Genomic DNA, 72,089 nt, shown 5'->3' on the forward strand with positions numbered 1-72,089 from the left:
GGCTCGGCCAGGTGCGGTCCCAGAACTGGCCACAATGGGGCCAGGACAGACAACTCCGCCATGTAATGGCCCGGGGGGAGATCCGGGGGGAGGGAGGCTTTACGCGCTGATTGCCGGGCAGCGCCTCATTGTAACGCCCCCGGTTCCCGCGTTGCTTGGGGAGAGTGTGGCGCTGGAGGGGTGCGGGGCTGTTAGCGCCTGTTGCTCGGCGGGGCTGTCCCTGGCCCCCGCAAGAGCCGCGCACCTTGCCCGAGAGCCGACTGCCGGGAGCGCCATCCCACCCCCCCAGCACCGGCCCTTTCCTGCCCTTATAAGGAAGACTGACCGGGCTCGCGATAATCCCCGCTTTCCGATTGGCCCGCGCCGGGTTTGAGTGACAGCCCCGCCTGGCTCCGCCCAGCCTCGGCCACTTTATTGACACTAATGAGCGAGTGCTTTGCCGCCGCCCCCCGGCTCGGACGTGCTGACAGATCCGGGCCACACATTTCAATTACCAGCCCTAATTGGTGCGCGCCGCGCGCTGCCTCCCCATGTCAGTCCCGCCTGGGCGGCGGACGGGGCAGAGCGCGGCGGAGGCCGGGCGCGGGACGGGCAGGGACAGCCTGGGCCGGACCCCGGCACGGGCCAGGAGAGCCGTGCGGCCCGCCAGGGGGCCGAGCCCGCCGAGGCCGGGGGCCCGCGCTGTGCCTATGCGCGGCGTGTAGGGCGGAGGCCGGGGGGCGCCGGGCATGGCTGAGAAGCGGCGATCCCCGCCCTGCCCCGCCATGAGCCTCAAGGCGCACGCCTTCTCGGTGGAGGCGCTGATCGGGGCCGAGAGGCAGCAGCAGCAGCAGCAGCAGCACCCGCCGCCCAAGCGGCGCAAGCTGGGGGCGGCCGAGGAGCCGGCGGCGGCGGCCGAGGAGGAAGCGGGTGGCGGCTGCGAGAAGGGGGCCGGCGAGGGAGCCCGGAGCGCCCCTCTGCAGCCCCACGCGGGGGCCGTGTCGGCGCCCAGCCGGAGCTGCGGCGAGCTGGAGCCGAGCTGCGGCGCCCGGGGACCCGCCGGTGAGTCTCCTCCCCGCTCCGGTCCCGGACAAGCTCCCCCGCCGCCCCGCCCCGCCCCAGCTGTCAAAGCAGCCAGCGGCCCCACGCGGCGGCCGCGCCCGGGGATCCAGCCCCGGGCCCCCGGAGAAAGGGAGGGGACGTGTTCGGGGCCAGAGCCGATCCCGGGCCGGTTCGGCTTCGCTCCGTGTAACCCCCCCTGCGCCGGATTAACCCCCGCCCGGCTCTACCCTGGGGCTGGTTTGCATCGGCCAGAGCCCGGCTTCCCTCCTCCTCCGCCCCTCGGACCCCGCCCGGGCGCGGATCCGGCACGTTCCTCCTCCCGCCGGGTTCCTGCTTCCCCCGAGCACCGCGGGGAAAAGCCCCTCCGGCCGGTGAGCTGCGGGCAAAGCACCGGGCCGAGCTGAGACGTGTTAATTAAACTGCTCCAGGCCCCGGGCAAGCAGCCACCCGGGGCGGCGCGGCGTGTGCCCGCGGAGCGCCTGGCCCCGGGTTTTCTGACAGCTGCGTTCCAGGCCAGGGGCCGAGCCCGACCTGCGGACGCGGCGCAGCTGGGACCCGCGTCAGTTGCAGCCAGCGGCGCGGTCAGGTCTGGGCCAGGAGGCCAAAGCACGTGGAAAGAAGCGGGGCAAGTGGCCCGGCTCGGGCTGCCCAGGCGATGGGCTCGGATCGCGAGTTAACCCGCCCGCCCGGCTTTGAACTCCGCGGCCAAACCCGGCCCAGGTGCCCGGCCGGGCACCCCGCTTGCACCAGCCCCGGGCGGGCCGGGGCCCCGCGGGGAGGGAAGCGCGCCGGGGCGGGAGGGCGGCTCTCCCCAGCTGGGCAGGCGTCGGACTTGCTCTTTTTGTTGGTTCTTTGGGGGATCCAGGAGCCCGGGCCCGGCTTCTCCTCCGCCCGGAGCCCCTGGGAGTTGCGGCTGCGGAGATCCGGGCCCCGCTGCTCCTTTGCTTTCCTCCTGACGCTCTCCCCCGCTTCCCTTTCCAGGCAGCTGCGAGGAGAGTTTCCTAGGAGGGTCCCCGCCAGTGTCGCCCAGCGGCTCCCCGAAGGGGTCTAGGCCCGGTTCCCCCCCGCCCACCCCGCAGGCGCCCCGGGTAGATCTGCAGGGAGCCGAGCTCTGGAAGCGCTTCCATGAGATCGGCACCGAGATGATCATCACCAAGGCGGGAAGGTAAAGACCTGCGGCTCGCTCCCCGCCCGTCCCCCTGCCGAGGCAAAGGTGCGCTGCGCCTTTCCACTGCGCCCGCCAGCGCCCGGGCTCCGAGCCTCTGGCTGGGCGCCGCAGGGCCTCCGCGGCAGGGAGAAGTTGCTCAAGAGTCCTCCAAATCAGACGGTCCAACCGCGTCCAAATCAAATCACGCTGGGAAATCTAAAAGGTTAAGGCTTATTTTCCTGTAGGCAGCCCGGGTCCCCGCGGAAAGGGCTGGGTCGTTAAGTCAGTTCCACCCCACCCCATAAATACAACCAATGAATAGTATAAACTGGCTTGTTAATTTTTATTCTGTGGACCAATTTAATTTCTCCCTTCCCTCGTTGTTTCCTGCAACTAGGGAAAGCTGGAGTTTGTAGGAGGTTCACATGGCTTATTTCAGAAGTCCATTGATGAAGGAAGATTAGACTTCCTGCAAAAGAGACAGGCTATTTTAACTGTCCTCCTGATTTATGCTATGCTTCCTTCAGGTGGATAAACACACTGTCCCATAATAGAACTTTCTTCGGTTATGTTAATCAAATACAAAATCTGATGCCACAGAAGCCAGGTTTTGCTGTGCTCTTTTGGACAGCTAATTTATAATAACTATACAGATGGCATACACAGCCTCCAATCGGCAAATACATCAAAGTGGAGAAAACAAATTGATTTATGACCTAGGTAGATCACAATAATTTTCGATGGGCACAGGAGCATGTGGGGTTTAAGGTTTCCTGTTCATTAGGATGAAGTCTATGAATGTTGTATTCTTCTAAAATAAACTCCCCCCCTACTCTTTCAATGGATACACATGGCAAAAAGCTGGCTAGTATAAAATATCTGAACTTATTAGAAATTACAAAAACATATTTGATTGAATCCATATGCTACCGTCTCCATTTTCAGTGAGACTTTATTAATGATTGAAATGCAGTCTTTACCAGCACAAAGCAACATTTGTCTTGAGTGTCCGGTCCTTTTTTCCCTTTTTCTTATCTTACAGGTGCACTGAAATAGTATTAAGAAACAGATTCACCCTGCAATTTGTTTAGAAAGTATAGAAATAACATGTATTTTTTTTTTCATTTACAAACGACTTTAAATTCTGCTAATCATTTCAGAACTGCTGAAAACATGGAATTTAATTGGAATGGCATTTGGATTTATGTAATAAGAAAAAATATATTTTATTATGTCATTTTAACATTTCTTATATTTGCTTCTCAGAATGAATTTTCTATGTCAAAACCATGTGTCAAACATGAAGTGAATTGATGCATAATTTTTTGTATCTAAAATCTCCACATTGGTTAATTATTCCCTATTTGCCACCAAAAGATCTAAATCATTAACTTATTTATAAACGCAATTTGTGTCTGGGTTTTTATTTTTAATAAAGAAGTTTTACTATCCCTTTCAAATACAGAGCATCTCGTGCAGTTCACCTTTTGTATGCTTCAGACCAGATGTCCCATCTGAATAAGAAACGTATACTTTGCTTATCACATGGCACACTAGGTTTTACTACTGCCTTCTTGTTTTATATTTATATCACCATGTCTTAAAAGTATAATTTGCTGACACATAAGTGTTGCAGCCTTTGCTGCTGTCAGTTAGAACTCAGCTGACAGTTTCAATTTCTGCAGGTTATGATCTTACTTGATAAGAGCTGTTACTTTTGCCTCTCATATGCTTTTCAGCCTAAGATCAAGTGGATATCTACTAAATCTCCAGCAGGTTTTAAATGCATATGTAGTTAAAATAAAAGTCTCAGAACAAAATGACTTACTATCTAACAATAAAATTGAAATGACGTAGTGATGTTTTTACTCTCAAAACATATCACAAAACATACGAAGCATTGTTCAGTAAAAATGCATCTTGAAAATCTGTCGTGGCCCATCAAATGGACCATTTTATGGCTATGTGGTCATAATGATAAAATAAAGATACACACTTTTCCAGATTAGGGGGAGAGGGGGATACCCAAAAACTGGTTTCTTTTGCTGTACAATGTTCTGAAGTCTGTTTCATATTAAAATAACTTCCCCTTTTCTATGTTCAGGCGGATGTTCCCTGCAATGAGAGTGAAGATCTCAGGTTTAGACCCACATCAGCAGTACTACATTGCCATGGACATTGTGCCAGTGGACAACAAACGATACAGGTACAGTAAAACAAACAAACAAAACCTTGTGATGTAAAGCATACAGATGTTGGCTTTTAGAATAGAATATTAATTGTGTCTGAATTAGCAGAAGGTAGAATTTAATGCTCTTCCAAATTCCTATTTCTGTCTCAGCGCATAAAAATAAGTTGTGCCAAGTATGTAAGAAAAAACTGCAGGTTTTTTTGAAGTGCTTTCTGTGGTTGGCTTAATGTTCTGTATGTGCGATAGGTGAGCGGTCAGATTTTTTGCTTTCACAGTCTGCAATTTAGCCCTGTCTAAGAGAAATTTGTAATGCATTTTGTTCAAAATCCATAGCTACAAAGTGTATCCGCTTTGAAGTAATTTCCTCTGAATTAATAAGTATTAAAATATATATATTCTAAGTGACACTACATTACAATGCAAAGCATTTACATGTTTTTGAATTATGGTTCAAATGGATTTATGAGAAATGCTGCTCTTTCTGTTACAGTTTGAGGATAACAAGTAGATCTCTTTCCTGATTTTTGATTTGAATGGATTAATAGCATTTCTATATGTGAAATGTCATGTTAAATAATATTGAGCAGTGATTAGTCAGTTGTAATTATTTAATACTTCAAAGAAGGGTCATATTTATGTAAATATGGACTGGGCTATGCAAATAGTCCTGTTTTTGTATGGGTCTACCAGTTTGATTGAATATTTGCAGGTTTAGGTACACAGTAATTATTGTTAGAGAGGTAGCCGTGTTAGTCTGTATCTTCAGAAACAACAAGAAGTCCTGTGGCACCTTATAGACTAACAGATATTTTGGAGCATAAGCTTTCGTGGGCAAAGACCCGCTGCATCAGATGCAAGTAATTATTAGCGTGTTTAGAAACGTTATGAATCAAGGGCCTGACCTTTTTTGCCATTCTAATGGAAAAGAAAAATTTTAGCAAGTTGTTCTGTGGGAGCAGGATTGGATCCTCACAAGTTATCATTTTGGTTATTTCAACCCATTGTTAGAACAGTGTGGTAAATAGGTTCAATGTAGGTTTAATTGTAGAAATAGGAAACTTTGATAAAGGGAATGAAGAACAAGCTGATCACACTCTCAGTGAATCTCTTTTCTTGCCACACCAGCACTAGGTCTGAATTATGTTCGTTGTGTAACCTAAAATTACTCATTGTAGTTTTCTCCTTCTAGAGGTACATTTATGACAATTATAGTTTTGTTTAGGGAGAATTTTTCAGCAAGGTGACAATAAAAAAACTGAGAACAATTCATATAGTAGTTGTCTGGTGAGGTTTGCTTGTTTTTGGATTATACCATGACAAACAGAAACAAGTTTTATGTAGGCCAGAGCAATTCATTTAAAACGGAAAATATTTATGCTGATTTGGGTCCAAAGTAAAATTTATGTCATCTGGTCCAAACAGAAATGTAAATTTACATAGTACTGTGAACATATGGTTTCAGATCTTTATGAGCAGTGAGATAAATGGGAGCACTTACCTAAAGTTAAAAAATCTGATTATTAAAATGAGGACATTATTAAATGTTAGTAGTTTTAACAAGAAATGCATCTTTTCCATTTAGATGTGTGTGTATATGTATTACTGTCCTTGCTTCTGCACTGCTGACCATTAATTTTCCAAAATTAAACCCCCCTGAATTCAGCTCATGGGATCATAGATGAAATGCAGTATTTTCATGGTTGGAACATATACATTTTGTTAATAATCTATTCAGTATTATGTTTATTTTATCTTTCTGGAACTACTTTTTATTGGATTTCACATTTCTACAAGCAAGACTGTTTTGCAGTGAATTCATTCTTTAATAGTGATTATTATCTTAGTCCCATTACTATGGTTTGATACTCCACACAATGCTTTTTCTGACCATCTAAGAGCTACTGTAACAGTTCTATGCTGGGCTCAATTGTGCTTCCATTGAAGTGAATGACAGAACTAACTAAAATGTCATCCGCTCAGGATAATTTAAATTTAGCCAAATTAAACCTTATCACATAAGTCAGGCATTGTTTTGAAATATTTTCAAAAATACTAATGAAGTACAATTTTTAAAGTTCGCACCATAGTATAGGTAAATAAAGTAGTACATCTAATTCATTCATTAAGTAAAAACAATAATAAATCAGATAAGATATAGCAGAACAAATAACAAACTGCATGATTTAGGTAAAGGGTATTTCTCAAAAGAAGCAATCACAGAATATCATTTCACATTTAATGGCTGGTGTGATTTACATCTGTACCTATTTGTAATGAATAATTTTAGAAGTTTCCACTCTTGATAATATTGCATATTTTATTCTCTTAAAGAGAATAACCGTACAAAGAGTCATACATGTCAAAAGTGTTGAAAGATGTTTCTTAAAATTAAATTGAACTTTTTTTTGTCACGGGCATTGTTCTTTTTTCTGAATGCCATATGCCTATCAAATCTATTCATTTGCACAGGTTTTAATTAGTGGGTTTAAAATATAATTGTCCAAAAAATAGCTGAAATCAGAATAAGATATTTCTACTGAAGGATAACTTATTTTTACTACAGAATGACTTTATTTGTTTTTATAAAAAGAAACATAGCAGGATGTGGTTTTTTTATTTAAATATTTCTGTGGTTCTGTCAAGAAGATCAATATGGTTCTCACAAAAATCTTCTCATTTGAATGTCATTCCCTTTTTCATTGTCGCAAGCAGTGCTGTATCTGGAATAGCTTTATTTGTGGACTGTTTCATGTTAGAAACAACATGCTAAGTGAGTCATGTACAGAGCTGTTTATGTCATTGTATAAATTAAGGCCCAGATTTTGCTCTATTATTCTGGAGCTCATCCAGAGTGATGCCACTGAGATCAATGACTCTGTCATAGCATAACTGGTGGTTAGTGGAAAGACTGCAGTTGCATTAATGGGAGTTGCATCAGGCTTTAAATGAAAGCAGAATTTTGTCCTATCTGTTGAAGATGCTTTTGCTAATATTTTGTGCCTGAATTGTTATGCAGCAGCTGACAATTGGCCATTTGAAAGGGAAGGTAAATCAAACATGTTATTTGGAGCAGAGAAGGCTGTTGTGTTTCTTAGTGCAGCTATTAGGATAATCTTGGCAGCAGTGCAGGAGACGGCTCCCTGAAATGCTGTGATTTTGTTTATATTGATTACTTTCCTTTTAGCTCTCTATTCTGAGTGGAATTTCATAACTATTTGTATAGATTTCTTTTAAGCTGGTTTTAATGTTCCCTTATCTCTGGGATATTTTGCCTAGACACATTGTATTTATTGCCCCCACCACCACCACCATTTGTAGTTTGACAGGAGCAATGCGCACAAAGATTTGCTATATCAATCAGAAGAAGCCTGATGAATTATTTCCCATTTCATTCTGACATATGTTGGGCTTCTTTTGGTAGGTACGTTTACCACAGCTCTAAATGGATGGTGGCCGGGAATGCTGATTCACCAGTACCTCCTCGTGTTTATATTCACCCTGATTCACCCGCCTCCGGGGAGACTTGGATGAGACAAGTGATCAGCTTTGACAAACTGAAACTAACAAACAACGAACTGGATGATCAAGGACATGTGAGTATCCCATCAATATTACAAACTAGCATGTCACTCATTACACAAAGATTTTATGACATGCATCTCCCTATTGACAATAATGAACTTAGCCTTGCAAAGCTTCATAAAAATTGACCAGTGTTCATGCAAAACGTGCTTGTTCTTTTACTTTGATAATTGATGATGTAATTTTTTTAAAAAATGGATGCTAGTTTTTACTGGCATCTCAAAAATATAAAACTCCTGCATAGATAGAATTGTGCAGGACTGAATTCACTGTCCTAAAAGTACAGAATTGTTTTTACATTTTCCCACCATATCTTGCAATATCAGTTCTTATCAGGAAGTGTGCTTAAACTCACTAGTAGTTGGAATAAATGTTAATAATATGTAATAAGTTTATATTAATTAAAAAGTATATTTAACTGTATTTTTAACCTAAGCATTTGTGTGAAATCCCACAAGGTGTTAATAATTGCACTCCACAATGAACAACATGGGAGCTAGGTTCGCTCTGATAATGATTTATTACATACCTTATGAAGCAAGACCCTTTCACAGCTGAGGCTCATTACTTCTGGAAAAGCTGGCAGACTGCTGCAGTATGAGCGTTCTGTGTGCAAGCTCTGAATTGTTTAGTTATGACATTATCTAATGTGACAAAATGTGTTTATATTCATATTTCCTTTTCTCTTGAAAACTGTTGAAACATGACAGATGTAAGCCAGCATCTTTCCAACAATCCCTAAAATAGCTGTACTTGACACCTTAGGAAATAATTAAAAAACAAGTATTGTTTTTAGACAGGATGAAGCCTTTATTTTTGACAAATCCAGTAATAAATGGCAAATGTTGGCTTTCTTTCAAAGGGAACGTTGAACTCAAAGAGTCGGGAGTTTTAAGCACTTGAATGACAAGTCAGAAACCGGATGTGGGTTACATTGACTCTAAAGAGACCAGACTTATTAAATGGGATGATTCCTCAGTCACGAAAAGGGATAACAGGGAATACAATACATGCAAAAAATACTCTGTCTGGCTAGGAGTATTTTCCTTCTGTGCACATTTCCCATTGAAATCAATGGAACCACTGCTTGCAGCATTGTGTGAGATCATGGTCCCAATTGTAAATTCTTCAAGCTTCTCTGAAGAAAGCACATCTGTCTAGGGTAGGTCTGTACAGGGTGCGATTGCAGGTTGGGTGTACTTACTAAGCTAGCTGTGATCTAGCCAGGGCAGGTATGGGAGCGGTGAAAGCAGGGTTCCAGATGGGCTTGTACAGCCCATGCTGAAGGTCCCTATATGAGAGGTGGTAGTAAAGTGGAGCCATTTCATATCAACTATAGAATGGATCTGCATTAGGGAAAATCTGGACCAATAATTCTGCTGTGTTAAACCTTGTTCTTTCTCCTTGAACTCTCTCTTCTTCAGTTCTTTCCCAGCCTCTGTTCATGTTACATAGGAATAAGCAGCTGGTTTTCCCCACTTGGTTTCAAGAAAGAGTCCTGGTATGTTATTGTCAGATATCGCAGGAGTCAGGTTGCTGTTTCATTGTAGATATGTCCCTAAAAGAGTTTGAATTAATAGCATTTCTATTTAGGAATTAGCATCAGCCACCTCCATCTTTACATGACCTGTGCAATTATGAACCTGGGGTCCGATTCTGCAATCCCAGGGTGAATAAATGTTACTCAGCATGAGAAGTTCAGTGGCCTTCAGTGGGATTACTTGTGTACTTGCAATTAATGTGAACAAGGGCTGCACCAACTGCACCCTAACTTGTACTGAAGCAATTAAAAAGGGAAGAAAGTTGTAATTCTGTATGACTTCAGCCCCACACCAGGTAGGCTATGTCTACACCTGGAGGTAGAAGCTGGATTCCCAGCTTGTGCAAACATACTAGCATTGTGTGCCATTGGTAGCTTGGGCAGAAGCAAGTGGCAGCCTGATCTAACAGCCCCAAGAGCGTAATTCATGAGATCCAGACAGGTTTGTTCTGAAGGCAGCTAGCCTGTTACTATGGCTCAACTACCATTTTCAGTAGGCTATTTCCATGAGAGCTATAGAGAGTATGTCTGCGTGAGCTGGGAATCATGCCCCTACCTCCAAGCTTAGGCATAGCCAAGCGTTCAGGTAGATTGTTGTAACCATTGATTTCTGTGGGGCCTCACATAGACACAGCCATATGCCCATGTGGTGTCAGTTTCAGGACTGGGGCTCAAGATTTAATCTTGGCGATGGACAAAGGGCTAAATTACTGTATTTACTGGACTGTATAGTGTGTACTATACTTTATTGTGGAAGATCACATTTCAGGCATTCCACCTCCTGAGCTGAAATCCACAGTGTTTATAGCACACTCTTATTCATGGTGCAGAGAAATTTAAAATTACTGCAGCACTCTTTATTTATTAAAGTCTCTGTTTGGAAGCTAGCCAAATAGTATTCTTCTACAGAGATTCAAAACACATTGAACTGTTTCAGAGCTACAACACCCACATCCCCGAAAACAAAACAAAAATGTAAATTTAAAGGATTTTTTTATTTAAGGTGATAGAAGATTGGTTGCAAAATTCATCGTTCTAAAATCTGGGAAATTGGAAACATTCATTATTACCAGAAAAGGCAAAACCAGAAAGCATAACAGTGGCTATTTCAATGGTTGCATTCTTTTTGAGTAGCATGGAATGCTGAATGGAAATGACAACAATAGCTGAAGAGAAATAATTGTGTATTTTGTGATAATAAAAGAAATGCTTCCCATAAATGGAAAGGACCCGCTTTTCTCTGTGTGGTGAGAAAGAGAGGAGGGCTAGATAAGCTTTGTGCAGGGGCTGGACTTGGTGACTTCCTAAGGTCTTTTCCAGCTCTAGGATTCTGTGATTCTAAGGAGAGCTGTCAATCAGGCCCACACAACCTTCCATACTATTATTTATTTAAATTCAGGGTCTAAAACTTTTTCCTTGCATCCTTAATTTGGTGGAATTTGTGCTCTAGCAAAGTTTATTTTCATTGGATTCAGGCAGAATGGCTTAGAGGAACCTCACTTGGCTTCAACAGCTCTGCTCCCCAATTACCTCTTGTGGGTGATGTAAGGAGACAGAGACAGAATTTAGCCTTCAGCCATTCCTTCTACACATTGTAGATGTTGTGTCCAGTTACTCATTTAGACAGTCTATTGATTTTGCTCTTTTCAAACATCCATATTCATCCGAAGTGTGGCCAGTTTACACACAATTTTCCCCATCAGTGTTCTGGTGCTTGATTCTTCAGCAAAATAACTCCATTGACTTCCATGGAGTGACAGTAATGTGAGAGAAATTGGAAAGCTGCACGTTGTTATAACAAATCATGACACCAAATAAATAGGTAAAATGTCCTAGCCAATGTTACATACTTTCAAGGGACATGTTAAAATCCTGATACAGTTGCCCCGCATGTGTAACTCCCATTCATATGACCAGGAGCTACATATGTGAATTGAGGACACATTAGTAAATATTAATGCTCTGGAAGCGACTAATGGCCAGCTTGTTCAGGGCTTCATTGTGCTACACCCTGTACAGAAAGATGGTGACGGTGCCTGCCCCAATTTTAGCCCTTTGAGAATTGAAAATGGCCACATTTCTTAGTATTCTAGGGCTACTCACTTTGCTGTTTGAACACATCCTGGGAACACTTCTGTGTGCTGATGTTGTCATCTGCATTTTGATTGGGAGCCCTGGTCTTCACTCTTTTATATGAACAGACCCATGGACTGAATCTTGAAGCAGTTTTGCTCATAGAATCCCCCTGTGGATTTTGCATGTGGAACAACAGGAGGGTCAGGTGAAATTTATACATGTTCAATGTGGTGCTGTGGGCTTATTGTGAATCATCTAATTTATTTGTTGCATACGGCGTTATTAAATTATACAGGGCAGTAACCCTGCATATAATGATGTCCATACAAACACATCAGTATCATTAATTAGAAACTTTATGATGACGGAAAAGAAAACTTCACTTTACAACTGACATACGCAAACGTGGGGAACTCATTGCAAGTCCACGCTTAGCTTTGCTCACTTTCTGAAATAGAGGCTGCCTGGTAAGATGGATCATCTATGATTAGAACTGGTTAAAATGTTTGCACCGTTTTTGACCAAGATTTCTGTGTAAAAAGTCAATATTTTTGACACTTTCCTGTTAACGACTTTTGATGCAAAGTAACTTGTTTTAACTCCGGGTTCAAAATGGAGTCCCACCAGAGATCTTTAAATTGAATCAAACCCCTGTCTCTTTTCTCCCCTCTTTAAATCAGGGGTCGGATTGCAGATGGAAGCTAGCCAGTACTCTACCTGTGTTCACAAATGTGTTTTGGAGTACTTTGTGTAGATTTTTTGTTAAAATGACCTTCAGGGAAAGGTTGAAAATATTGACCTTTAAATGTGCATTGCGAGGCTTCATGAAAGTGTTGGAAGGTGGTTTTCATATCTTGGCTCAAAATGTTTCTCCACACATGTGAAGCCTGAAGAAATTAGCTTTGTAGAAAAGGTCAAAGAGGATTTCTGTTTGGTTGGTTGGCTTGTTTTTTTGAGAAGTGGGGAAAGGAACCTCGCAGCTAGGAGAAAGGGTCATCGTGTGGATGGGCTGCACGGCAAGAATCTCTGTTGGGCTTTTGTTCCTGGTTATTTTTCTTTTGGTTATATGGAAGGCTCCAATCATTGAGAGCTTTCTTGCTTTGTACAAGCTGGATTTGTCCATTTGCAATTGTAGTTTATGTTCCTGCACTGTCCCTGGAATATCTTGAGAGGGAGCCTGAGATTTCTCAAGTCACAAGCTCCCTGCCAGCCATGCCACTGCCCCCCTCCCCCCCCTCCCCCCAGCTCTAGCAAAGAGCAAACTATAACCTGTCACTCTCCATTTCAGCATGCGCTCCTTGGGGTACATATGCAGCACTGGGGGCAGGTGCACTTTGGAAGCATTAGCAGGGCCAATACACTTCCCTGTCCCTGGATCGCCCTGCCCGCTTGCAGAAGTGAGAGGTTAGCCTGGTTCCTCCCTTGTCCTGTAGCCCCAAGAGTATCATGTGCCTTGGCTTTCCTTACTCCTGTTCACAGGGGGGCCCATGGCCAGGAGGTACAGGAATTGAACCGATATTTTGCTAAACCCGAATATTGTGCTGATCTGCATGTCAATTTAAGTTTAATTATCTTAAATAACTGAGTGATCTGAGATGGGTGTCATTGACTCAATTTTTAAAGGGATGCAGCGTACTTAAAAAAATAAGTTCAAGGTAATGTCAATTCCTTGGCTGTTTTTGCCATTTGACTATTTCCTGCTTTGAAAAAGACCTATACAAATGCCAGAAACTGACTGATTCTTCAGGAAAAATGGCACGGACAGTGTCGACTCGGTGCTATTAAATGCACAGAGGAAGCAAACTGAAAAAACATAAGTTTCTTTTCACTGATCTCTCCATAATGGTAATTACAGGTATTACTAGCAACAATAGAGGGTAAAATATATTCAGAGAGAAGTGAGATTTAGTTATTTCCTCCTTAAAATGGGCTCACTTTACAATTGCCCTGCACTTTGCAAAGTCATTTAACCCAGAACAAAGCTGTGCGTGTGGGGTGGGGGGGAACTTCTGCACAGTCAGAATAATAGAAAAACAATTTATGTTCCGTTACATTGGTATAAATTACTAGACAAGGTGCAAGGCAATGGATGACTGGAGGTGTAGTGTGTCATTTTGGTTTGAGCTTGAATTCTCTATGTACCCATTACTCCCTTACACCATCAGGTATTTAGGCTGTGCAAGGGATGCAAGATCAGACTTTTGGTGTTCTTTATTCACCTGCTAATGCTTCTTCTATGGAGACTTTTTTCCGACAGAAAAATGCTGGAAAGATTGTGAAAAGAGATTTTTAAACAGTCAGTTGAACAAAGCCAATCTCTGACCATTTGCTCCAAGTGAAGCTACAGAAGCCGGAGAAGTCACCTTGTATTAGAACGTCCATAAGGGGCTGTGTGAAGCCATTTGCTGGCGCTCTTCTGAAGTTATTGTCAAAAAGCCCAGTTGCAATATAATGGAATACTTGATTATCTGGAAACTTTGCTTATCCAAAACAGGGATCATGTCACCCAGCCAGGACTAAATGCATTAAAAAGTACTCTGCCTAGCCAACCCTTGTTTATTCAAGCTAATGTAACGTCCCCCATTTCATTTGGATAAATGATGTTTCACGGTATTTGGCGTTATTCAGGCTGGGTGAAGTTAAAATCTCCATGTTGTGATGCCTGATTGCATAAGCTTTCTGTAGCTGCTAAAAAAGCAGTCAATTTTTAAAAAGGTTGCTCTTGAATCTTAATTAAGTTCCTACAAGCCTGTAGCTATAAAACTGGTTATTTCTTTATTGATTAGACCTTCTAAAAGTTGCCATGTTTCTGATATTTAATAAGAAATCTATTAAAAGTATGTTTCTCTTTAATGAAATGGAAAAAACGTAAGAACAAATCGTTTGTGTTTTATGCCTCCTCCAAAATGTAGAAATGCCACAGCAATCCTGGTAATTATTATGAATGTCTTTTATCTGATGACCTTACATTCATAAGATTTTTATAGTTTTGGGGCCTAAAACCTTAGTAATGGGAATTGTTCTTTTCTTCTTAAATTGACAGGTATGTAGTGCAGTGGCTATATGTATTATTCCTATATAAGTAACGTTCCTTGTATTTGTTTACATACTGTAAATACAGTTTTGCTAATGTCTTACCCATGAAAGCTCATTACCTAACCAATAATTTTGTTAGTCTTTAAGGTGCTGCAGGACTGGTTGTTTTTTGTGAAGCTACAGACTAATGTGGCTACCCCTCTGAGACATTGTTGCTAACATTGGTGGGTTTCTTAAAGCCCCTGCTCTTGAAGTCATGAGAATCTCAGCTGTCATTTACAACCCTTTCCACCAAATACATTTATAGCTCTCATGGTCACAAACAACTACCTGCCAAATTCACCACTCTTGCAGCATTTTCAAGATTTTCCTGAAGTTTCAACATCCAGAAAGCAAACTGATGTTTTTTGCAGTCATACGTGATGAAATCCAGTCCCCTCTGAAGTCTATGGGACACTTCCAACTGACTTCTCAGTGATGCCAGCATTGCACCCATGCATTTTAAGCCAACCTAATTATTTTTTGAGTTCCTCAGTCATGAGTTTTGAATGCTTAGCACTGGCAGTGTTCGAAGTACAGAGTGAATAAACAGCCGTAATGAGACCCACCATAAGCTGTAGAAAATTGAATTTCTATGAGATTGCATGGAAAGCAGCACATGCCTTAATCTTTTCCCACAAATTCTAGCAGCCTTGAAATGTCCTTTCTAATAAATGTTACATTTTCTTTGTTTCTGTTGCTGTAGATTATCCTTCATTCAATGCATAAATACCAGCCGCGGGTCCATGTCATTCGTAAAGACTGTGGAGATGATCTCTCTCCAGTCAAGCCTATTCCTTCAGGAGAAGGTGTGAAAGCATTTTCTTTTCCAGAAACTGTTTTCACTACGGTAACAGCATACCAGAATCAACAGGTAATTTTTGGCTTTTTTGGTAATATTTTACTGGCTAGACCGACTATGCCAGAGAAGTACAAGAGAAGAAAAGGAGAAGCCTTTTATTTCACCACTTACTAATAAGGCGTTTGTTTAGTACTCTAAATATTTTATAGCTTTTTGTATGACTGTAGCATGTGGCTGTCCTGACTGAGACAGACGTGCCAGAATGCAAAACACTGTACAAGATGGTTCCTGGCCAGAAGCTCTTGCAATTTAAACAGATAGGGATTTAAGATGTTCTATTCCTGTTTCACAGATAGGGTTTGAGATACATTCCCAGGGAGGTTAGTTGCCTAAAGGGCACCTGAAAAGATCTGAACCAAGAAAAATGAAGCCAGGCCTACACATACAGGCTGCTTCTATACTAGCAAGTTCTTTTGAAAGATTCTTCGAAGAGCCCATGGAGTGTCTACACACGCAAAGCATTTTTTGAAAGGAAGTCAAAAGAACGTGTTGCTCCTTTCGAAATCACGCTTTCTTTCCTGTTTCAGGAAGAGCGCCCGCTTGCAAAAGCGTCTTTCAAAAGAAAACGTGTGTAGACTCTCAGTCTTCATTTTCGATCCCTGGCCTGCTCTTTCAAAAGAGCAGGGGCTCTGTGGACGCTCTCTTTCAAAAGAGCAGATCACTCTTTTGATCTGCTTTTTTGTGTGTGGACGCACTCTTCTGAAAGAAGTTCGTTCGGAAGAGATCTTCCAGAACAGCTTCTTTCAAAAGATCTCTGTAGTGTAGACGTAGCCACAGTGGCCCAGTTGTACTGATACAGCTGCACTGCTGAAGCACATCCAGTGAAGATGCTCTATGCGGATAGGAGAGATGTCTCCTATCAGCATAAAAAGCCCACATACATGAGCAATATAAGCTATGCCTGCAGGGAAAACTCTCCCTCTGTCGTAGCACTGTGCACATGAGCGTTTATGTCAGTGTAACTTATGTCACCTGTCAGAGGGATGGAATATTTACACCCCTGGGCTACGTCTACACGTGCACCCAACTTCGAAATAGCTTATTTCGATGAATAACGTCTACACATCCTCCAGGGCTGGCAACGTCGATGTTCAACTTCGACGTTGCTCAGCCCAACATCGAAATAGGCACAGCGAGGGAATGTCTACACGCCAAAGTAGCACACATCGAAATAAGGGAGCCAGGCACAGCTGCAGACAGGGTCACGGGGCGGACTCAACAGCAAGTCGCTCCCTTAAAGGGCCCCTCCCAGACACACTTTCATTAAACAGTGCAAGATACACAGAGCCAACAACTAGTTGCAGACCCTGTATATGCAGCACGGACCCCCAGCTGCAGCAGCAGCAGCCAGAAGCCCTGGGCTAAGGGCTGCTGCCCACGGTGACCACAGAGCCCCGCAAGGGCTGGAGAGAGAGTATCTCTCAACCCCCCAGCTGATGGCCGCCATGGAGGACCCCGCTATTTCGATGTTGCGGGACGCGGATCGTCTACACGTCCCTACTTCGATGTTGAACGTCGAAGTAGGGCGCTATTCCCATCCCCTCATGGGGTTAGCGACTTCGACGTCTCGCCGCCTAACGTCGATTTCAACTTCGAAATAGCGCCCAACACGTGTAGACGTGACGGGCGCTATTTCAAAGTTACTGCCGCTACTTCGAAGTAGCGTGCACGTGTAGACGCAGCTCTGGTGACATAAATTTTGCTGACATAGGCAGTAGTGTAGACATAGCCTAAAAGCCAGATTTTAAAAGCTATTTAGTTGTCTAAAATGAACATTCATTCCAAATAATTTAGCACAATTATGTTTTTTGGTATGTATAGATAGATATGGAGTCTATGCTTATTGATGGCCTACTTTTTCCAGAAAGTAGGAAGCAAAATGATGTTGGGTGCAACAGAGATTGGGAGAGGCCTCTGACTGATGGGCTGTCATTATTTGGTAACTGTTCTGTTGAGTTAAAGAAATTACAAGTATTTCCTTGTGTTTCGTTTGTTTACAGTGTGTGTATCTGAGCACAGTAGCCTAACAGAAATCTCTCTTAGTCAGCATTTACTTCTGTCTGTATATATTTTATGTAACTGGCACAAACAAGGAGACTATACATTGTCTCCAGCAAAGAAGCCGCATTTTCCAGACAATTTCTTTCAAGAACCCCAACCAGCTTTGGTGTAAAATAAACACTCATTGACTTCAAAAATGGGAGGAATTAAAATGGAAAAGTCTAATGACAGCCAGGCATGCTGGAAGAATGTGTATAGTGGGGGTGCAGACAGCCATTGAGCAAAACTCTAAACTGTGTATACAATGGAAACCCCTTCAAGTTCAGGGGTACAGCAGCAGTCCAACTCCCCTGCATCATACACAGACCTCTAGTTCCAACACCTTTGATGGCAGCTCAGGGTTGGAGAATAATTTGCTATGCATATCACTTAGACTGAATTGGTAAAGTTTTGCTATCACTTTCATTTATACTTCCAGATCACTCGATTAAAGATCGATAGGAATCCATTTGCCAAAGGATTTAGAGATTCTGGACGTAACAGGTAAGATTTAGAAAAATGGGCTTGTGTACGGTGACTTAATTTGTTAAAGGGTATAAAGAACAGATGCCATGCACACAGGAAAGGAGTGTCTGTTCTTACAGATCTTTCAGGCTAGTAAGCACTAGGTGTCACAGTGTTAGTCCTAGAATCAGCACTTTTTTTGTATAAAAAAGAGGAGCCTGTTCACAGCCGGGTCCCCATCCCCTCCCCTTCCCTGGCTGGGTCCCAGGGGCTGGGGCTCTGCCCCAGCTGGCTCCGAGCCCCAGGGCTGCTGTGGTTCCTCCAGCTCCCCAGGGCCGGATCTGCTGATGGGGCTCTGTGCCCCAGCTGACTCAGAGCTGTGGGGTTGGCAGGGTCCCCTGCCACCCAGCTGGGTTCCCACAGCTGGTGGTCCCAGTGCAGCTCCACACCCCAGATGGCTCCTAGCTACAGGGCTGGCGGGGTCCTCCTCCACTCGGCCGGAGATCCCATCTGGGGCTGCCGAGGTGCCAGTACAGCATACTGGCCCATACCAGCACAAAAAAAGCTCTGCTTAGAATTAGAGAATGAAACCTAAAGTTTGTACATGTAGTGACTAGTACACAGCCTTAAAAGTTCACTGTTTAACTTGATTCATGAACTAATATACACTGCAACTTACGACACAGAACATGAAAAGAAAACTTGAGCACTGTTGGAACACCGTTTCTTTCGTGAATCCCATACTAACTAACCCCTTCTGCCTGAAAATGAAAGCACTTAGTTGTAATAGACATGATGCAACAATTTCAGTGGCCACTTTCCATTCTTCTTTCTACATCTGCCCTATTTATGACCTGACCTTCCAGAGAAGAGAACAGACTGTGTCAGTGAAGATAGTCAGGGTGTTCCTGCCAGTTTATGGAGTTTCTATTTTAGTAGAAGGGTGAAAGAACTGGAGATCATTCCAGGCTCACATCACATTGCGGAAGAGCTCAGATTTGCTTTTGGAGGGTAAATTAATATGTCGTTTAAGTGCATGATGCTGGGAGAGGAGGAGAAGAACATTACAGTACCTGGCACTGTGGAGTCCTGGTCGGTGACTAGAACTTCTTGGTGCTGTGGTAATACAAATAATAAATAGTAGAAAGAGAAGGTGAGAGATGATGGATAGGAGTGTACAGTGAAGGGACAGGGCCATGGATGGAAGGACAGGACCCAGGGCATTCAGGCCTTAGAGCTGCCCAGATCGCACTTCTGGGACCCCCTTCCTTTGTGCTGCCTGGAGCAGTGCTGCTGCAGCACTTCAGAGGGGCCCGGGGCTCTGGCTGCCACTGCTGTCAAAGTAGCGGTGGCTGGAGCTCTGGGTCCCATTGCAATGCCAGCCCCCAGGGCAACCGCCCCCTTTGTCCACTCTCCATCAGCAGGCCTGGAATCCACTACATAGAATCACAGACTTTCCCACCACATGTTTGCAGCTGTCAAGGATTAAGAATTTTCGTGGTTGGAAACAATTGTCCAAGCTCAGTCCTGTGCAGAGGTGAAAGTGAGGGGGTGCGCCCTGGTGCATGGCTCCGGTAGGAGTCAGCTGGGGCACGCTGCTGCTTCCGGGGATCTCCTGCTGGCTGCTGTGCTTAGCAGCAGGTGGGTGAACGGAGCTGGTGGGGACATGCCAAGGACTGCCTCAGCCCTGAGCACCTCAGAGGCAGGACAGTTTGAAGCCCCCCCGCCAGTTCTTCCAATGCCACCTCTTGCTTGCCATGCCGCTCATCACTGTCAGGGGGTGAGAGGGCAGCAGACAGCATCCCTGAAGTCCTCTTGGTCCCAGCTGGTAGAGGGAGGGGCGTAGTAGGGAGTCCTCTCCTCCCCCCGCCTCGAGAGTGACGGAGGGGGAGAACAAAGAGCAAGCGGGGTTGGTGGGAGTTGTGTGTGGTGGGGGCGTTTCAACCCCACTGCTGTCCATAGAGTTGCCCTGGCCCTTCCACAGCCCTCTGCCTGGAGCTTCTCCTCACACTCCAGCCCTGATTCCTGCACTCCTCCACACGCACCCCAACCCTCTGCCCTAAGCCACTCCTCAGACACCCCAACCCTGACTCATGCCTACTCCTCCCACACCCTGAGCCCCTGCCATGAGCACCCTGTGCTCCAGCCCACCCTTAAGTGTACCGTCATATTGCACCACCTGTCCCAACTCCCTACCTTGAGCACCTTGCTGGGTGGGAGCTACGCAATAGTACCTGCAAGAAATTTAACTTATTTTCAACCCTGGTCCTGAGTCAAAATAGGCACCACTCCATTGGCAGAAGGGAGTTGTGCCTGAATATGCCAGCCATGAACTTTTTTTGCAGTACGGTGGTAGCCCTGTTAGTCTCAGGATTTTAGAGAGATAAGGGGTAAGTCTACTGCAAAATTGACTCATTCGGGGTCAATCATCTGGGTTCAGTTTAGTGCACCTGGAGGGGACATGGTAAATCAAACCATCAGGGCTCTACAGGTGACCATGGTACACTTCACTGTCACGAGGAGTAAGAGGGGTCGATGGGAGATTTTCTCCCATTGACCTCCCACTCTGTGGACTGCCAGAAAAATCAACCTATGATATGTTGATTACAGCTGTGCAATTGTTGCAGCTGGAATTGTATGTCTTAAATTGATTTTTTTGGCCTTGTGTAGACCTGGCCAAGGTGAATGAGGGATCATATATTTTTATTGGACCGTCTTCTGTGGGTGAGACGCTTTTGAGCTTACACAGGCTTCTTCTTCGTGTCTGGGAAAGCTTTAGTAAACTTAGTCCTTCATCTTAGAATTGAGTAAACAACAAACTTCCAGATAAAATTAGTTAAGGAAGAGGCAAATTAAATGTTCTGAAAGCCGTGAGAAATTCACTCTGCGCCTTTGAACTCCTTTAATGACCATGTGATAGTATATTTGATATTTCTTTAGTACCTACACTATTTTTGGTGCTTGCAAATACCCAAATATGAATAGTTACGACATAGAAACCTTTGGGGGAAAACCCTCACACCGCTGCAGTCAGTGGCAAAGCTTCTAAGCTACAGTTACACTAGTGAGTTTTGCCAACAAAACCCTGGTTTTGTTGAAAAAAATCAGTGGAGCATCCATATGCAAAATGAATTTTGTCAATAGTATGTCAACAAAAGTCAGCATTTCCACCAACAACCTTCTGCCTCTCCCAGATGAGGAAGAGTGCCTTTTGCTGACAGGTTCTGTCAACAAAAAGAGTTTGGATGCTCTGGGGTGCCTTCTTTTGGCAGACAGGGTCTCCAGGATAATGAGCAGGCCTGTCTACAGTGCTTGTAGGTGCCTGTTTTGTTGAGAGAGTGGACAATTAGCTTTTGTGTGTGGCCACACTCTGTCAACAGAAATTTTGTTGAGAAATCTCTTCCAACAGTGACTTCTGTCGACAGAAGACTGTACTGTAACTGTAGCCTCTGCGACTTCAGTGGGGCCAGATTTCACCCTTTATATTCCAAGAAACTCCTTCAGAAGATGGGATGCACTTTGAAATCCAGAGATGGGGATGAATTAGAACCCATCTCACAACTGTGTTTGCACAGCTAGTGCTCCATTGGCTTTTCTCCGGTTCGGTCAGACCATAGGGACGCAACCACAGAATCCCTGTTGCAGGACTGGATTGCAGATTGTTTTTGTTTGTTTTATACCAGAACTAAATTCTTTTGGTATGGCCGTTGAATGAAAAATCTGATTCCAAATGAGGAGAATGTGATGGCTTGGCAGAGTGGAATTGTGAGGGCATTCCACTGAAGAGGTCATCTGTATAAATCGTCTTTAAAATAGAAATCTAAAAACGCCTTGCATTACTGTAAGGCTGTCTGTTGTAGAAGGTACCAGATTCTCAGCTGCTAGAAGCATTTGGGAATATATTTCTTCTTTTTGCAGCATGTTTCTTTTTCCTTTGAAGAGTATAAATGTAAAAGCTTTATTTTCTATGGCATTCTGTAATGTGTTTTCTACATAGGTATGATAGTCTGTACTGAATGTTAAAAATGCTATAGTATCTAGAGCTTGCATTCTCCTTTTCGGTGCATTTTAATTATGTATTATGCTGCAATATCCGTGCTCTGTAACACTACATTAAAAACAATTCTGTTTAATTAAAAATATTCCCTTTCAGGTCATTTACAGTCTCACAGGCTGCTTTATAAGGATCAGTAGCTTTGCCCTTTACAAGCACCCTCTGTACATTTGCAAAGTGAAACACAATTTATGTGCTGAGAATAGCTTCATTCTTCAGTTAGGCCTCGGGTTTGACCCTATAAAAATCTTTTACTCAGGAAGGTACCGACATTTCTTTTCTTTAAATACTTCAGGAAAAACATAACTGTTTGGTTAAATAAACTTGGCCATTTAATAGCATAAATTAGGGTGGTGATAAAATGTGGAAATTGTTCGAAGGCATCTTGTATAAATTATCGCCTTGGCTACACTCCTCCAGGAGGTGGCTTTTATCTCCACTTTAACTAGAAGTGAAAAGTCACCATTACCGCAGAAAATGAAGGCTAAGTTTTCGTCCAGGTTCAGCTAATAAATACTTTATAACTTTCCTGCAACGTATCTGTGATCCTGCTGGAACTGCCGTGTGAAAAAAGCAATATCAGAAGCGAATGGAACAGCCTCAAGTTGGACTATTTGCATATTCCCAATTTACTGCGTGTTGCTGTTCAAAGGCGTGAGTTTGTGCTATGGCCCAGATGTTGATACTTAACAAGACTTGTGAGTGTAGCAGCAAAATCGTGTCAGTGTGTTGACTTTGTAGCTCTGTGAATTTGTGGCACAAAAAGAATGATCTAGCATAAATATAGGTGGCACAGCGAATGAGACATCTGTCTGGACAATTACTTCTATTTGGCAGTCAAAAGGCTGACAGAAAACTATCAAAGCTATTTTCTAAAGATATTTTTGCCCCATAGAGCTCTGTAACAGTCTTAAAGTACAGCACATCCATGAGTCATTCATCTTGTAAGCACAGTTTTCTAAGTCAAAGAGAGTGTTGAATCACATTTGAACAGAAGCTGTTTTATGGATTGCTTTCCTTCCAATGTGAGGAGGCAGATCATCCTCCTAGCAGTCAGACATATGTGGAAAAGTCCTAGTAGGAAATTATTAAAAGGTACTTCTCACAGTTTTTAAAAAGTGATTTACCCTCTGCAAGCAAGAAGAGCCAGCATCATGGGACCAGCCAGTTCTCTGTGACCACCTGAACGTTCACTGCAGATCAGTGGTTGTCGAACATTGTTCTAATCATATGTTTTTTCCGGAAACACGTAGACTGTGTCTACATGACAAAAATTACTTCAAAGTACAACTTTGAAGTAAGCAGCTTTGAAATAGAGCATCTACACACACCCTACTTTATTTCTGGAAATGGAGTAAGGACTTTGAAGATGAACTCCCTTAACTTCAGAGTAAGGGAAAAATGTGTGTTGACTCTCTGCTGGCTACTTAGATGTAGTGCCTAACTTCGAGGTTAGTTCCTAGTGTAGACGCACCCAGGCCATGTCCACACTAGCCAAAAACTTTGAAATGGCCATGCAAATGGCCATTTCGAAGTTTACTAATGAAGCACTGAAATACATATTCAGCGCCTCATTGGCATGCGGGCGGCTGCGGCACTTCGAAATTGATGTGGCTTGCCGCCGCGCAGCTCGTCCAGATGGGGCTCCTTTTTGAAAGGACCCTGTCTACTTCAAAGTCCCCTTATTCCTATGAGCAGATGGGAATAAGGGGAGTTCGAAGTAGCCGGGGTCTTTTCGAAGAGGAGCGCCGTCTGGACGAGCCGCGTGGCGGTGAGCCGCATCAATTTTGAAGTGCCGTGGCCCACCGCATGCTAACGAGGCGCTGAATAGGTATTTCAGTGCTTCATTAGTAAACTTCAAAATGGCCATTTGCATGGCCATTTCGAAGTTTTTGCCTAGTGTAGACGTAGCCCCAATGTGTGTGAAACTAAGTGATGAACTAGTTACAAAAAGTGACAGGTCAAATACAGATCACTCTTTTCACATAATGGTGTTTTTGTTCTATTTAGAATGGGACTGGAAGCTTTAGTGGAGTCCTACGCATTCTGGAGACCTTCACTGAGGACACTCACATTTGAAGATATACCTGGGATCCCCAAACAAGGTAATAACTTTATTTGGAGTCCACCAAAACATCTAAGGTAAAATTGTGCAACTACTCCTTACAAAAAACTAGGTCTGTCATCACTTACAGAAAAAACTAAGCACAGCTCCAAATGCAAATGGTGGTTGATTTTCTTTTGTTTTGTTTTTGTTTTTTGTTTTGTTTTGTTTTGTTTTTTAATAGTCAGAGATAGAAAGAAGCTAATTTAACCAGATTTGTGCTGAATAGGGCAAAAGAAATTATTGTAGACTCTAAAACCCAGTATGGAATGAGTCAGTAAATTCATTATTCTACAACATTAGTCAAGTAATCATACAAAGGGGCCATATACTATTCCTGACATAACTATGCGTTAACTGGAACATTTTCCCAATACTTAATTTGCTTTTCACCAAGGAAAACCCAAAATCCATTTATCCATATGAAAGTTACTAAGCAAAAAGAACACTACCCCAATGACAACTCTCACTGAGATGGAACTGAAGCTGGAAATATTATAAGAAACAAAGGGGCCCCAGGAGAAGCTTGGTGGTTCTTTCAAATAAACTCTCAAATATTAGCCAGAAGTTTCAAACGAAAGGCTACACTTAAAATAAGTATGGAAGTGCAAAGTAAAGATCAACCAAACAACTGTACTTGTGCTCCATTCAGCGTTGTCTCCCGTACTCCTGTTACACTTTACTTTTAAAATGAAGATATTCTAGTGAAGAACTCTTGCTAAGTGAGGTTTGATGGCAGCTCCAAAGGCTGCATTCTGTGGCTGTCTACTTGGTATGTCTGTGCCAGTGGTGGGCAATAACCAGTTTGTGGGCCAGATGCAGCTCACCAGGGTTAGCCTCTGGTGAGCTGGCAGCTCTTTATTCATCTGCACCTCTGCAGGTTTGGCTGCTTGTGGCTCCCGTTGGCCACAGATTGCCATTCCTAGCCAATGGGAGATGTTGTCCCAGTCTGCGCCACTTCCTGCAGCTCCCATTGTTCGGGCTTGGTGATCTGCAGCTTACAGGAGCCTCAGGTGGCCATATTTGCAGAGGCAGAAGTAAATAAAGCATTGGTGGTTTGCCAGGGGCTAACCCGGGTGAGCCACGTCTGGCTTACTGCACACCCCTGGTCTATGCAATGAGTGTCTTTGCTGTGTGTGGGTTCTGGCTTACTCTGACGTTTTGCTTCATACATTGTTGGTCTTCTGGTCCAGTCCTGCTGAGCTATGTAGCTGTATATATTGCTGTATCATAGCACTCGCATTTGAGTGTCCATATGTCTGGAGAATTGTTCAGAGACTGATGTCCTTTGACGACAAGAAGCAGAAAGCCAGCTCTTCCCAATGACTGCGTAAGAGCATGAGTTTGGTAGGCTGGCAGGAGTAGCTCGTGCTAGAGCAGTGAAAGGGAGGGTGCTTCAGGGTAAATGCGGCTGCAGTGGTTATTTAGTTTTTCTGCAGGAGTAAAGTGATCAAGCCAAGTCAGTTCTTGGTATTAATGCCACTACTGTGGCTGAAAAAGCAAACTATTAAGGGGAGAATGGTCTCTAAGTCTTTGACTGCTCTTGGACCAAGTTCATTCACAGGTGACTTTTACTAGGCGCTTCCAGACTCTCTCTCTTTGTGTGTGGTTTCAGTTTTTCTTTTAAAAGTGTGGGTGGGCTGGGGGAGGGCACTGAGTGTTTCCCATATATTGGCAAATGTAACACTGGCTTTCCCATGCAGAAACTCCACAGATTCTGAAAAATGTAAGACCTGCTCTGAACTGTGGACTTTGCAAGCTGCCTAGAGACTTCAGAAGACTTTGCAGAGAGCTAGTGGCTGCCTCTTTCCAGGTGGCTTTCTCTGGCCTGCTGTCTAGGCCCAAACCCTTTTATGGTTTCCTGTCTCCCACTCACCCCATAGTGGGGAGAGCTATGTGGAGGAAGCAATCCATGAAATGGCACTTCTTGAGCAGAGGCAGCAGTCTCTAGATCACTCCATGGGCCTGGGTTCCTGCTACCTCCAAAACCATCTCTCTGTGCTCAGGTGTATGCCTCATTCCTCCCCCACCCAAACCAGCCCTCTTCTGCTTCCAATGCTTCCCCACACATGCCACATGTCTGCCTGGTTGCAGTTGTGGCTCCTCCTCCAACCTTTGTGGCACTCTCCCACACTGGGAAATGTTAAATACTCAGCACCTATCATATACATAGAAACCTGTTTTAGTAACTGCCCTCTCTTTCCTCCAGCTTCTGGGGGGTGGGAAAACAAACAAACCCAAGTCCCAAGCACCAATCCTTGCCAGGGCCAAACGCAAAATTGGAGTTTCTGTGCCAAGCCATTCTGAGTTTAAAAAAGCCCCCCAAAAGGCTAGGAAAGTGTTCAAGAAGTGAAATCATCTTCTGTTTTTAAAAATCATGCTATTTCCAAAACACACCGCTTTATTTGCCTCAGATTTTCCAGAATAGCTTTAAACCAGCATAATATGTTACATGTGAAACTTCAGGAAGGCTGGCTGAGTCTCTGCTAGGCCAGCCTCTGTGTGTGTGTGTGTGTGTGTGTGTGTGTGTGTGAGAGAGAGAGAGAGAGAGAGAGAGAGAGAGAGAGAGAGAACTCTAGCAACAGAAAGCTGACTACATATTGTCTAGACACTTGAGTACATAACTTCCCAAAGGCAGTTCATGCTGCTTGCCTACCTACCAGGCTGATCTATCCAGGAGGCAGATCAACACTGCCTGTTTTGAGAGCCAGTAAACTTCCTGCTTCCCACACGACTCCTCACAGGTCTGGGTCCCCTCACCTCCTCTGGTGGTTGCACAGGCTGTGGAAGTTACAATTGCTGCTCGCAGGTGGTGAGAATGGAAGCTAGGTCTCTGGCAAAATTTGAACTCCAACATATCTCTGTATCTTGGCCTGGTAGCTCCGCTACAGAGCTGAGGTGTATCCTGACAGTTAGACTTTATCTGCACGTTGAGAGCATATTGGAACAGCCTGAGAGGAAAAAAAATAGGTACATTTCAAGTTGGGATTTTAGAATCTCATGGTGCCTGGTGAGAGTCAGTACCATGGCCTGTGGGCAGAATAGAAGGAGGCAGACAAAGTTTACTGGTACATGAGTAATAATATCAGTTTACCTGCCTTGAAAAATTGCAGGTTGAACGTCTCTAATCTGGAACTCTCATGTCCAGCAACAGCTGTAATCTGGCATGATTTGAGTTAGGTGGATTACCACTTATCATGGGTGTGTCCATGTTTCTTGTGGTCCCATAAAGTTTGTTTACAGCCACCAGACCTGGCTCTCAGTGTTCTGTGCTGTTATGTAGCTGTAATTTACCTCAAATGTCTTCTACGAGCCAAGTAAGCAGTGGCAGTGTTGGTAATGTGAGAGAAAATATTGACCTCCCCTGGTCTGGCAAATTCTCTTATCTGACACCAGTCAGGTCCCGAGGGTACTGGATGAGAGAGGTTCAATCTACAGAATTTTTTTTTGTCTCCTCACATCACTCTCAAGCGATCCCATTGTCATGTGCAACTCTTGAGTGGAGAAGAGCTGTAGATTCCTCCCTTTAAGAGCCACTGACTTAGGTAATTACAGAAAGCCAAAGTCAGCTTTATGCAGTCACTTTTGAGGGAGAGCCACCCACAAAGAACAGGAAGCTCTCCTGAAGCTGGGGAGAATCTCAAAGTCTGGAGAGCTCTAACTGTATTAACTAGTACAATTTTGCAACTCATTTCCCTACCTGTGTTCTTCAAGTATAGGGTTCAGAAACAACACAGACCTTCTGATTATAACAAATTGTACAGTACAGACTTGTCGATACATAGTGGGATAATTTGAGAATTAGGCAATACCTCATAATCTTCTGCCTTGATTTTCATGGAACTGTCTCAACACTTCAGTTAGAGGGCTAGTTCCCTAGCTGTATCAGACTCCTGTACTCAGTTGGTCAGGCACAGAGGGGAATGTGTAATATACACTGAGCCTGAAGTTATAAATGCACTCCAAAGGGCAGGCCAGTTATAAATAATCCAGGGCAAATTCTTTTAGAGTTCATAATTTTAAATTAAGATACATTCTGAGTTGAAATTTACGCCACCATAGCGTAGGCTCTGACAATTCGCCTCCAGGGTGTACTGAAATAAAAGTAATCTGTGCAATAGGTGAACAAACCTTGATTGGCCAATCCTGCCTGTGTTACATATTAAGTAAGCATATTTTGAAGGGAGCATATTTGTAATACTTATCAAAAATCACTTTGTATCAAAGTGATCGTGTCAAGGATTCATGTCAGGAAAGTGCAGATTTTAATTGCTAATCGAACACAGTTTAAGATGTTAACCTTTTCCAGGATGCGATTTATGTTTTAAATTTCTCTTCCAGGAAATGCAGGTTCCTCTACTTTACTCCAGGGATCTGGCAATGGCGTTCCATCCACCCACCCTCACCTCTTACCTGGGTCCCCTTGCTCTTCTCCTGCCTTCCACCTGGGTCCCAACACTAGCCAGCTCTGTAGTCTTGCTCCAGCTGACTATACAGCTTGTGCCCGCTCAGGCTTGGCCCTTAACAGATACAGCACTTCTCTGGCTGAAACCTACAACAGGCTCACAAACCAAACCAGTGAGACCTTTGCACCCCCAAGGACTCCATCTTACGTGGGTGTGTCAAGTAGCACAACTGTGAATATGTCCATGGCAGGCAATGATGGTGATGCATTCAGCTGCCCACAGACCAGTTTATCTATGCAGATTTCAGGGATGTCTCCACAGCTTCAGTACATCATGCCATCCCCATCAAGCAATGCCTTCACCGCTAATCAGACCCACCAAGGCTCGTACAACACGTTTAGACTACACAGTCCCTGTGCTTTGTATGGATATAACTTTTCCACATCCCCCAAACTGGCTGCCAGTCCTGAGAAAATTGTTTCTTCCCAAGGAAGTTTCTTGGGGTCCTCACCAAGTGGAACCATGACTGATCGGCAGATGTTGCCCCCTGTGGAAGGAGTTCACTTACTTAGCAGTGGGGGGCAGCAGAATTTCTTTGACTCTAGGACCCTAGGAAGCTTAACACTGTCATCATCTCAAGTGTCTGCACATATGGTTTGATGAAGCCTCTTAAGGAAAAATACAGTATGTTTGGTGTCTACAGTACATTTCTCTTGGAATATGAAAGGACAAAATGTGGCTTGTAAAGCATGTGTATAATGTGAGAGGGGGCATCACTGAATCTTTTTGACTTGCTTGTGGCCAGCTTGTTTTCTATTTTGAGTTCTGCTGAAGTTTGTTGTGGCCCAGTCCCATTTAGTTTTCTGGTATAGCACAGTTAGTTGTGTAACACATTGGAACATATGCAACAAATTAAGCAGGGATTCCTCCCCTTTCTCCCTCCCCCTTTCTGACCACTTTAAATAACGAAATGACACTTGGTCTGGAATTAAACAATACAAACAAAACACGTTTCCTACAGAACGAGTATGTTTCCCCACAGTTTTCAGCCAGTGCTGAGCTGATGGAGCAAACACAGTACAACTTTCTTCTCTGTTAGAAGAGATGCAATAGTTACTTGGACTTCAAGTGCTAAGAATACAGAGTCCAGTCTAAAGTAGGAGGTTAGCTACCAAGTAAATGGAAAGAACAGCTTTTTTTCCCTCAGGCTGTGCTATTTTTAGCCTGTCAACGACATGGCATTCTTATTTGGAGACTTCAGGGTTAGTCTAGATTCACCTGATAGTGACACTTCATTTAAAAACTTGAGGTGCACATTCAGATTGTGGTGATAAAAGTAATTTAAAAGCCGCAGTGGAAAAAATCAGCTTGTCCTATTCCTCTGCACAGTGACTATCTGGGGAGATTCATTTTGCTATCTTTTCCCCCATAAATGTTTTCTATAGAAATTTTTTATTTTAAATAGTTTTGCTGGAGAACAGAATATTTTAAGAAGTATTTGTTTGTTTTAAAATGCAGGGTTAAGTCTTTTAAAATGTTCCTCTTTGGGTTGAGGTAACAGGCTGAGAAATTCCAATATCAATTTTACGCTACTTGTGGGCAAATTTGCCTCCTGTCCTAAAAACCTCACAAAGGATTGGTCTTTGCTGGTACTTAGGTCCATTTTAAACAGGTGACCAAAATTCTGCCCTCAGTTTCATGTAAGTGCTACTAGAAGTAGAAAGCAGTGTGAGAAGATGCCTCTGTAACCAGGAAGAATTTGGAACAGGCCGGCTGGAGACAACCTCCACGGTACTGTGCTAAATGTTTTTAGCATGGCACTTACAGCCTATTACTTCCTTCCCTGTGGGAGTTCGTTTGTTCGTTCCTTTCTTTCTTTCTTTTGATGCTGCTTTGTTTTTCACTCTGCTCTATTCAGCTTAAACAGATCATTTCTCTTTGTTGCTTTTAGCTTGTCTGGAAATGCAGAGATCTAAGTCAATCCCTAGCAAGGTTCACGTGGCTCACAGTGAAACAAGATGCATTTAAGTGACAAAAAGAAGATTTGTGGTAAATGTTTGCTCTTAGTTGCACGTATGCAGCTCAGTCATGATAAATTTGGTTGCTCAGCTGCATGTTTAGAGATGGATTCTTCTATACACACCTTTCAATTTTTGGATCTTATGAACGATAGAAAAGATCAGAATTTTTGAAGACTGATGGTCTCATTCTTTTTATATGAAGCCTCCTGTGCTACCACTGGAAGTATAAACTCACCTTAAAGCACATGCAAATGTAATTTAGACATTTTATGGCCAGAGTCATGTAAAGTGACAGCCCGCGGCTACACGGTTTGCCAGCGCTTCGAAGTTTGCAACTTTGAAGTAAATGCAGCCATAATTAGGCAAATGAGGAGCTGCTTATACAGTGCAGTACCTCATTGCTATTCTCCGCTCCGGCTCATTTACATGCCCCCTTCAAAGGTGGGGGGCCTATTGTAGACAAGCCCACATAGCGTAAATGAAAACAAAGTTCTTAGTGGTAGGGTTTCAGATTTCAGTAAAAGCAGATCATTGCATTTCTCAGGGCCAGTTGTCTATTTTCTAGCAAACAATAATTGCTTATATTTCAAGACTGTGGAGTCCTGAGTTCAAGTCCCTCCTCAGTGACAGACATTCTGTGTAACTGTGGGCAAGTCACTTAGGGCCAGACTTAAAGTTCCTTAGAGGTGCAGAGGGATTTTTCAAAAGCACCTAGGCACCTAACAGGTACTGTTAAAAATCCACTAGGTAATTAAATAACTTTCAAAATCCAGCCCTTAACCTCTTTGTGCCTCAGTTTCCTGTCTGTAAAATGGGATAATAGCACATCCCTACCTCACAGTGATGTTGTTATGAGGAGAAACAAATTAAAGCCTGTGAGGCACACTGATAGTACAGTAATGGGGGCATATACATCCATGAGATAGAGTTTGGGTGTTGGTGTAGGCCCACATTTAGTTTTGGAATTCAACTTCTGCATGTCCTTTCGGACAGATCACCTAACAGAGTACCAGCAGTGCAGTGTGTTCTTTTTTTCTCCTCACAGCTATGCCTTGTCTTGAAGGTTCATACTAAAATAAAGACATTCAGCTTTGTAAAGTGCCTCAAAAATACAGTCAGCAAGGGACAGAGCTTCAACAATCACCAAGTCATTGGTGCTATGACAGTTTACTTGGCAAGATATATGTGGCCATCAATCCCTGTCTAAGAAAAGATTTGAAATCCTGCCATTATGCAAAGCTTTAAATGGATGTAATGCTTTATGTATTTTATGTTTGAAAGGGACAAGCAGGAGAATTATCCGTACTGTGTGTGCCATCTTAATGGGCTTATATACAGACGAGAGGCTAGTATGTGAAATCCTGGAAGACCTTAGTGTGGAAAATTCTGTGATGAGGACTGCAGGATTGTGTGTGTGCGTGTGAGTGGAGATAATATTTGCCTTGTAGCGTGTGTGCATGTGTGTGTGCATGTACACATGGGGAGATATTTGCTTTGTAATTTGGGAATTTTTCAGTACCGTTTACTGGTTGCTTTTTCTTCAAGTTATTTTTATCTTATAATCTCACAATATTGCTTGAAACGTCTCTTCTTTACACTTCAGTTCATATTGTAAATAGTTATTGGCGTGTCATGGCAAAGATGAGCTTTTTATCAATACAGTAAATGCTATATATGCATTATATCTATAATTATATATCTGTATTTTATGAAAATGTCACAGAAATTATATTAAAGTGTGTATCTAAGCACTTTTTTGGAAACTTAAGGGGTTTTGGGGTATTTTTTCCACAACTTCAATAAAAAAAAAGGAACTTACCATAGGATGAGCCTTGACATGACTTACACAGCAAGTTTGAGAGCCGTCAAATAGCAGCGCTTTCTTGAGCATTTAAATTTAACTAGCTGCTGAAGAGCCCCCTTGTCATGTGAAGGTGAAAGCCATGACAAATGCTGAGCACATGAAGACTGTAATAGTGATAGCACACAGGGAGGTTTTTATTTTGGAACACAAGCATGAGTGACTTGTGAGGCTAACTAGTTAGTGACAGACCCCTGGTAATGTGACATACCTGAACATATTCCAAAAGATGTGGTGATGGGATGACCTCATTCTCTCTTCATCAACCAAAACTAGGAAATTAACACTTGTCTGCTACTAAGGGCTTCAGTGACAGTGTTAGTACCCTGCAGAATTTCTCTCCACTCTTGTCACTTCAGCCACAAAATTTGCTTTGCATATTTCTAAGTGCCCAAATACAATGAATTCAAAGTCTTCAAGAATGAGCATAACCAAAGGCTTGGGTCATGCTGTTGATCAACAGGCAGGCAAACACCTCTGCCAGACATCCCATTTAATTGGCATTTCCCAGAGGGTTTTTCTCCTCCCACTCCTCCTCCCTCTCCCCACCACCCCTCCTTTTTAATTTTTATATTTAGATGATTCCTCAGTTTCCATCTCAGTTCTGCTTCAGAATCTAAAGAAGTGGGTCTTTCCCATGAAAACTGTTTACCGAATATAGATAATATTGTGAGTCTTTAAGGTGCTACGGGACTGCTTGCTTTGTTCTGCAAAGATACGGGCTGGGTCTACACTCACCATGGAAGATCGAACACGTACGTTTGATCTTCTGGGGTGCCATTTCACACAAATGGTTGTACCATGCTGCAAACTGACATGCAGGCAAACCAACACCTCTGAAAATACTTTTGATCAGTGTGGCACCATTTTGTACCATACAGGTAATCAATGCAAAGTGGGTTTAACATGCTACCCAGTGAGAGTGGTAATGTTTTACAGGCTCTTGAGTACTATTGCAAATGACTGTACAAGAGGAAACAGAAAATGGGGGTTGAAAAATTCGATCAGCGGGCTAGATTTGGCAGTAAATGGCTGAAAAACATCTAAAGATCATAACAAAAATGTTTCCCCTCTAAGACCTGCAGAACCAGTCCACATGTTTTTAAAATTTAACTAGGGGAGGAAAGTGTAGTTATACTCTCATGTTGGGGTTAATTCTAGTAAATATACATTGAACAGTTAATCAGTGGAAATGTCTTTTATCCCTAGAAAGGAGCCTTGAGATTTCATAAATCATGTTAAAGTTTTCATGCAACTATAGTGGACCTAGTTGCTCTTGCTGTTATAGGAGTGTGGTGACTTTTTAAATGCTGCAGAGTAACTTGCTTTACTGATTTATGTCGCAACTTTGATAGTAAAAGAATTTGTCATTCTGCTTTTCTGAATATTCTCTCAAACTTCTACAGTTTGATTATTCAGGTTTAGTTTGGAGTCCAAATCTGGATTTAAATTAAGTAAGTGTAATTGGAGGAGAATTGCTAGTGTTTTTAGGCTGCCCTTTAAACTTTATTAACAAAAATGTATCCATTTGCAGGCTGAGCTCTGAATTTACTGTGTCTGAACCTTTGTGTGAGTATTTTTGTATGTTTCACAAAGTTGACTATATGGTAATTTATTTAATCTGTTCAGTGCTAAATCAAAACACTTGTCCTGCTTTGTTGTCCGACACATTAATCAGTTCATGCAAGTGACTCAAAACATTTTCATGCCACGCTGAGATGATATACTCTTTTAACGAGTGTCCAGGGAGGCTCTCACTGAGTGACTGGTGAATATAATCCCCACAGCTTGGCATATAATTTTTATCAATGTTATTAAAGAAAAGAATCCAATGAGAAGGAAATTAACACACCAGAATAAAATCTTATGCGATCAGCTTTTGTTCACACTTTGGTATAGAAGTACTTTCAAAATATGTAGTACCAATGCACACTGAAAGCAGTGGATGCCATTTTTCTTGCAAGAAGATTTGGAGTGAGATGAGGGATGCCCTCAAGCCATTCTGAATGTGAAGCCCTGTGCCCACTTGACCTGAGGGACAAGACTCTAGGTCTTTAATATAAAGAGTTTCTAGCTCTTTCCTTGAAAATACAGTGCAGTAAGTTGTAACCCACTGCAAACTGACCATTTAGGTTGAAAGCTTGTCACTGATCAAAGGTTAGTCACAGCTCCCTCTCATCCATCAGTCTTTTGAGATTTGGGAAGCTGGCAGATCAAGTTCACAGCTGTTGGGGTCAGAACTTCCCAGGCTCCTACAGATGATGCTGGAATAAGCTTCCTATCAGCTAATAGCCCACAGCTGAGCCAGCTAGTGCTCTGAATGGCTAGCATGACCTTTGGCTACAACAACTAGCCATGTGGCTTAGGGGCCCAATCAAGGGTACAGTTTTGGAAAGTGCATAAGGCCCAAATCTACAAAGGTATTCAAGATCCTAACTGCCATTGAAATCAATGTATGTGGCATTGCTGTAGCCGTGTGGGTCCCAGGATTTTAAAGAGACAAGATGGGTGAGTTATCTTTTATTGGACCAACTACCCTGGATAAGAGATACAGCTTGAAGAAGAGCTCCCTATATAAGTTTGACAGCTTGTCTGTCTTACCAACAGAAATTAATCCAGTCAAAGATATTACCTCACCTACCTTGCATCTCCACTGAAACCAATGGAAGTCAGGAGCCTAAATGCTTTCTTTTATCTTTGGACTTGCGCCTAAATGACTGAAATTCCATTATTTTAAATGAAATTTAGTTTCCTAAGTCTAAGTACCTTTATGACTTCCACCTTTAGGTCTTTTATTCATTTTTGATGATAATTTTACCCAGGTCTAATTCAGTCTTTGACAGACACTCTCTTCCATGGGGTTTACCAAGTGATGGGTGCAAATGATCACAGTTGAGTACCTAAAATGAAGCAGTTCATTATTTAACTATTTATACTTAACACTTAAAAGGTTGATCTCAGCCTATTTGTATGTCATTTTGAATTTCTGTTGAATTTCTGTTGAGGGCAGGACATACCTACCACACTAAGGGGTTGGAGCAATTAAGTAGCTAATTTGTGTAAATATTTGACATGCTACCATCCACTAGAATGCACATAAAACATTCATAGTTGAGTTTTTCCATTGCTGACTTTTTAAATGGTTAGATATTAGGCACTGCTTTAAAACAACCATTTGGAGTTCACTTCCCAAACAATAGGCTGCTTGAAGAATGGGGGCAGAGAGGCAAAGAGGAGCTGAGAATTCAAGCTCTTCAAAGTTATTTCTTGTGGCAGCACCCAAAATTTGTAGTCATTGTCTAAATAGGTCATAGCCCAGGTTCCTTGTAAGCCAAGTGCTTGGGCAGCTGCCCAGGAGAGATTCAAGTGCTGCTCAGCTGATTAGCAAAATGCCCACAGACACTCACAGCTGGCAGCATGTGCTTCTATTGGTACGGCTTAGCTGCACATGCCTCGGTATTCTGCCCAGGGCTGGAAAAAATTAGAGGGAACGCTGGTCACAGTCCCTCCTTCCTAGGAGCTCACAAGCCAAAATGATAAGTTCAACAAGGATGGTTAAGAAGGATAAAAGATCACCTAAGAGTTCAAAAAGTAACTTAGGCTGCGTCTACACTCTGAGAAAAATTTTAATTTATTAATATTGATTTTGTAATTCTGGAATTTATAAGTTTGAATCTGACCATCCTCACTTCCCATGTGCTCCTCACAGTCGATTCATTGCTGCCACACTCAAATTGGCAAACATCAACTGTTGCAGTAGTGCATTATGGGAACCTATCCCACTGTTCCCTCATCCCCATAGCATTCTGGATATGCTATCTGGTCTTTGGCATCATCTTCCCATGTTGCACTTTCCTCATTCTGCACCCATGCTAAGCAAACATCGATTTTTCCATTGAACGGAAGGAAAAGTAGGGCATCCACGCGGACAGTAAAAAAGTTTACACAAATGTCTTTCTTCTATAGCTGAATTCTCAACTGGCCATCCCGTGATTGCATCTGATTCCTGAAAATATGCTGATCCCTCAAAGTTAGAAGAAAGAGGATAGAAAAGTCTAGGAAAATTTTTTTTTTGACTTTATTGAAAATAATACAGGGAAGCTGAAAAGCATGAAGAAAGACATAATGGGAAAGTTTTTCAGAAAACAGAGCTGGCTTTCCGGTACACTATAAGGTTTCTGTGCAACAACTGTGTTTTCTATTGGCCATCCACTGAGTGTCCCAAGTCCCATCATTGCATGTGACCCCTGAAAATAATACAGGGAGGTATTAGCAAAAAGATTTTATAACTAAAATATAAAACCAGAAGTTTTCTGCAACAGACAGTAAGCTCCCAAAAATATTTTTGACGGGGTATGGGGGGTGCTTTGGTCTGTGGCTGCTGAAGTAGCTGAAGTACTGCCCCTGAATATCTTAGCCACTGGGGGAGACTTTCTCCTGGTGGCAGCAGGTGGGTGTAGAGGGGTTCAGTGGGAGGCTGGTTGAGGTGGTCCTCCCCGAGTACCTTAGTCGCCAGGGGAGACTTCCCCATGGCGGCAACAAGCCCCCATGTATCTTCCTGCCAGCAGCAGCAAGCCATGCTATGGGTGTGTGGGGGGGTTCAATGGAGGGCCAATTGAAGTGGTCCTCCCCGAATATCTTAGCCAGCAGAGGAGACTTTCCCTGGCAACAGCAACCCTCCCAATATCTTAGCCGCCGGGGAGAATTCCCCATGGTGGCTGCAAGCCCCCAAATATAACTCCCGCCCTTGGAGCCCTAAATGCGCCCAATCTATGCCATGGTGCTGCCTGGCAGCATGGTCAGTACCGAACGACAGGCACGGCCTTTTATTGGTTGGGGGCTACCCATGTGATGTGGCAGAGCACAGGAAAGACCCCGACTGCGTGGTGCCTGTGGGGCTACGTCTACACGTGAAGCCAACATCGAAATAGCTTATTTCGATGTAGCAACATCGAAATAGGCTATTTCGATGAATAACGTCTACACGTCCTCCAGGGCTGGCAACGTCGATGTTCAACTTCGACGTTGCGCGGCACCACATCGAAATAGGCGCTGCGAGGGTACGTCTACACGCCGAAGTAGCACACATCGAAATAAGGGTGCCAGGCACAGCTGCAGACAGGGTCACAGGGCGGACTCAACAGCAAGCTGCTCCCTTAAAGGGCCCCTCCCAGACAGAGTTGCACTAAACAACACAAGATACACAGAGCTGACAACTGGTTGCAGACCCTGTGCCTGCAGCATGGATCCCCAGCTGCCGCAGAAGCAGCCAGAAGCCCTGGGCTAAGGGCTGCTGCCCACGGTGACCATAGAGCCCCGCAGGGGCTGGAGAGAGAGCATCTCTCAACCCCCCAGCTGATGGCTGCCATGGAGGACCCGGCAATTTCGATGTTGCGGGACGCGGATCGTCTACACGGTCCCTACTTCGACGTTGAACGTCGATGTAGGGCGCTATTCCTATCCCCTCATGAGGTTAGCGACTTCGACGTCTCGCCGCCTAACGTCGAAGTTAACTTCGAAATAGCGCCCAACGCGTGTAGCCGCGACGGGCGCTATTTCGAAGTTAGTGCCGCTACTTCGAAGTAGCGTGCACGTGTAGACACAGCTTGGGGGAAGGAAGAGGGTTCGCACACAAATGTAAACCACCGAGAAGTTTCTCAGGATGTTATGCAAGCACAATCCTCAGCACAGCCTTGCTGCCACATATTGTGGCGGGGCAGCAGCTGGCATCAGGCAGCGCAGAAAAATATAAACATCTGTAGAGACAGAACCATGAACTCCCTGCAGGGGCTGTTTGTAATGGGTAGATGCACTCACAGAGCTACTAGCAAAGAAAGAAAGACACTTCTCAGGCTCTCTGACAAACATGAGCCCACAGCCTCAGGCTTGCTGCTCCCACGTTGAAATTCACAGTCTTCTTGTTACTGGAGAGCAGTGGCCAGAGCAGAGCAGTGAGGGCCATTGTGGGTTACTTAAGGGACACTTCTGGAGGCTAATAAATTCACTTTTAAGACATGGAGCTTCCAACCAGCCTGTAATCGAACTTCTGAATTCGAGCTTGACACTATACCTGTCAGGTATCTGCAATTTCGTAATCTCGATATTAGTGCTCCCTGACTCAGGCTAATGGTATTTACGGTGAAGACAGTCACGTGGTAATAGGGAGCTAACTGCCTTAAATTCGAAATTATCTCGCAGTGTAGACACAGCCTTAGTTTTATCTCCAGCACAGGCTGTTCTACTTGGATGCTGTGGTATAGAAACAAGGATGAGCTTAATTAGGGCAACTGTATTTCCCTGTCCCACATACGGGACAGGGAGATACGAGGGGAGATACAGCTCCTCCCAGCTTTGCCAAGCCCCAGGGAGCCAGGAAGGAGACAGCAGCCGCCAGCCCTCCCTGGGAGCCCCGGGGAAGTGGCAGCTACTGGCTCTGTCCTGGAGCCCTGGGGAAGCTGCTGCTGCCAGTGCTCCCTGAGCCTTGGGGAAGTGGCAGCCACCAGCCCTTCCCTAGAGTCCTGGGGAAGCGGCAGGGACATGGCAGCCACCCACGCTCCCCCACTTCCCCAAGCCTCGGGGAAGGGACTCCTGGCAGCACAGCTGCCAGCAGAGAAGGTCAGCAGCGAGGGGACAGCCCAAATACAGAACAACTTTTCTCTTTTAAAAATGTCGGAACACCCTTTTGGCATCCCAAATACGGGACCATCCATCCCAGTATGCGATGGATGGTCACCCTAAGCTTAATGCATGTGCGTTGAAATCTGGGTCCTATTGGACATTTGGCCATTGGCTTCAATATGAACTGCACATTTTTTTTTTTTTAGAAGTACCAGAGTTTGTAAACCAAAACCATGCCCCTTTCTGCAGTGGAGCGCCTTTAGTTGTGCTGCATGTGTGGTTGTTTTGAAATCAGCAGGAGCATTGTTTTGTCTGGCAATGGGAGGCAATGCTTCTTAAGGGGATGCAATGCACAGCATATACAGCTACATTGTAAGGAAGGGTCACATTCAGACCAGACTATAACTGGTGCTGAAACAAAGACAGATCGTGCACAGACTAGCCAGTGGATCCTGAACTCACAGCCCATTTCAGAGAACCAGCCTTGTACAATTTTCACTACTTTTATTTTAAGAAGCAAAGTTTCTAAAAGGTGTTTTTTTCTGTTCCGAAGACAATATTTTCACCAGTCTAATGAAAATAAACAACTACCCTCTTTCTATTTACAGTGCGCAATATATTTCTCATTAAGAAAAATGTCTCAGCTGACCTCTCTAAGGCCAGGTCTATACTAGGAGGTAAAATCAAGTTTAGATATGCAAATCCAGCTGCAAGAATTGTGTAACTGAAGTCAATTTATCTAAAATTGATTTTTGCCACCATCCACAAAGCAGGAGATTGATGGGAGAAAGTCTCCCATCAATTTCCCTTACTCCTCATGACTGACAGGAATTCCAGGGTCACCAATGATGCCGTGACATTTTGATTTAACACATTCCCACTAGGCATGCTAAATCAAACCCTGGAGATTCACCACCAATGTATCAAGCTTCCCATAAGTGTAGACATACCCTAAGTCTAAGGAAGGCATTTATCTGAGGGATCCCAATTCACGAATTTGCTTCTCTTGTAGGTCTGTCTTTATAGTCTACTGTTACCCTGCTGAAGACAGTGACAACTTCTTTACTGACGTCTGTTGAACGTAGCGTCACCCTCCTACTGAGCTTCAGGGAGCTGGAGGGTTTAACTTCTGTTTGTCTGGCTATTTGGGGATTGGGAGGGAAGGCTTTTTTTTTAAAGTTTATTGCTTTGTTAGTCCTTGAAAATAGTATGGCTACTACTAGTGTGTTTCTAGAGAGTTGCATTAAAGCAGCAGTTCTTTAATGCAACTCTTTGTGGGTAGTTTTGGTCATTATTTTAAATAACTGTAAACTTTTCTGAGGCAGAGTGCCGACATTTGACCTTTTGACCTCTGTGTATGGTCAAAGTGCTGGTGATACTTTTTCAAGTCACTAATAGTCCTACTCATTATATGCTAAACTTGCAATTTTTTCCTAAAATCCTTCCATTTTTGCAATGGTGATAAATGTTTGTGTGGAGTGGGCTAATCTAAGAAACTGTTTATTTCCACTTTAGGTCAAAAAAGGAGTCTCTCAAACTTTCTGAAAAATAAAATGGGATGAGAACTAATATTGAAATTTTAGACCCAAATAGAGTTTTTAGGAAAGTGAAGTGCATGAGTATATAAATGAAAGCCTAGGTATAAATAAAGAGTAAATTTAGCTGTAGCTATAGGCTATATTGTTACAAACCTATAATATTGAATATAATATATGTTTGTTGTTAATATAAACTATGTGTTACCAGTGCTATTATCTTTTTAATGATGATGTTTAAAATGTTACAAAGAACACTATTTTTCAAAAAAATCACTGGTAGAGCATTTCCTCCTGTTCTACAGAATTAAACATTTTAAGCCATATGGGATTGGGCTGGTAGGGAGAGAAGCAGGTCCATTAAAAGAGCTCTTCTTTAAGAAGTAGCCTGCAGAATACGTGGTCATTATTTGTTGAGTTATCCACCACCACATTTGCAGTAGTCTAGAATTTAGCACACATTTAAAATCTCTTTTGTTGATCCACTAAAGGAACTGATAGTAAGAATGTGTCCAAATAAAAAAATTCACATCCAGATGTCTCTCCAAACTTTCCTAACATTCAAGGGTGTTCAGGTGTGGAGTTTTGGTTCAGCTCATTATGTAATCAAGCTCCCTTCGTAGCTGACCACAGCTGTGAGGTTTGGACCCAGATTTGAATTCACTCAGTGGATGGTGCTTGTTCCACTCTTGAGTTATGGCTGAGTTGGGTCTTTAGTTATTTGTTGTAGAACACTGTTGTTCACATCTTCTTTTCATTGACAGCTGGACAGAAACGTTAATATCTTGTCTTAGGCTGGTTTGAAGGTTAAACTATGTGCAATCTGCACTTTTAAAGTGCCCTACTCTTGTAGTCCATATGATACAACAGCAGTAGTAGTTTACAAGTCTGTAGGTTAGCAATTCTCTAAGAGCCAACGGTGACCCAAAGAGGGGTCACATGGTTCCATGGTTCCAAGTTAACCTTGTTTCCTGCTATTAAGTTTCACTAAAAAATAAAAATATATTACTAATATTACATTCCCATGCAAGCAATTGCTGTAACTGCCCAGAAAGGTACTATATGATTATGAATGGAGGAAGATGATTTGCACATTCACATATCATAGGGGAGATGGTCCAGTCAGCTCTGTTTAAGGTATGGTCCACGCTATGAAAAAATTTCAGAATTCAGCCTAGGCTGGTGCGATTAGCTATTATTCACTGTTGTGTAGACTTTCTGGCCAAATGTAGTGAGAGAGGTACCTGCAGTAAATGCTGGGCAACCTTCTTGACCTGTTAATAGTTGGCAAAGTATTTGATGACAGTTGCAAGAATCTGATGCACAGCAGTGTCCTTTACAGCAGTATAATCTTTGTCATCAAATCCCCCAGCAGCCATGATTAATAACAGCACTTGAGCTAATTTTGAAAGTTGTATATTTGCCAGCTATGAACTTTGTTCTGTGATTTGCTTTTAAAAAAATCATCATGACACAAACTTCTCCCATAATCCTTTCATCTAATTAAGCCACACACCAATATTGTAAAGGGAAATCTGATGCTATTGATATAAGCTGTGTGTTTATTACTATATTTTAGGCACTTTATTAAAGCAGATAGTTGTTCCCAGCAAAAAAGTAGATAAGGCTACCTAAAAACAATAATATCCAGAAAGAATATGTAGAAAAATTTCCCAAGGCCAAAATTCTATTAGAAACTTTGTTGATTTATGCTCTGCTCTTGCTTTACTTAAGGGGCCAGATGTTTTAACCTGAGCTAAAATTACTAGCATTTACTGAATCCAGTCTTAGTAGTGTACATTTTTCCAAAAATGTTTGTCTCTATTTAGGTTGCAAAATGCTTTCCAAATCTTAGATGATATTGTATTATTTCTAATAAATTATTCGATATTTGGGTAAAAGTTAAGGAGAAAAATTTGAAAGATGCAAGAAAATCTCTCCACATGTGTGCATGTTAAACCTTGGAAATATGCTGTTTTAGTTTCATCTACACTAAACCAAACATCCCTTGCTGAGCCTTATCCTGCTGTATTCTATATGCCCCTGACACGAATAAAACTTACCTACTGGTGTGTTCAAGCCTCATGGAGGTGGTGCAGCACACGGTCTGAATAGTGTGTTCCCTGGGGCAAGGGCAGAGGGCTGCAATATCTGGGCTGGCATAACTTGTGTTGGAATAGCAGCTTCAGTCCCTCTATACCATTGGTGGAATATGGTTTCATCCATTAGCTTCACTCATTAAGCAGGTGCCCAGCTGCATTTTGGTGTGTTAAGATTTGAATGTTCCTCACAGTCCAAAGTGCAGCTTTGTGCAAGTCTGGAGGTAGCAAAGGGTTGGGGCCATAAAAGTATTCAGGGACCTATGCCCCAGACTTAGCTGTGTAAGTCCCCTTCTTTGGTGCTGAAATCCAAGTTTTAGCTTTACTGCAAACCACGAGACTCCTGCTGAATGCTGTAGATGTCTGAATTCTTTCAGTATCTAAAGTTTTTCAGAGTAGATGTTCTTAGGACTTATGTTTCTGCCTCTGGGCACATGCCCTGTTTCTGCCTCTGGGCACATGCCATGTAACCCGAAGTGTTCAGGCACTTATCTTCCACATAGGAGCAATCCACAAACAGGCATTCATCTGCCCACATTGCATATGAGGTCCACTATAGTCGGTATGCCTCTGGATTGTGTTCCACTCAAAACTGAGCAGGAACCCACCTTATAACTTTAAGCCAGTGGTTATTTACATGGGATGTGGAAGACCCTAGGTTCAATTCCTTCACATATCCCTCCAGCTGAGGAGCATAAGGGTTTTGAACAGGAATCTGCCACTCTTAGTCAAGTGTCTTAACCATTGGCAATGAGACATTTTGATGGGGACCCCTCCGTTTCCCATGAGCTGTACCACTGTGGCAAAATAATGAAAGAGTGGATGGAGCAGGTGGTATGGACTCAGGGTCTTCCACCTCCCAAAGGTACTCTAGCCACTGGGGTACAAAATCATTTCTATTCTCTCTGTCTCTGACCCAGTGATTGTGCCACTGTGAATATTTAAATAGTCCAGAAAGAGAGCAAGAATAAATCTGTAGCCCAATGGTTAGGGCACCACCAGGAAGTCCATTGGTCCACTCACACTTTCATTATTTAATTTCAACAGGAGAAATTGGGGGAGCCTCACAAGTTATAAGATGAAATCCTCCTCTAACCATTTGGTGTGGCACGGGGGAGTTGCCTGACTTATTCCCTGCAAGAAATGCCTGACTTCAGGCAGGAAGGTCAATAGACTTGGTGGGTACCTGGGCAAAGTGTGGGTGGTGGTGCCATGCTCCCAGAAGGGGTGGGGCTTAGGGCAGCCAACTCTCATCACTGCCTGGAGTGCACTGTCACCCCTTGCTTGACCCTCCCCAGCCTTCAGAATTGCCTGGAGCAGGCTTCATGACACTGCAGCAACAATTTAAAGGGCTTGGAGCTCTGGCTGCTGCTGCTACTGTGGTAGCAGTGGCAGCAGCTAGGAGTCCTGGACCCTGGGGCAACTACTTTGCCCCCTCAACCATGGGTCTGACCCCAGGTGGCAGGTGCCCATTTGTGGATCAGTAAACACAGCTAAGCACCTCCCTGCAGGCTGGACATAGGCACCCAACTCAGAGAGACAGAGAGAGAGAGAGAGAGCATCACTCACTTTGACATCTCTTCCTTTTGGCCAGCTTGGGCAGCTTCCTGCCTTGCAACACTAGCTCTTGTGGTTATAATGCATAGGCACCTATCTCTTCCCATTCTTTGCACACTGACCATAGGCAAGTAACTCAGGTAACACACTGTTGTTCTTGGATTCTCTGGGCACCATGAGGCACTGTGACACCTAAGTCCTATCCTGGATCCCACTCTAAAGGACAAAGTTAAGATGTGGGAGGAAAGGGAATAGATTCTCTGCTGGCCAAGGACGAAAGAAAGTCCTTTTGACTAATAGTACAGCCTGAACAATAATGACTGTAGTCATATAGAAAGATCATGGACCATACTGACAGCAGTCAGCTGATGAGTTATTTACGTTGCCATACCTAGAGTTATTAATCTTTGTGGATCCACATCTTCTCCATCTCGTCTAGGTTGACTTACAGCCAGCTGCATTTCACCCACATCACAACTTCTGTAAATATTGAGTAAGCCCCATCACCAGGCGATCTGGGTCAGGTGGCAATGGAGCCAAAGAGAGAAATATAAGCCATTTATTGATGATCGTGTAGCTCATATTATTTTATGAAATCTCCAGAGACTTAATAAAAATGGTGAACTGATAATGAGGCAACATGAGTGAACTGTGAGGTATTTCTCCACTGGTACCTCTCAAAGGCTATGTCTACACTAGATAGTTTTTTTTTTTTTTTTTTGAAAAACTGGGGTTCTTTCAAAAAATCCCACAGAGATCTATACACTAAATGCATTCTTTCAAGATTACATTGGAAGAAAGCACCACTTTTTCAGGTGGCTCTCTTCCACTCTTGGATGAGGAAGAGTGCCTTTTTCTGAAAGATTCTTTCAGAAAAAAATGCATACAGACACCCCAGGGGTCCTTTTCTCAAAAGAGCAGTCCTCCATGACACTGGATTTTTTGATCCACGGTGTTTCCTGGCCCATTCTTTGGCAAGTGCGGCTGGGGAGTGGCTACTCTCTATCAAAAGAGCAGATCAATTTTTCAATCTGCTTTTTCATGTGTGGTCACAATCTTTCAAGAGATCTTCCAAAAGACCTTCTTTCAAAAGACAGCTGTAGTGTAGCCCTAGCCAAGGAGAAAGAACAGCTGCCCATAACCACCTCTGGGAATGATGAAAAAGAGTGGAGCAGAACCATGCTAATGTAATTTCATCTATTTCTGCCAAGTCCTACATTCCTGCAATTCACTGTAGACAAGGTGATGAGAAGACTGATCAGAGTCAGCAGGGGTGTCTGGCCTCTGTTCATTTCCAAGAAGGGTCATTGACCAAAATGTTTATCCATGGCCACATCCTGTCTGATCCTGAATGGGTGGGTGCAGAGAACCAGAGGATGTCAGAGGTTGGAGCTGGCATGTCACATCATCTACTTGATCTTCTTCTGGAAGGTGAAATTTGAAACTAGGCAATAGCTGGCAACGAATTAAGTTAATTTAGTATCTAGCTGCATAGTATTTTCATCCAGCACTAGTTAAAATGAATAATGGGAACTGGGAATGCAGAATAAAAGCGTCTCAGCTCTCCCAGATGGATGCAGAATCTTGTTTGTGGGCAGAGGGTCAAATGCAAGTGATATAAAATATTGTATTAAGATCTTATGAAAATACATACAGATTTTTTACTAGGTTAAGGGCCACTTTTTCTTCTTATTGAAGTCAATGGAAACAGCTACTAACTTCAAAGGGAGGTGAAGGAATCATTGAAGACAAATTTTCAATATTATGGGCAACCTTAAGGCTGTGTCTACACTACAAAAATAACTTTGAAGTTGCCTTCTTCGAAGTCTACACACACCCTGCTTCTAAGTTAAACTTCAAAGTAGGGCACTACTCCATTCCCTTCGAAGTAAGGGAAGATGTGTGTAGACTCTCTGCTGGCTACTTTGAAGTGGTGCCTAACTTTGAAGTTAACTTCAAAGTTAGTTCCTAGTGTAGCCTTCACTACATCTAATCTTAATATGTAATTATGGTGGGTAGAGGTTTTTTGTACCCATTAGGTATTTTCACAAGCAAGAAAGCTTCCATGTCTGTAATTGGCTATTCACAGGAGCAAGTACCCTACTTTCATGTCAATTTACAGTAAGTGTGCACACAATTTAGGCAGTTGCGTGTGCATTTTTATTGCCACAAAAGTGTACACGCATCTTTGAAAATCAGATTCCTTTTATCTGAAGGAACTTATGATGCTTGGAGTTACGAATCTTTCTCAGGACACATTATGACAAATAATAGACTGGTTCCAATTTTATTACCTTTAGTTTAAATTGCAACAAATCAAACTTAAATGGATCCCTACAAGTCAGCTCATACATTGCAAAACCAAACATTTCAGACTGGGTTTTAAAACACAATGATGCTAAATCTTGCTCTAATTGAGGAATTGAGACAGTTGACAGATTAAAACAAACCCCACAAATTGATACAAAATCATTTATGTAAACAGCATACTCATGTCAGTTACTGGCTTCATCACAGCTAGTAGCAATGTCCCTGTCTCTATAGTCCTTTGCAGAGACTGGATATTTGGAAAATAGATTCAAGAATCTCATCAGGGATACATGGCCCTACAGATTCCTATGATGGTATTAAGGAAGTGTCCTAATCTGCTAAAGTAAATACAAAGTGTTATGTACTTAGAATCCTTATGTCTGCAGCTAATAAAAGTATTTCAGCAGTATAGTCCTGATCCTGTAAACAGTTGTGCTTGTGAATAGTCCTGTCAAGTTAAGTCACATGTCTGCAAGAGCTGGGCCTGAATTTTTGACATTAAATATGGTCTGTAAAATGTGGTTGACAAAACTAAGAGAAATGGATGGCTTATTAGATAAACAGTTTGGAGATAGTTCGGACATAATGTGATTCTATCTCGCTGTTTTTAGTAATATTAACTTACCTGTATTAGAGAAGTAGCTGAGTTAGTCTGTATCTTCAAAAACAACAAGAAATCCTGTGGCACTTTATAGACTAACAGGTAATTTGGAGCATCAACTTTTGTGGGCAAAGACCCACTTCGTCATGTATTATAACCTGTACTGCCATGACTTTGCTATGTTTGCTTAGTGAGGATATTTGACTTCTGGTTTGCTCCTGGGGAAGAATGTAGGTTGAACCCTAATCTTGCATCAGGCTATGTGGGTGGGGGTGGACCCTGCACCAGTTCAGTCTTAAACCCCAGTTGGAGTCAATGCTGTATGTTGTAAACAAATCTGTGTCTGTAACAAAGGAGCTTGTAACTAACACACCGAAGTGCTATGTCTGTATTAAAGGAGAAGAAAATAAAGACAATTTATTCATAGGCAAGTAACAGAGAGGTAGCTGTGTCAGTCTGTATTCTAACAAAACAAAACAGAAGAAATGTAGCACTTTAAAGACAACAAGATGATTTATTCGGTGATGAGTTTTCATGAGACAGACTCACTTCATCAGATCAATCTCATTTCCAGTACAGACTGGCATTTATAAGTACAGAGTCAAAAAAAATGTAATAAAAATTAACAAATCAGGTACATAGGACTGAAGGAGCAGGACTGAGGGGTGGGAGGTGTTGTGTCTTGCCTGAGATAATTATGAACATCCAAGGAAGGAAGCAGTCCTTGTAATGCCTGAGGTATTTATTCATAGGCAAGTTAGAGTTCCTGAGTTTGGGGTTTTTTATGATGTTGTCACTTCCCTCGCTAGTCCCATAGTGCTCAGCTCTACCTCCACATTTTGTTAACTGAAAATGAGAAGGAAGGAGTGTGATGTGCAGAGGTGAAAGTGAGCGGGTGTGCCCTGGTGTGCCGTGCTGGCAAGAGTGGGCTGAGCTGCAAGAGAAGCCAACAGGGAGACATTTAAAGAGCCTGCAGGGACCCAGGTTGTAGCAGGACGATACCTGTAAGAAATTTGCAGTTATTTTCACCCTGATAATGTGACTTTACATTATCATCTGTTCCTTAAACTCCAGAATACACTCTGTATATGTAAGAGCAGAAGAGGGGCCTCTTCAGTCACCAAAACAACTACACATGGATTTAAATATAAGAGCCTGAATGGAGTCTGTTTCTTTTCCTTCACCTCTGTAAAATCAAAGTTTGAAACACTGTAGGAGCTCTTTTAAAATAGCCTGGCCTCCTTGCTGCAGACCATATGTTGTTCCAGAAGACGGGACTGCAAACTCCAATAATTGCATGACTTGCACTGTACTCTGTAGAATGTGCTTCCCTGGCTTCAGCCAGCACTGTTCGCTCGATGTTACAGATGCCACAAGTCGTTTCTTTGAAGTCGATATATTAAAAAAACCCTTTCAAAATATTTGGCCTGGCCTTTCCGTTATGAATAAGCTGATATTTGGCAACATCTGTTGCAGTTGCTGCTACTTCAGTTTCCATCCCACAGAACGACGAACTTTGCAACAAGTCTGTTCATACATGGCAAAACCCAACTTTTTTAACTCTGTTTTACAAACAAGAGAACAGCAATGCTACACATCTTTCTAATTTAGAAATTCACTGTCTTGGGGATATCAGTAAATAGAAACACCCTCCTGATTGCAAAATTACTTTGGTAAACAGCATAATGACTTCAGTCGGTATCAAATCTAGTGCTAATGTCTCTGTCTCTACAGGTATTTGCAGAGAGGAAAGAAATGTTAGGTTCAGTATCTATGCTAGTGTGTTAGAAACTGCCATTACTGCTGCATAAAATCTGGCAACAAGAGGACTTAATCAGCAGGATGGAGATGTTCAGGATGAAAGATGCTCAGTGACTAAAGAAAATTATGTTGCATCAGAGCAGGAAGGAGACCCCCCCACACAACTCTCAGGTGCAAGAGATGCACATCTTTGTGGGACACGTAAGGGTCACTTGTGGAGGCTAATACATTCAAATGAAAGACATGGCACTTCAACACTAGCCTTTATTCAACATTTTAAACTCAAGGTTGAGTGCTCCAGCTCCTACCCATCCCACCACCAGTTTCCCAGTCCATTGAGTTCAAGAACCAGAATGTTATATTGGCAACGAGAGGTGAGAAGGAGATTACAATGGCTGAAGAGATGAAGCATCTGTCCACAAGGCTGGTAGACTCATGGCTACTACACCCAAGAGGAGACAACATAGTTGGTTGGTTGGTGTCTTCCTTCAGAGGGGGACTTGAGTGTCCATCTGCTGAACTGACCTGATATCTTGAGAGGTGTGCTGCCTGCCTGGGGCCCACATCTAAGATTTATAGAAAGATTGTTGGGGCTTATCCAGCCTTCTGATCACTACCCACAATGTTCTTCCATGTGAACATTAATAATGCTGGCATGAGTGACTCTGAGAAGTTAAGCATTGACTACAGGGTCCTGGGGCTGAAGGTGAAGGCATTGGGGTTACAGATTGGTGGTCTGTTCCCTACATTCCAGCTGAGGGTAAAGTCACTGGCAGAAGTACTTTCATCCTCATGAATGTGTTGGTGTCATCAGCAAGTGTTTGGCCTCGTGTAACAAAGGATGCTGTTCCAGGAAGCAGGACAGTACCTAACAAAAAAGGGACAAAGCATTTTCAGACACCACCTCACTACTCTACTAAGGAACACTTAAAATTAGGTTTAATGTGGGCAGGTACCAAGACCCTATTTAAAAATTTATCTTGACAAAGGGCTAGATATTGGGATGAGTGAAAGGAAAAATACAATAGTATCATGGGAGCAACAAGAGAGAAAACAGGGAAGGAGAGGAGGAGGTGAAAAGAATCTGCTCAACAATTTATGTCTATACATAAATGTAAGAAGGATGCAGAATAAAAAGGAAGAGTTACAAAGGGCTGGCAGATAAATTCAATGCTGCTAAGTCCAAAGAAATGAACACTGGAAAAAATAATCACAAATACACATACAAAATGAAGAGGTCTGAATTAGCTGTTTCCACTCAATAATGAGATCTTGGTGATATCATTGACAATTCCATGAAAATGTACACTCAGTGTGCAGCAGCAATCAAAAAATTTCTTAGAATATTAGGAACAATTAGGAAAGCAATAGATAATAAAACAAAACATTTCATAATGCATGAAAGAAATCTATCACACAGCCACACACTGAATACTGTGTTCACTTTGTTTGCCACATTTCAAAAGAGATGTATTAGAAATGGAAAAGAGACAGAGAATGGTAACAAAAATTATTAGAGGTCTGGAATAACTTCTATATGAGGTGAGATTAAAAAGTTTGGGACTATTCATCTCAGGGTATGCCTTCATTATGCAGAAGATCAACCCAGTTAGGGTCGATCTTCCAGGGTTTGATTTCATGCGGCTAGTGGGGATGCATGAAATCGAACTATCTGGGGTCGATAGTTGACCCCTGTACTCAGTATCATTAGCAGTGAGATAGGTCAATGGGAGAGTTTCTCCCATCAACGTTTCTCAGTGAGGATGGCCAGGTAAATGGATTGTAGATAAGTTGATTCAAGCTGTGCAATTGCCATAACTAGAACTGCGTATCTACAATTGACTTTAACGTCTAGTGTATGCCTGGCCTTAGAAAAGACACAAACAACTAAGAGGTTATGGGTTATAGGAATATGAGGGGTTGGGGACAGGGCATATGAGGTTCTGTGTCCTAAGTATGAAGAAGGTCAAATGAATTGATTGTGATGGTACTTTCCAACCTTAAAAATCAAAAAGTGATATGATAATGGTTTATAAAATTAAGAATGATGTGGAACAAATAGGGAAGTGTTGTTTATTCCTTCATATAACACAGGAATTAGAAGTCACCAGGTGAAATTAATAGGCAGCAGGTTTAAACCAAACAAGAGAAAATACTCCATCACAAAATGCACAATCAACATGTGGGACTTGTTGCCATTGTTTCTTGTGAAGGCCAAAAGTATATCAGCGTTTAAAGAAGAATTAGATAATTTGATGGAGGATAGGTCCCTAAATAAATGTTAGCCAAGCTGCCAGAGACATAACCATATGTTCTGGGTACTAGTCAATATTTTCAGTAACTATTTGATTAATAGAATCAATGGTATACTTACAACATTTGCAAATGACACGAAACTGGAGGAGTTGCAAGCACTTGGAGGACAGGATTAGAACTCAGAATAAAAAAATATGGAGATATAACTCTCTCATAGAGCTGGAAAGGACCTTGAAACGTCATTGAGTCCATTCCCCGCACAACCTATAACCAGCCCTGACAGATATTTTAAATCTATTTGCCCTGGTCCTTACATGGCCCCTTCAAAGATTGAGCTTATAACCCTGGGTTTAAGCAAGCTAATGTGCAAACCTCTGAGCTATTTCTCTCCTCTGTGGCTGATTAATCTCAACAAATTAGAGAATTTGTCTACTATCAAAAAGATGACAGGCTATAAAGACAAACACAAAATACTCCAGGGGAAGAAAAATCAAGTGCATAACTTCAAAATGGGGAATAACTGGCTAGGCAATAGTTCTGCTATAAAGAATCTATTAAGACAGTGACTAATCATTTTCCATGCCCGCTGGAGGTAGAACAAGACATAATGGGCTGAATAAGGGAGGTTTAGGTAAGATATTAGGGAAAACTTCTAAAGGGTAGCAAAGCTGTAGAAAAGGCTTCCACAGGAGGTTGTGAAATCATCATTACTGCAAATGCTTACAAATCAGTTAGACAAATACCTGTTAGCAATGTTCTAGATGTACTAGGTGCAGGACAACATGACTTCTTGAAGTCCCTCCTGACCTTGCATTACTATGATTCTATTATTTGTAGGATGAATAATGAGACAACTGTGATTTCAAGGGCAAAATAAAGCACAGAGCAATTACAGGACCTGACTCCTAATCCTCCTAATTCTTGTGTTGGTGGGAGAAAAATCAAAACCTAAGTCTGGTTGCTAAAGGTTCATCTTTAAGATAGCAGTTAAGCATTGTAGTCTCCTCCAACACATCCATAAAACATATCACTCCCACCCACAAGCCTTCTTCTATCTGTGGCCATGCCCTCATAGTTTAGTTTCCTTTTGCTCTGAGCAAGGCTTAAGGACTAGTGTATTCTGCACTATTGAAATCCTGGTATAGACAAGGGATACAGGTGTGGCAGCTGCAATGGTGTAATTACTGCTGCTCACCTTTCAGTGACAATTTTGACAGCTCAGCGCACTGGCTTTGTCACCTAAGCCAGTCACTGACCAGCTGACTGCTGGCCTTACAGCACCATATTCAAACCATTCCAATAATACAACAGAAAATGCACTTGTGCTGGGGACCCTTTTGAACCTAGTTGCCAAATTCTGAGCTATAATCTGTATACTCTTGTTCATCTATTGACTTGTGAGATCATACAGAGATCAGCACGCCCACAAGTCACTTGATTTGAGGGTTTTATTTTTTTAAACCTTGTATGAAAAATATAGAGATAAAAATGCACAGTGATTTGGAAGTCAAGCACTCAAAAGTCGGAAACTGCACAGACAACCTTAATTCTGGCAACTTTAGTTTAAACGCTGTTTTGTGTTTGCTCTTTTGATGCAAATTCTGTGGCAGAATTTCCATCTTCCACTTTAAAAAGCCCTTCAAACCCTCAGGGCGTGTTGTTGTTGGACATTTTACCCAAGTACTCATGCAATAATGCATGGTCCAAAATGGCATTTGCCTCCAAGGGTCTGTAACTACAACTTACACTTTCCATTTGTATTAACGATCTAGGTAATTCTGCCCTGATTGCTGTCAGCCTCAAGGTTTCATTCTGGCACCATCACCATAGTATCTGGTGGTTCTTCTTTATCAGCAGGTCCAATCCCTGACATGTGGAACCTCCATGATATATGTCAAGGCTTTGATGTTTCCTTGGGTACAACTTGTCATGGTTGGTTCGTTATAAACGCATGATTTTATAAAGCATTTATTACCCTGCAAATTATTCTACTCTAGCACCCAGGGAAGAAATCACTGAGGCCCTGAAGACGAACTATGTGAAAGATCTTTATAGTATTTTTGTGAACATCAGCTTCAACTTCCTTATTTCTTTCCAGCACATTTTTGTTTTCTGTGTGATTCACAATAGAATGAGGTTAATAATATCCAGAGAAATGAACACTGCTGGTCAAGCCATGGCCCTACTGATTTTTTCCCCCTCTACTGTTGGTCTGTTTTACAGACCCTGAGTAAAGGGTCAGGGAAACCACAATTAAAATGCCAGCAAAAAAGTAGATTTTGTCCACATGTTCTTAGCAGCATGTTGTACTCTGGTTAGCTGTTTCTATGGACCAGGTGTTAAAGCCAAATCATGTTAAAGTAGTTACATATTAAAAAGCATATTTGATGTGGTATAATCTTAAAATAAAGCTACTAGGCAATGGTACATGCTGGTAAAATAAAATGGAAAGTTGTTATGTTGGTGTACAGTTTGAAATATGCCTTGTGAAGTGTCTAGCTCTAGAAAAGGCAAGACATTTCAGCAAAGACCTTTGACTCCACTCTCAAGCATGATCTCCCACGATATATATATATATACATATATATATGTATATATATATATTCCATTAAAAATCCAAGTAATCTGAAGCTTGTTGGTTTTTTGAGAAATAATGTGCATTAATCTTCCCCAAAGAGAACAGAAAACAAAACAAACAAAAACTAAGTAAACATACAAAAGCCACCAAAAGACAGATTTAAATTCTTAAAATATGTTTGCAACTAATTGGACTTTGGTGAACATAGGGTGGGTTTTTTTAGTATTTTGAAAAAAAAAAGTTTTTGAAGCATTCAAGATAATGATGTTTGGAAAATAGTTATTGAGCACACATTCCTCTTTTCATAAGGATGTAATTTTCTGTTAGAAAACATAGATCTTGCTCCATGGTATTTCACTGAAAAGTCAGTACCTTTACAATGTCCTGTATTTAATTATGATCAGCACAGATAGGAAGCATAAATGCAAAAGGGATGAGAGACAGACAGAATCTGTAAACAATGGAACAACTTTGGTGCTAGTCTTGCACGCTCGTTAATAAAAGTCCCTCCAGACTGGCATGTGGAAGAACCCCACAAAGAAAGAGGGCTAGACCTTAGCTAAATGGTGCTATATCTCCCCCACATCATCTCCAGAATTCATAGTATGTCCTATGGGTCCAGAGTCTGGGCAAGGAGAGGAGTGCAGACAGGACAATCTAGAAGCAGAGCCAGAAAGATGTACAGCATTCTTCAGCCCAGTAGGTATCTCCAAGTCTGGAGCTATGTAATATTTTCCATGGAGCCCTATCAGCAGGGGTAGTCCCTGACAGCACGCTGAGAGGAACCAGAGATTTTCAGGAGCAATATTTGGTGTATGGGCATAGGATGTCTGTGCAAATGCCTCTAACATCTCATGGAGGTCCTGCAATCAGATAGGCTTAGAGGTAAACCATTTGTGCAGGGCAAGTTGCATTTCCTTATCTTCTTTCCCTGACCCATCTGCCTTTCTTACTCCTTCATGCAAGGCAATTCTTCTATTACTATAATATACAAAGCGGTATCAGCTCCATATAGCTCCTTCTCTACCCACATCCTCAGCAACACAGGTTGAACCTCTCTAGTACAGCACCCTGGGGACCTGACCAGCGCCAAACCAAAGAATTTACCAGACCACGGGAAGTCAATATTGTCTAGCAGCCTTACCTCACTGTTTACTGGGCTCTTGAAAGACATTTAGGGGTAAATTACAGCTAAATGACATCACAGAATACTGGGAGCCAGGACTGGTGACTGTAAACAAATATTATGTGACCACGGGAAACTTGGCCACACCCATGCTAAGTGGACATTCAGCTAACTAAAATCATGCCAGACTACAGATGTTGCCAATGAGAGAATGCCAGATTAGACAGATTCAACCCTGTCACTGGTTACTTTGGAAATATCTTTATGTAAAATGTCTATACTTTTATGCCCTTGACAGACACTCTTTGGCTTGCAACTATGTTGAACCTTTCAGATCCTGAACTGGTATATTTTCCTATTGTGTTCACTTTCTAGTAGTTCAGTTTCTTGAATGTCAGCTGGAAGCCAAGTCCTCAGTCACATTACTGGAGTAAAACATGCTAAGCAGAAAAACATGCTAACATGCCAGACTGATATAAAGAAGTCTTAACATAAATAAGAATAGGCCCCATGTTCCTCTCTTTGGCTGTGTCTACACGTGCACGCTACTTCGAAGTAGCGGCACTAACTTCGAAATAGCACCCATCGCGGCTACACGCGTCGGGCGCTATTTCGAAGTTAACTTCGACGTTAGGCGGCGAGACGTCGAAGTCGCTAACCTCATGAGGGGATAGGAATAGCGCCCTACTTCGACGTTCAACGTCGAAGTAGGGACCGTGTAGACGATCCGCGTCCCGCAACGTCGAAATTGTGGGGTCCTCCATGGCAGCCATCAGCTGGGGGGTTGAGAGACGCTGTCTCTCCAGCCCGTGCGGAGCTCTATGGTCACCGTGTGCAGCAGCCTTTAGCCCAGGGCTTCTGGCTGCTGCTGCTGCAGCGGGGGTTTCATGCTGCATGCACAGGGTCTGCAACTTGTTGTCGGCTCTGTGGATCTTGTGCTGTTTAATGCAAGTGTGTCTGGGAGGGGCCCTTTAAGGGAGCGGCTGGCTGTTGAGTCCGCCCTGTGATCCTGTCTGCAGCTGTGCCTGGCACCCTTATTTCGATGTGTGTTACTGTGGCGTGTAGACGTTCCCTCGCAGCGCCTATTTCGATGTGGTGCTGCGCAACGTCGATGTTGAACATCGACGTTGCCAGCCCTGGAGGACGTGTAGACGTTATTCATCAAAATAGCCTATTTCGATGTCGCTACATCGAAATAGGCTACTTCGATGTAGGCTTCACGTGTAGACGTAGCCTTTTTGAGCATTGGTTCTCTCTAGACTGACTGCAAAGGTGTTGACAACATTGTTAGTTAATGTGATCCTTGAGTCTGTACTTTCATTTAACGTGAGTTTCCTGCACAGACCAAGCCATATGTATGTTTATTTGTGTATAGATCTATGAATAAATTATACATCCCTGGCTAATGCATTAGTTAAGGTTGCAATGAAACTTCCAGTTATAACTCCCTTCTTTTATAACTGTTTATAACAGTCACAGTTTTGTTCAAACTTGGCTTGGCTGAGATGGATTACATGTTTTATTAGCATTTGGTTGGGAAATGCTGCATAGGTCATTCATGGCTTTGCCAGCCAGGACTAATGTGGTTGTCCCAACCTCATGGCGATGTCCACACCATCATGAATTGTATTTTTATATATCTGAACATGTAAATAATTGCAAAGGAAACATACATAGTTTTAGGTTTCAAAAGAGTTATGAGGTTAGAAATGAGCAAAATGTTAAAATGTTAATTAAACTCAACCCTTGACTCATTTTTAGGTTGCATTCCAAACTCTAAACCCAGCCCAAGTTCATCAAAAACACATGAATACTTCGAGCTAACTTGGATCAATTCATCTGTGGATAGGGACGACAATCTTGTGGCTAAAATGCAGCCCTATGAGGAGGAGATTGGGGTTTCACTGGAAATGTTTCACTGGGCTCTGCTGCTCACCAACTGAACATGAAGACTCTGATTCACTTACACCAGTGTACCTGCACTGACTTTGGCATAAAGATCGCTGAGACACCATCATACACCGCCAAGCTGTGTATACAAAGCACTCGGGTAGACGTTTCGCAGTAGACAGACACACGAGCGCTAGCAGCATAGGTGATGGCTCAGGCTAGCTATCCAAGGACATTCTCGTCAGGCCAGGTAAGGCTGAACTCAAGTGGCTAGCCACGCTGCTCACTGCTGTGCTCTCCTTCAAGCAGAGTTAGCGCATCTGCCTGCCTGTGCTGGGAAACAGCCTCCCACCTGCTGTGAGAGCATAACCCCAGTGGGAGGAACATCGAGACCACCTGGGTTTCTTTTCTGGGTTTGTTCCCACCACTGCATTCAACTCACTGCTTTATTTTGTAGGGTTTCTCTGGGGTAAAGCTGGGTGAATATGGTACATATATAAAGTAGCCATGAAAATTTCTTCCGAGCAAATCTCTAAGTTCACTTGGGTGCTATTCAACAGCTTTTATTACAGGCACACATCTTTCTTTGTGAGAACGTTTGCCAAAAAGGAAATATTTGAAATATGTCCTTATGCCAGAAGTAGTCATCATGCCATCTTGCAAAGACTTGGGGAGTTTAGGAGCCCTCTGGTGAGGCAGTCGAAACAATGCCCTATAATTTAGCCAAGCCCACAATGCAAAGAGTGAATTAAGAATAGCAAGTACTTGCAGCAATACTCATGGCAAATAGGTTGGGGGGAAACCCCCAACATGAAATATTTTCACATAAGCCATTTGCTGATGGATTAATTTTGAGTAACAACCCAGTTAATATATTTATTCCTGGTTATTTTGCAAACTGAAATAGAGGCATGACGTGAATTCTTCCCTGTTAATATTCTCCCAGATCTTCTCACCAGTGTTGTGCTAGTGACAGTGATATGTTTCTCAAAGAAAATATGATACTTTGAGGCATTAAAATACATCACTAACTGTGTACCTTGCTGACAGACATTTTAAGGAAAGGAAAGAGGGGAAGATGGCTTGTTGGCTTATTAACCCTAACAATGCCAATAATAAAAACTGCTTGAAAAGAGTCAAGGCACAAGAAATGGGATTCTAAAATCACCAATGCTGATTAAACAGCCTGGGCAGAACACTTTTTCTGTGTAATAATATTGGAAAAAACATTTTTGTAAAATTTTGCATCTGTAACAACTCCCTTGTCTGCCTGTAGGGAAAACTGTGTTTTCCCCAAGAAACATTTTTGAATCCTTTTATAGAGGAAAGAGAGACCTTCGTATTATGGTAATATTTTTTTAAATCTAGGCACTTGTTCAAACCAAGTCATAAGGCTGCAGCCCCTGTCATTTTTTTGGAATTGCAGCATATATCCCTGTTCCAAGGCAGACCCATTACTGACTGGAAGGCTGCCAGGGGGTTATTCCTATGAGAAAACTGAAAATCAGGGCTGCAGGTGACATGCTACTCTGGAGGAGAAACAAAGAATACTTAGAGAAGCCTGGGGCTTCATGATTTACCAGCCCCCTCAGTCTTCTGCAGTTTTTCTGGTGGGTGGGAAAAAATTGACAACACTTAGGAAAAGCATTTTTTGGTTGCCAAAACTGTCAGGCACTCCAGTTTTGGCCTCTGCATGGAACTGATGAAAATGCAAATATTTGTGAGCTTTGCTCAAGATGCAAACATTCTGAACAGCTTTAATCCCAAACAGAGGTCTCGGTGGGATTTTGATTACCCTCCCGATATTCATAGTTCAGGGTTTCATTTGGCTGACATAATATCATGCTACATCTTGTTAACAACTTTCTAAGTGGATAAAAACATCACAAATACTCATAGCCTAGCTAATGTTTGGTAAAGTGCAATATGTTTTATAAAGCAGATTTTAGAGGATGCTGCAGAGTCTATTTTATGGCCAAAAATAACAAGCAGAAATTATTATTTACCAGGAGGTACCACTCCCATATCCAAACCAGACAACTGCTGGCCTACAGGCAGTTTTGCCTGTTGATTGCCTTATACAACACTGCAGTTTAGAATGCAAAATTCCACTGCTTCCTGTGACAGACAGGTTCACAATATCACTAAACCCATCCAGATATCTGAAAGGCTACTGTCAAGTCTGAGCTAAGCCATTGTTCTGCAGTAATGGAGAAATGTGTGTTATACTTTTTCATACAGCTGTTTAAACTAAAAATCAGGGCTGGTCATTGGATAGTGAACCAATCCTAATTTTCTTTATGTCAATTGGTCATAAATCCACATGTGTACAAATTTAATATGATACATTATTCACTGTTCGTGTGCTTTGTGAAGCAGTTGGTCACCTAGGTGACATGTTTTTGTTTGGGTGAGTTGGTTGGCTGAAACATTTCGGATGCGTCTACACTAGCCGGCTACTTCAAAGTAGCTGGCACAACGTCGAAATAGCATGCGTCGAATCTACACGCGCCGTGTGCTATTTCGACGTTGAAATCGACATTAGGCAGTGAGATGTCGAAATTGCTATTCCCATCCAAAGATGGGAATAGCACCCTACTTCGATGTTCAACGTTGAAGTAGGGCGTGTGTAGACAATCCACGCCCTGCTACTTCGAAATAGCAGGGTCCTCCATGGCGGCCATCAGCTGAGGGGTTGAGAGATGCTCTGTCCAGCCCCTGCGGGGCTCTATGGTCACCGCGTGCAGCAGTCCTTAGCCCAGGGCTTCTGGCTGCTGCTGCTGCAACTGGGGGTCCATGCTGCATGCACGAGGTCTGCAACTGGTTGTCGGCTCTGTGGATCTTGTGCTGTGTTGGGCAAGTGTGTCTGGTAGGGGCCCTTTAAGGGAGCGGCTTGGGGCTTTGCTGGTTCCTTATTTAGACGGGGAGCGCTTGTATGTGTGGACGCTCCACATTTCCTTCCTGGGCGGCTCCTTTCGATGCTCCCCATCGCTACTTCGACATTGAACGTCAATGGCACCAGTCCTGGAGGACGTGTAGATGATACGCGTCGAAGTAGCCTATTTTGATGTCCTTACTTCGAAATAGGCTACTTCAACGTAGTGTGCTAGTGTAGACGTAGCCTTCAAGTAAGACAAGGGCAAATAATGAATTAATGGATAATATCTTTTTGGTACAAGATTTCCAACGAATAACTGCTGATGGTACTGACAGTTAAACTTTTTGAGCAGCACAACCATTTCTGTATGTTCAAGGGTCATCCAAAGGCTCATGACTTTAGTAATGAGTGCTATGACTCCCTCCCCTAATCCCAGCAAACATGCCTTATGTGTGTTGAATAGTAACAGAGAAGTAGCTGTGTTAGTCTGTGTTCATGCAAACATACCCAAAATCATTTACTCCAACTCTCAGTGAAGTCATTGGGAATCTTTCCATCGCAATGAAAATTAGATCCAACCATTCATTACTGTTCATTTGGCTTTGCTAAAATAAAATGGACCCATGGGTTTATAATGCTATCTTGGATTGTACAGTTAGATTACATCACACAGAGTTGCTTTGAATAAATTATGCAATTATGGCCTACTACCCAACTCTGCCCCAGATTGGAGGTGCCTGACCTGGTAATCATGGAACAAACAGGAGTTATTTGGGACTGCCTATAGCACATGCAGCAAACAGGAATAACATAAGAACATGAGAATGGACAGAGTGAGTCAGACCAATGGTCCATCTACTCCAGCATCTTGTCTTTCTTGTCTTGCCAGCCCTCCTGTTCAGTTTGGCCTTTCTCTCGAGATAGGGAAAGCTAATGTTCTCGAACAGCCTTCACCTGCACAAAATGTCTTTGTACTCCACAAATCACTGCCAGCAGAGAATCCTTGAAAAACGTGAGCCAATTTCCACATCTGCCACCTCTCCCAAACAGCCAGCAAGGAAACAGGATTGAATAGAGGCTCCATTGTGCCAGCACATCCTTTGGAAGATTATTCAAATGAGTCTTCAAAGATAGGAATCTGTAAACAGGCACCAAGGTCTTGTTTTACAAGGCAGCTGTCATCCCCACCATCCTCTACGATGGGACACCTGGGTAACCGATAGGTGACATCTCAAACGGCTGGTGTGGTTCTAGCAGTGCTACTTCAGGAGGCTTCTTAGGTTCAGCTGGGGTGACTGACACACTAACATAAGCATTCTCTCTGCAGCCAACGTCAGCAGGATAGATGCACAGGTCATCAAACACCATTTTGGTGAGCCTGATCACTGGGTACATGTGCCTGATACTCACCCACCAAAGCAAGTACTCTGCTCTCAGTTGAGGCAACAAAGAAGAGCTTGTAGAGGGCAGCAGAAGCACTTCAAAGACAGACTGAAAATACACCTTAAAACAAACTGGTAGGACTCGGTGGGGAACAGAACACAGTGGCATCACACCATACATCAAGCTAGCTTACTCTGAAGAGAAGTGATGCGTTCACGAGACACAGAAGCAACAAAAGATGGAAGAAAGGGCACAGGAGTGCAACCAACAGCTTTGTCTCCTTCATGATTATACCTGTCACTTTTGTGGGAAAATCTGTATGGCACAAATGGGGCAGGGCAGAAGCCACTTTAAATCTCACAAATGAACTCCCTTGATAGATATCATCCACCCATTGAGAAATAGCTGAAGAAAGAAGAAGAGAACTATTTTGAGGAATGAGTCCAATCTGTTCTATGCTCACAGGCAGTGCCAGCCTCTTCCTGGTGTATATGTGGGAGGGTGGGAGGGGAGCGCTGCAGTGGGCTAGACAGAAAATTGGGGGCAGTGGACCCTGAGAGAGATTCTGCTAGACATCTTGTGGGTACATGCCACCCTTTCTTCTGCAGTTCAGTGCAGCTGCTGGTGCTGTTGTTGCCTTCCAAGCTGGAGACCTGGCCAGCAGCCACCTCTGCTTTGCCTTCAGAGCTGGGTAGCTGGAAAGATATGGCTGCAGGTCGCCCAGATCTGAAGGCAGTGCTGCTGCCCACAGCAGTTCCGTACCATGCCATGCCTCCCTTACTTTTGCATATTTGACTTTTGTGCTGAGAAAAATGGCTATCGATGGGGCAGATTTTTAGCTGGCTATATCCCTTGCAAGCCCCCTACCCACCACTGCCCCTTCATATGCTCACTTTTCCAGTACAATGACACATGGGTATCATGAGCCTGCTGGGTGCTCTAATGGAAATAGAGACCCTTCTAATAGTGGGAAGAAAGAGAACACTGTTCTCTTTGGACAATAAGATAAGCTTATTATCCAGCACACTGCTTGTCCTTGAGAGCTTTTCCTCTTCCCCGCTGACAGTGTCTTGTTGCAAACTGAAAGTTGTATTCATATTTCTCGGAGGTTCTGATGTTTGTAGTCAGTTCCTGGCCTACCACACAAATGTATACACAAATGGACAAAGCCAGGAGGAGACCAGGAAAAACCCCACAACATTTGATTTTCTTTTTGTCAGTTCGAATCTGACTTGTGATTTGCAGCCCATTAACGTGGCTTTTAAAGGGACTTGCTTTTGTGACTTATCCATGAAATGGAGTGATGCGTAATGGGTTGCAAGAAAAAACACTGCACTGACAAGACCCCCCGATGACTTCATATCCTGTTTCGGTGGATGGCTGTGTTATAATTGAAATGTTGTCATGAGGACTTGGGTGCCAATGCAGAACTTTTAATCTCTATGTCACCAGTACAAACATAGGCCACGATGGTGGTGAATCAGAGTTTTTCCCATTTGTTGGCTGGTCTATGGAAGATGATGCTTCTGGTGTGGTCCATTTTGCAATGGAAAGGTGCTCACAAAGCACAAACCATGATCTTAGATGGTTCTTGTAGGCTCCCTAGTTGGCAAGTGAGAAGCCATGAAGAGAGATTAATTCATTTTGCTAAAATGGAGTGCATTTGAATGAACCCCTTTCCTTCAAGAACAAACTAAACATAGAAGAGCAAGGGGCTGTTGGTGATACTAATAAGCCCTCTACACTGGAATTATTCTGGTGTCATATTTGCAACACCATATTTAAGTGTTTGTCAGCATCTAACTCCTCTCGATTTTTCTGACACTTGAGCTCTGGTTCACATATATACACTCCAGCTGCCTCTCACATTAAAAACTATGTTCAGAATGAGACTATGAACCAGCGTTTCAGCCCTGAGTGTTATTTGATAGCTTCAGTAGGGCTGGAGGCTGCTGCACATGAAGTATTTTGACATTTGTTGATACCTCTGTGAATAGCCGGCATGATTTGTGACTTGCTCTTTAGCAAGGCAAACAGCAAGGAGTTCATGAGCTGGGCGGGGCTTGTCCCCACAGCTAGATTCCCTGACAGGCAGCCAATTTACTGCACTCGCTGCTTTCATTCCCTGCCATGTGATTCAGCAGTTATTTATTTTTTAATTAGGGCTGGGGAAAAATGGCAATATGGTTTTCAAGATGCTTCACCCAGATTTTGTCACAAGCTCATTTCATGTGGTTTGAGTCCTCTCATTTGTTTTAATTACCCTATTATAACATTTTTTACTATATACGTCATAAGCTGAAAACTGAAGCAGTGCGGTGAAAACTGGTTCACATATTAAATGGAAATACCAAATGTGACCTTTTAGATGCAGTACCTGTTTCTCCACACATTAACACTGGTATAAATAGGAAGTATTTATTTAGCTCAGTGGAGTTATGTTGGGGAAAAATTATGTGAGTGAGTGGAGAATGTGTTCCATGTTTTCAGCAGTGTCATTATGCCTGAGATCACCAAGTGTGGCCAGACATTTTCAAGGGGGCTGGGTAAGGGAAAGAGAGATAACAAGAGCTGTAAATATTTATCTTTGAAGGGGTATGGCCCATGCCCAGCAATTTTAATGTAAAGCTCTTACTGAAATGAACAGAAGAGCTGACAGTTGAACAATGATAAGTCACATCCCCAAAACTTTGAAAATCCTGGTAAATTGATACTGCATAAAACTTCTGAATTGCAAAAGATATCAAGAAATATGTGAAATTCTCAACTAAGTTCTGTTTTTCTATGAGTCTCACAAAATGAAACTCAGGAGCTAGCCTGTTCTGTGTAGAAATGAAAGCAAAAGGGGCCAGGTGGCTGCTGGCTGAGAGCTCAAATACTCATCCAAACATCTTTTTCCCTGATATAAAATGAGCTGCTGTAGCATTCGAAGTAGCCTTTACCATGCCATTTCCTTATTTCAAACATTTACTGTGAATTTTAATAAGTATAAAACCTTTCACTGAAATATGTTCTCTTAAAATAATTGACCACATGATTATATTGTAGTGAGAAGCATTTTTATGTTTTCAAAGATTAGTAATGAAGCTTAGTGATGAGTTAAGCATGTCAAATTTTTATACTGTGCTTGGGAACTTTAATCATGAGTTGTGCTTTACAAGTTGCATAACATTCTTAAATCTTGCCCACCTGAAGAAAACAGCAGCTAAAGTTAAGGCACACAACAACTTTCTTTGCAAACTGTCAGGTTCATCATGGGGTGCTTGTGCTCTGACTCTATGGATGCCAGCTCTTGTCACTTCATCTTTCATGGCAGAGAACTGTGCACTAGTATAGCATTACACAACAAACTAGGGGATACACAGTTACATGCCAGCATTCAAATCACCTTGGGCACCCTGTGTCCAAGTCTACTTCTATGGCTTCTAGTTCTGAGAAATATTATTCTTCCTCCTATCAGATGAGAGATTGCCACGGGCACTTTGCTATGCCAAGACAAAGCTCCTTGTATCCTGCACAGTGGTTGTTCCAATACTATTGTAAACATGTGAAATCTGGATGACGTACAAGTGTTATCTGAAGGCACTTGAAAAATATCATCAATGCTGCCTCAAGAGAATCCTAAATATCTCTTGGGAGCATAGGTGCATGAACACTAGTGTCCTGGAAGGGTCAACCATGGCCAGCACTGACAGCATTATCAGTCAACAACAACTTCATTGGAGTGGTCACATGGTTCTGATGTCTGATCAGCGCCTCCCAAAACAGATTCTGTTTTCCAAATTGAAGGAAGGATAGAGAGGCTTTGGGTGCCAGAGGAAGCAATTTAAGAACACACCGAAGGCACATATGAAAAAGTGCAGCTCTGGTGTTGATAACTGGGAGAACCTTGCCCAGGACCGTCCCCAATGGAAAGCAGTAATTAGTGAGGGGTGGCACAATCTGAGAGGGCCTCCCACAGTGCAGATGAGGAGAGACAGAGAAGGAAGAAAGCATGGCAAAAACTGCCCTGTGCCCCTCCAACAGCTACCCACACCTCCCTCTTCTGTAATAAGACCTGGGGCTCCAGAATCGGGAAGATCAGCCGTCAACGGACTCACAAATAGGAGGGTGACATGAAGCCATCCTACTTGTCATTGAGTGAACAACAAGAAGAAGACTGAAGAAAATACATGCCAACCCCAGACTGCCTTTTCAAACCATCAAGTGCTTATTTGCTGTCACAATGCCTATTTTGGTTTCATTCATTCTGCCAGGATGCTAGGGCAGAAACACTCAGGCAAGAGCAATGGCTCTCCAGTATAATCACTAGTTTGTCCCTCATTGCCTGCCCTACCATCTGCCTGCCTGGTTCTGACCTGCCCGGTCACCAGTGGTCCCTGCTGAACAGGTTTCAGACCAGACGAGATCTCTATGCAGTCTACCTGTATCACTGGGGCTTCTGTGACAGCTGCTGTGCAACCCAGAGAATGACGCACATTGTCAATGAATGCCCGCTGATTAGGTTCAGCAATGGTCTAGAAGAACTGCATCATGCCACTGAAAATTCCATTTCTTGGCTAGATGACTATGCACATGCTAAATAAATAAAACTAATAAATTGAAATAAAATGTGATTGGCTGTTACTAAATTAAGCTATTTCATAAAGATGTTTTCAATATAAAATTGTTTTGCATAAAGCAAATACATAAAACTACTTTGTTTCACGCAATGGAAATTCAGCCAAAAGACCCAACCTAAATTGCTCTGATATATACAACCACCTGTAAATAAAGTTGTATATTGTGCGTCACAGGGAATTTAACATCTCTATATCATCAGTTCTCATTGCGACATGAAACATGCAAGCAGTTTGCTTATGTAGCTTTCTGTGGGAAATTCAACATTTCTCCACACTAATCTTTTCCAGAATCAGTTTATAACCAGCACCATCATTGCATAACACCTATAATTCTGTCTACATAATAACATAATTATTATGCACATACACAAAATCTGACACACATTGTGTGTATATAACATATAAATAGTGGGATCGTTTTCATGTGTAGGTTTTTTGCTAGAGTTCTTTCATTAATGTCTAAATCTGGGTTTAGTTTATTTGCCAGTGTTGCAACTTTGCAAAAGGAAATACAGGCAAGAATTGGTATCAGGTTCCCCCTGCTAGTTGCACAGTTTGCCTTACCCCATAAAACCCATTGATACACATACATAGGCTTTCACATGCACGCAAAGAATTCTTTACAAAGTACGTGTTCAGAGCTGATGGAACTGATTGCAGTTCAAGTCAATGAATTTGTTTCTCCTTACACTAGGTTTGACTGTAGCCCTCTTTTTAATTAAACAGAACAAGCAAACACCAACAAAAAGCAAGGCTTGAATTATTTGATTGGTTTTTAAAATATTAAACACTATGGGCTAGCCTTTGTGTCCACTGAGTGTAGGGCCATCTGCACCCCACCATCAATAGGACACTGAAAAAGGGAAAAGTTGGAGGCATGGCCCTACTCCATGCGAACTTGTGAAGCCCATTGTGCACCTTTGTGATGGAGCAGCTTGTTCAATCCATGTCCAAAAGGAGCAGCGTTACTTGTGTCCCTGCTAGCCCTTCCCTAAAGATCCCAAAAATCAAAGTGAAGGAACGGCATAGGCAGGTATTGCCTGCTGGAATGACCCTGATTTTGGAAGTGGCAATCAACTGGATCACCCCTTAATGTCCGTAAGTGAGACTGCAGAAGAAACGGCAACACAAGTGAGGAACCGCGTGGCGTTATAAGGTTGGATGAGGAGCTTAAACTTTCTCTGACACCTCTGTGCTGTCTCTTATGCAGCTTTCCTTAGTTTTCCATTACTGAGAAAAATGAACTATCAGAGGACAGGAAGAGCCACCTCCTGCAAACACTTAAACTGGACTCTGTTGTGACTATTAGGCGCAATTTTACGTAGGAGACAGTGTGAATCCACACAATCCCAACAGAAGCATTACATGGCTTTCCCTTGGGTTCTGTTAATGTTTCTCTCCTTCACCTCACACAGGGTCCTACAAATGCCCAAGGCAAAGATGACATTCAGTCATTTAATGAGGAGAAGGATAGCACAAAGCTAGCTGATCACATGACCTCCTCTCAGCCATCTTGAATTATGCTAGGCAGAGGGAAGACATACTTTAAAAATAAAGTAAAATTACAGGTTAAATTGTGGCCCATTCACATACCTCCTTGAGGTTATGGCAGGTGGGCATATCCCCTAAGGCACTTCTACGGGGTTCTGAAGAGATCTTGTACTGAAGTTTACGGCTGAGAACAAGCTCCTTTGGCCGTCTTTGCGTCCACACAGCCCCACTAAGTAAATGTATGTGACATTACAACTAGACCTTGAAACGGTAAGGAAGGCTTTTGGCCACCTACATTCTTTGGATGCAGAAGCAAAAGTAGAATGCTATGGGAGCAAATAAAGATAATTATCTTTTTATTAAAACTTGGCAATTTGCCTTTTAATATACACATTGACCATAAAAGTACAAGTTCTTAGTGAGAGGTGCTTCAAATGTAAATGTGATTAAAGAGATGCCTCTTTGGAGTCATAGACTGTTTTTATATATTTTCATGGTGTACCTGTATTTTTTGGCAGGACCATATCAAAAATTCACATTAGTGTGCTCATGGGAACATTTTTTTTTACGTATGAGAGATTAGAACATGAAGTTTTCTGTGGAGTTCTTACCACCACATAAGAAAATGGGAAACAAAATGGCAAATGAAATTTAATGTGGGTAAATGTAAAGTAATGCACTTTGGGAAAAATAACCCGAACTATGCCTACAATATGATGGGGACTAATTTACCTACAACCAATAAGGAAAGAGATCTTGGCGCCATTGTGGATAGTTCTCTGAAAACATCCAAGCAGTGCGCAGTGGCAGCCATAAAAGCAAACAGGATGTTAGGAATCATTAAAAAAAGGGATAGAGAATAAGATGGAGAATAACTGGAGCCGGGGGGAGAAGGGAGGGGGAAGCCTGGGAGGAGGAGGGAACCCCTGGGGGAAGGCCAGGCACACACTGCACACCCCTCACGGGTGCTCATGTCCTCCCCCTGCAAGTGGTCTGTGCGCTGAACGCTCTGCTGCTTGCCCACCTGACATGGGGCTCCCCAACATCCCCTAGGGTGTGGGTGCGGGCTGCGCACTCCACAACCTGGTGGAGAGCAAGTGGGAGGCATTCATGCAGGGCTGGGCTGGGCTGTGGCGGCTTATCCACATGTGGCCCCAAACTGTGATGTCACTCTCTGACTTGGTGTATACTAGGAACATATGTCAACTTCAGATACGCAATTCTAGCTACGGCAATTGTGTAGCTGGAATCCACATATCAGAAATCGACTTATTTGACTATCTTCACTATGGATGGTCGACAGGAGTGTTTCTCCCATCAACCTCCTTACTCCTCACATTAGCAAGGAGTACAGGGGTCAACCAGACGTGCAAAATCAAACTCTGGCCAAGTCAATCTTTGCGGTAGTGAAGACAAGCCCTCTGGACAAGAAATTCACATATTGACTGTTAGATAACAGGTCAATAGGGATAATTAATGCTATGGTTTAATGGTATGTCCCTCCTTCCTCCTTTCCTCTGGTACTTCTCTTAGATTGAGAGCTCTTTGGGCATAGGCCTGCCATTCATTAAGCTTGGAAACTGCCTACCACGTGGTAACCTGACTGCAAGCCAAATGTGTAGTATGTGTTGTGACATGACCTCAGGCTTGTCCCTGTGGGTTCCTGCACTACGTGATGGTTTAAAAGCAGCCTTAGAGGCCCACTGTGTCCCTCACCCTGCTTCTTGTACTCACAAAGACTTGGTTCACAGCATCACTGGGCCATAGTCATCATTGGCTAGTCCAAAAATGCAGTCTTTCAGGGAGGAGGCTCGCTCCTTGCCTGCTGCCCCTCTAGGGCTGGCCTGATGCATGGGGTGGTCTGGGACAAACCCTGTCCCCCCCCACATCCCTGGTTCCAGCCCAGGGACCCTAGACAGCTATGGCAGGAGGGGCTTCCCTCCCTGGGCCTTCCAAGTGCCACAATCCACCTCCCTGGGCTCTTCTGCCAGACCCCCCTTATAACTCAACCCCAGTACCTTCCTCTGACAACCGCAGCTCTTCTCCCTTGTGAGTCTTCTCTCCCAAGTCCTGGTCCATCCTCTATCTCTCCCCTGCTCCTTTCTGGGGGAAGCCTTTTTCAAGGGCTCTACTGGCCTTGATTGGCTGCAGCTGCATAATTAGACCCAGGTGTTGGCCCACCTTGGTGCTGCAGGCTGCTCCTTCCTGGGCCTCAGTGCTTGAGAAACATAAATGGACACACACATCTGCCTACATATCTCCCTTCCCACAGGGTGCTGTAGCTGGCTGTGGGCCTGGGTCTATCACAGTGTGAAGACTGTGAGAGCAACAGAAGACAAAAAATAGTCCCCTGAGCTAAGAAAAGTTACTTCGCTACCATACATCCATCCCGGCAACTTTGTCTCTCTCTATCTTTATAGGGTTTCCAGCTCTCCTAGACCAGATGGACTGGATGCAGTCTGGGGGACTGCTGTCTGGTCTGAGAGAGTCGGCAACCCTACTTCTGAAAGGTGTTCACAAAAGTGATGTATAGGTTAGTGCTTCGGCTTCCTTGTTACCTCATTGTTCCCGCACCACAGATTAATCACCTATGTTAGCTGGTTTTCGCTGGGCCTGATCATTACACTCACACTTATAGTAAGAATGTGGGGGTTCATTTTACAGATTCAGAGTAAGGAACCAATTTCCAAGACGAGAAGAAGGAACGAAATTGCAATTCATCTCTATCACGTACTCTGCCTCAGAGTGACAAAAGGACTTGCACTTCTAACATCAAGGGAAGTTAAGCTCCCAAATATCTTTCCAAATCTGGGCCTCTACTCTTGGGAGCGCACGAAGATATACAAAGGGGGAGAATAAACCTCTGCTCTTTTTCTTCACTTAAGGCCTTATTTTATTTTTATAATCTTGAGGACCCATCAACACTCCATCAATTTCTGTCACCTGCAAGAATCTGTCTATGTTGACTGAGATAGAGTAGGTTACCTACTTTGTGTTTCACATATCCTGAGAAAAATATGTCTATGACAATACTTTATCAACAGTCCTTCTCGTTTGAAGTCTCATACAAATCCATACAAGGTTTGATGTGGTAACTCTCAGGGCATGTCTTTGTTACAGGCTGGCTTAATAGGCAGTGATTGATCCAGCAGAGAGTTGATTTAAAGTGTCTAGTATAGATGCAAAAAATCAAGCACTGAGCACTCTACCATCGACTCTCATACTCCATCAGAACAAGAAGTGTACATAGAGTTAATGGGAGAGCATCAGTCATCACTTTATTGCTGTGAAGATACCATGGGAAGCAGACCTAAGTATACCAACTTCAGCTACATTATTTACATAGCTGAAACTTCATAACTTAGGTGAACAGCAGTGTTCGCCCCAACATTTTCCATCCAGGGGCAAGATACATTTTGACACATGCGCCAAAGCCTGTGTAGATGTGGACCAACAATAGAAACACATTCTGCCCACCATAGCCGTGTCTACACGTGCACGCTACTTCGAAGTAGCGGCACTAACTTCGAAATAGCGCCCATCACGGCTACACGCATCGGGCGCTATTTCGAAGTTAACTTCGACGTTAGGCAGCGAGAAGTCGAAGTCCCTAACCTCATGAGGGGATAGGAATAGCGCCCTACTTTGACGTTCAACGTCAAAGTAGGGACCGTGTAGTCGTTGCGCGTCCCACAACGTCGAAATTGCGGGGTCCTCCATGGCGGCCATCAGCTGAGGGGTTGAGAGATGCTCTCTCCAGCCCCTCAGCTCAATGGTGGCCGCATGGAGCGGCCCCTTAAAGGTCCCCTCCCCCTCCCTTCCTGTGCAGGAAGCTGAGGGAACGTGCAGGCGGCAGCCCAGACACGCGGCCAGCCTGCACGTCCCTCAGCCATCCAAACCAGCCACCCCACCTACGATGGCTGCCCGGCAGCCCCCCCAGCACCCCCAGGGGACCTCCCCCAAGGGGAGCCAGGGCAGCCAGCCCAGCCAGGCGGGCAGCCAGGCTGGCAAGAGGCAGCGGGGCCCCTCCTGGACGGAGGCCGAGCTACGGGACCTGCTGGGGCTCTGGAGCGAGGAGGAGGTGCTCCAGGTAATGGGGAGCAAGAGGCGGAACGCGGATGCGTTCGCTCGGCTGGCCGATGGCCTGGCTGCCCGGGGTCACCCTGCCTGCACTCCTGATCACGTCAGGAGTAAGGTGAAGGAGCTGCGGCAGGGTTACTCCCGGGCCCGGGATGCGGCCAGCCGATCTGGGGCTGCCCCCATCACTTGCCCCTTTTACAGGGAACTCAGGGACATCCTGGGCCCCCGGCACACCTCCTCCCCTCCGGCAACCCTTGATACTTTGGCCGACGAGCCCCAGCAGGCCCTGCAGCCGGAGTCCGCCCCGGAGGTAAGCCCCGCACCCCGGGGGCCCCCCCCGGAGCCCACCCCCGGGACATCGCGGCAGGAGGAGGAGGAGGAGGAGGAGGAGGAGGGGGGCTCCTCCTCCGCAGAATCCGGGCTGCAGATCCTCCTCCTGCCATCCCGGAGCAGCAGCCAGGCCTCCGCCCCCTGGGGATCTCTGGACAATGGGAGTGGACCGACAGGTATGTACCCCCCTCTGGTGTACACCCCTGGGCTTGAGGGGCGGGGGGTAATAGATATGTGTCCAGGGCCCCCCACATGCTCACATGGCCATGGCCCCAAGGACAGCAGGGCCATGGCCCTCACAGCAGTGCATCAGCCCCTGCCCGCCCCCACCCCGCACAACAGTGCCATGCCCCATCCCTGGGGCAGGGGGGAGCGGAACCTCGAGGGGCCCCCGGGAGGAGGGGGTGGGACACCCCGCAGCAGCAGCATGTGATGGAGTGGGGGGAGTGCAAAAGGGAGACTCAGGCTAGATATGAGCAACAAGAGCCGAATAGCTCCCAAGGGCAAAG

The 72,089-nt window shown here is 43.5% G+C and overlaps 1 protein-coding gene across 1 annotated transcript; it reads left to right on the top strand.

The window, feature by feature from the left end:
• Positions 1–454: 454 nt before the first annotated feature.
• TBX18 (T-box transcription factor 18) lies at positions 455–34,152 on the top strand. The gene is made up of 8 exons (XM_074990951.1): positions 455–1,041; positions 2,023–2,206; positions 4,293–4,394; positions 7,801–7,972; positions 15,359–15,526; positions 17,994–18,058; positions 24,084–24,178; positions 28,519–34,152. The coding sequence occupies exons 1-8, from the start codon at positions 729–731 to the stop codon at positions 29,241–29,243; spliced, it is 1,824 nt and encodes a 607-aa protein (XP_074847052.1). The 5' UTR covers positions 455–728; the 3' UTR covers positions 29,244–34,152.
• The last annotated feature ends 37,937 nt before the right edge of the window (positions 34,153–72,089 follow it).

The sequence above is a fragment of the Carettochelys insculpta genome, chromosome 3 (assembly GCF_033958435.1).
Source record: "Carettochelys insculpta isolate YL-2023 chromosome 3, ASM3395843v1, whole genome shotgun sequence".
Taxonomy (NCBI): Eukaryota; Metazoa; Chordata; order Testudines; family Carettochelyidae; genus Carettochelys; species Carettochelys insculpta.

Bases quoted from the DNA above. Each gene is read 5' to 3' on its own strand.
- TBX18 (XM_074990951.1), top strand. From the start codon at position 729: ATGGCTGAGAAGCGGCGATCCCCGCCCTGCCCCGCCATGAGCCTCAAG. The intron at 4,395-7,800 runs GTACAGTAAAAC...TTCTTTTGGTAG, and splicing joins GTGGACAACAAACGATACAG to GTACGTTTACCACAGCTCTA. The intron at 18,059-24,083 runs GTAAGATTTAGA...TGTTCTATTTAG, and splicing joins AGAGATTCTGGACGTAACAG to AATGGGACTGGAAGCTTTAG.